At 43.3% G+C, this 72,089-nt stretch overlaps 3 protein-coding genes across 8 annotated transcripts in view; 2 read left to right on the plus strand and 1 right to left on the minus strand.

The window, feature by feature from the left end:
- Positions 1-15,582: 15,582 nt before the first annotated feature.
- Positions 15,583-28,172, minus strand: LOC123767730 (uncharacterized). Of its 2 annotated transcripts, XM_045757681.2 has the most exons (15): positions 27,714-28,171; positions 27,268-27,342; positions 25,450-25,572; positions 24,924-24,988; positions 23,999-24,123; positions 23,212-23,284; positions 22,660-22,704; positions 22,221-22,331; positions 20,404-20,522; positions 19,669-19,808; positions 19,111-19,220; positions 18,173-18,626; positions 17,128-17,296; positions 16,891-16,988; positions 15,585-16,580 (listed from the first exon to the last, which is right to left on the minus strand). In XM_045757681.2, the coding sequence occupies exons 1-15, from the start codon at positions 27,784-27,786 to the stop codon at positions 16,576-16,578; spliced, it is 1,785 nt and encodes a 594-aa protein (XP_045613637.1). In that variant the 5' UTR covers positions 27,787-28,171; the 3' UTR covers positions 15,585-16,575. The 2 variants fall into 2 exon arrangements, with proteins under 2 accessions (XP_045613646.1, XP_045613637.1); XM_045757690.2 differs by lacking the exon at positions 22,221-22,331 and having other exon boundaries at positions 15,583-16,580; positions 27,714-28,172.
- Positions 20,399-57,683, plus strand: IntS8 (integrator complex subunit 8). Of its 5 annotated transcripts, none has more exons than XM_069317157.1 (22): positions 20,399-20,530; positions 38,634-38,731; positions 40,254-40,327; positions 42,046-42,164; positions 42,629-42,841; positions 43,249-43,369; positions 44,321-44,431; positions 44,983-45,225; positions 46,099-46,221; positions 46,771-46,881; positions 47,657-47,888; positions 49,179-49,324; positions 49,722-49,832; positions 50,340-50,493; positions 50,905-51,001; positions 52,286-52,455; positions 53,049-53,132; positions 53,369-53,534; positions 54,706-54,799; positions 55,050-55,265; positions 55,494-55,676; positions 57,536-57,683. In XM_069317157.1, the coding sequence occupies exons 2-22, from the start codon at positions 38,650-38,652 to the stop codon at positions 57,650-57,652; spliced, it is 2,967 nt and encodes a 988-aa protein (XP_069173258.1). In that variant the 5' UTR covers positions 20,399-20,530; positions 38,634-38,649; the 3' UTR covers positions 57,653-57,683. The 5 variants fall into 5 exon arrangements, with proteins under 5 accessions (XP_069173258.1, XP_069173259.1, XP_045613669.1 ...); XM_069317158.1 differs by having other exon boundaries at positions 54,718-54,799; XM_045757713.2 differs by lacking the exon at positions 20,399-20,530 and adding an exon at positions 35,961-36,131 and having other exon boundaries at positions 54,718-54,799.
- Positions 57,684-61,752: 4,069 nt separating this feature from the next.
- LOC123767747 (organic cation transporter protein) overlaps positions 61,753-72,089 on the plus strand; it is a 15,570-nt gene continuing 5,233 nt past the window's right edge. The window contains exons 1-5 of the mRNA XM_045757726.2: positions 61,753-61,884; positions 69,162-69,384; positions 70,225-70,360; positions 71,202-71,388; positions 72,033-72,089. The exon at positions 72,033-72,089 is cut by the window's right edge and continues 47 nt beyond it. Of these exons, the coding sequence (XP_045613682.2) occupies positions 61,765-61,884; positions 69,162-69,384; positions 70,225-70,360; positions 71,202-71,388; positions 72,033-72,089 (723 nt within the window). The 5' untranslated portion in view covers positions 61,753-61,764. The remainder of the gene's footprint in view (positions 61,885-69,161; positions 69,385-70,224; positions 70,361-71,201; positions 71,389-72,032) is intronic.

The following is a 72,089-nucleotide window of genomic DNA, read 5'->3' on the forward strand; positions in this document are numbered from 1 at the left end:
TATGCAAGGTTGTTAAGCCTCCACCACTTGTCTAGCTGGTTACACCCTGCCTGCCACACCCATTGTGCCACATCCTGCCACACCCTCTGGCCTGCCACACCCACCAGTCTGGCTACACCCACCAGCCTGGCCACACCCTCTGGCCTGCCACACCCACCAGTCTGGCTACACCCACCAGTCTGGCTACACCCACCAGCCTGGCCACACCCACCAGCCTGCCACACCCACCAGCCTGGCCACACCCACCAGCCTGGCCACACCCACCAGCCTGCCACACCCACCAGCCTGCCACACCCACCAGCCTGCCACACCCACCAGCCTGGCCACACCCACCAGCCTGGCCACACCCACCAGCCTGGCCACACCCACCAGCCTGGCCACACCCACCAGCCTGCCACACCCACCAGCCTGGCCACACCCACCAGCCTGCCACACCCACCAGCCTGGCCACACCCACCAGCCTGGCCACACCCACCAGCCTGGCCACACCCACCAGCCTGGCCACACCCACCAGCCTGGCCACACCCACCAGCCTGGCCACACCCACCAGCCTGCCACACCCACCAGCCTGCCACACCCACCAGCCTGGCCACACCCACCAGCCTGGCCACACCCACCAGCCTGCCACACTCTGGTCTACCAACTATGATCACAAGTCAACAACACTTAATAGGTCAGATAGAGACGGATCTGAGGGTTGATGTCACACCTGTCCCCTGAGGCCCACATCAGAACGATATCATCAGCGGCATATGCTAGATTGGCCAACATAAGAACTGCCTTTAGAAGCTTGTGTAGGGAATCATTCAGAACCTCGTATACCACATATGTGAGACCAATCCTGGAGTATGCAGTTACAGCTTGGATTCCATATCTAGTCAAACACAAGACGATGTTAGAGTAAGTTCAGAGATATGCTACCAGACTGGCCCCAGAGCTGAGAGGTATGAGTTATGAGGAAAAGCTACTGGAATTAAATCTCACATTGCTGAAAGACAGAAAGGCTAGAGGAGACATGATTACCACCTATAAAGTTCTAAGAGGAGTTGATATGGTAAAGACAGACTAAGACTATTTTGCGCGGGGGGTACACGAACAAGGGGACACAGGTGGAAACTCAGTACCCAAATGCGCCAGAGACACAAGTAAAAAAAACACTGTCAGAGTAGTTAACGGATGGAATGCATTAGGCAGTGATGTGGTGGAGGCTGACTCCATACACAGTTTCAAGTGTAGATATGACAGACCTCAATAGGCTCAGGAACCTGTACACCAGTTGATTGACAGTTGAGAGGCGGGACCAAAGAGCCAAAGCTCAACCCCTACAAGCACAACTAGGTGAGTACCTCTTCCACAACCACTGTCTCACTGCCTTTCCATCTACCCCCCTGCCCCTTCCCTTCCCGCCAAACACACACCGAAACTACGACGTTGGTACAACGTTCGAACAAGTTTTAACACCTAACCAGTTATAACAACCAATATAGCAAGTTGTAACAACGTTCTAATCCATCATAAACACGTTAAGCCAAGATGTAACATCTTTATTATAAGTTGTAACAAGCGGAAAATAGAGACAGTTACGGTTTGTGTTTCCAGGGAATTCTGCCCTTAGGTAGAGGCATGACAGGGATGTGGCAACAAGGATCAGGGGAGACGGAGAAGGTACAGGCGACAGTGGTAGAAGGTACAAGCGACAGTGGTAGAAGGTACAAGCGACAGTGGTAGAAGGTACAGGCGACAGTGGTAGAAGGTACAGGCGACAGTGGTAGAAGGTACAAGCGACAGTGGTAGAAGGTACAAGCGACAGTGGTAGAAGGTACAGGCGACAGTGGTGTGGCAGCCAAGAATAAGGAGGAAGGGAAGGCCGAGGAGTAAGAGGCAGGGTGATGATAGAGGTGACAGACGACAGAGAGGGTCATCCCCCACAGTCTCATCACAACACATCACCTTACGGGTTACGGCGGCTGATAAAAAGCTGTTCACCTTCAGTGAAATGTGAATCCCGGACTTCCCGTATTCCAGACATGGCCTGAGTGCGTCTGGGAAGACCCTCGCAGGCCTGGCGTAGGTCCTCGTGCCTCTAGTAGGTCCTCGTGCCTCTCTAGTAGGTCCTCGTGCCTCTCTAGTAGGTCCTCGTGCCTCTCTAGTAGGTCCTCGTGCCTCTCTAGTAGGTCCTCGTGCCTCTCTAGTAGGTCCTCGTGCTTCTCTAGTAGGTCCTCGTGCTTCTCTAGTAGGTCCTCGTGCTTCTCTAGTAGGTCCTCGTGCCTCTCTAGTAGGTCCTCGTGCTTCTCTAGTAGGTCCTCGTGCCTCTCTAGTAGGTCCTCGTGCCTCTCTAGTAGGTCCTCGTGCCTCTCTAGTAGGTCCTCGTGCTTCTCTAGTAGGTCCTCGTGCCTCTCTAGTAGGTCCTCGTGCCTCTCTAGTAGGTCCTCGTGCCTCTCTAGTAGGTCCTCGTGCCTCTCTAGTAGGTCCTCGTGCTTCTCTAGTAGGTCCTCGTGCCTCTCTAGTAGGTCCTCGTGCTTCTCTAGTAGGTCCTCGTGCCTCTCTAGTAGGTCCTCGTGCTTCTCTAGTAGGTCCTCGTGCCTCTCTAGTAGGTCCTCGTGCCTCTCTAGTAGGTCCTCGTGCCTCTCTAGTAGGTCCTCGTGCCTCTCTAGTAGGTCCTCGTGCCTCTCTAGTAGGTCCTCGTGCTTCTCTAGTAGGTCCTCGTGCCTCTCTAGTAGGTCCTCGTGCCTCTCTAGTAGGTCCTCGTGCTTCTCTAGTAGGTCCTCGTGCTTCTCTAGTAGGTCCTCGTGCCTCTCTAGTAGGTCCTCGTGCCTCTCTAGTAGGTCCTCGTGCCTCTCTAGTAGGTCCTCGTGCCTCTCTAGTAGGTCCTCGTGCCTCTCTAGTAGGTCCTCGTGCCTCTCTAGTAGGTCCTCGTGCCTCTCTAGTAGTCTGCAACACTTCGGCCTTCCAGGAAAGGAATAAGTTTCGCGCCACGTGGACCTAGATAACACTAATATCGATAACCGAAGCTGAAACGTTGGTCCGATATCATCTTGTTGAGGCTGTTTGTAGATTCAGCTACTGGGAACATAAAGTTGCAAGTAGCACGGGCTATGGCGATCCCGTAGTGGACTTGTATATGAAATCTAGCCAGAAATGATGATATATATATATTATATTATGTTGTCCCAGGCACTTTCGTAATGGAACTTTTATGCATGGCATTAACCAGGGCCTGATAAATTGCATTAGTTATTGGTGATTCAAAGTTTCTAAACAGTTTGGGAACGACGGAGTGAGGTGATATGGTTTAATAAAACCATTACAGACTCGTATTCCAACGTTAATTGATATTGTAGTCCGTTAGAGAGAGACAGACAGAGACAGACAGACAGACAGACAGACAGACAGACAGACAGACAGACAGACAGACAGACAGACAAACAGACAGACAGACAGTCAGACAGACAGACAGACAGACAGACAGACAGACAGACAGACAGACAGACAGACAGACAGACAGACAGACAGACAAACAGACAGACAGTCAGACAGACAGACAGACAGACAGACAGACAGACAGACAGACAGACAGACAGACAAACAGACAGACAGACAGTCAGACAGACAGACAGACAGACAGACAGACAGACAGACAGACAGACAGACAGACAGACAGACAGACAGACAGACATATAGACAGGCACACAGACACACAGACAGACGGAGACAAATGTTGAAAAATCAAGTTAAAATCCATTCATTTGCCCCAAAGCTGCAAAAAATCACGTCAGTCTGCGGTATTATGCAAGTGGGATCATTGGAGACGCCCGTACCTTCAGCAGCCTCAACATCAGATACAACATCACCAAACACCTGGTTGATGGGGTTCTGGGAGTTCTTCTACTCCCCAATCCCAGCCCGAGGCCAGGCTTGACATGTGAGAGTTTGGTCCACCAGGCTGTGGACTCTGTCCCACTTTAAAGAGAGTATGCGTCCTGGGCGCTTCTCCGCGTGTGCACGCACGCACGCCTTTGGGACCGAGGGATATTATCACAAAAATGGGAGGGCGGAAGGTAGGAATTAAACTATCAGGGGGGGAAAGCGCCAAGCCATTACGACTATATAACACTGGGAAGGGGGCCAGGATAAGGATTTGGGATGGGACGGAGGGGGAAGGAATGGTGCCCAACCACTTGTGGACGGTCGGGGATTGAACGCCGATCTGCATGAAGCGATTGTGTGATTTTTTAAACCAGATCTCATGTTGCAGGATGTTGATCCTGATCAACATACAGCCAGTCTCTCAGGCCCAACATCAAATGTGAATTCAGACTTTTTTTTTAGAAAAAAAAAGACCGGTTGAAATCCTTCAATCCGGCAGCTGTTGACTGGCTTATGAATGGAAGTAGTTAGGCATCTTCTTGAGGTTATCTTGAGATGATTTCGGGGCTTTAGTGTCCCCGCGGCCCGGTCCTCGACCAGACTCGGCATGATTACCACCCGCCCACAATAGTTCCAAACTTGGAGGTTATGACAGTGTCAAGCTAGACAGGGTTATCTTGAGGTTATCTTGAGATCTTGAGGTTATCTTGAGATAATTTCCGGGCTTTAGTGTCCCCCGCGGCCCGGTCCTCGACCAGGCCTGACACCCCCAGGAAGCAGCCCGTGACAGCTGACTACCTCCTAGGTACCTATTTACTGCTAGGTAACTAGGGGCATTTGGGTGAAAAAGTGAATCAGGGTGAAGGGTTTTTTAAGAAGCAACGGCCTCTATAGTGACGGGTCTTCCTCATCATTAAACATAATTATACACCATCCTTTGCATTCCATTAATAATTTTCAGAGTATAATTAGCTAATTATAGAAGGTTAATAATTGTTTGAGTATTGCGTGTTGGTGTATATAAGACTTTGTGCGAATGTGCAATTACAAGCTTGGGGTCTCTCTTATCGGGGTCCGCTATATGTGCCATAGTCTGGAAATGTGTATTTGTGTGTATTTACTATATTTGTGTCTGCTGAGTCGAGCTGTTTAGCTCTTGGACCCCGCCTTTTTAGTTAATCTATTTATCTTCTATAATGTCTACAACATATATTTCTCTCTAACACACACACACACACACACACACACACACACACACACACACACTTAATTAAACAACCGCAACTGCCAACACAGACAACACCTGCTAATCCTTAAGCAGGTGTTAGGGCTAATCCTCAAAAGGACGTCATCAAAATTGAACACAAATCCAATGTTTCAAAAATGCACCTGTTATTGGGTTGAATTGTCTTGTCGCGTAGTGTCGAGGCTCGCAGTTACTGCTCCTGTGTGGCTGAGAGAGAGAGAGAGAGAGAGAGAGAGAGAGAGAGAGAGAGAGAGAGAGAGAGAGAGAGAGAGAGAGAGAGAGAGAGAGAGAGAGAGAGAGAGAGAGAGAGAGACAGACAGACAGACAGATAGAGAGAGACAGAGAGAGAGAGAGAGAGAGAGAGAGAGAGAGAGAGAGAGAGAGAGAGAGAGAGAGAGAGAGAGAGACAGAGAGAGAGATAGAGAGAGAGAGACAGACAGACAGAGAGAGACAGAGAGGAAGGAAGGTGAGAGTAGAGGAGAATTGAGAACAGCAAAATAGCATGCACAGAACCAGTTTATGTGGAGTATCTATTTAGAAATTATGATGGCCTGCATTGCTTCACATCTCGCCGTAGCTGCCTTTCGGACCACACGAACCAGACGTGTCAGCCTCCCATGCCCGCGAGAAGGACTTTCGAACCAACGCCGCAAAAAAAATTCACACTACTCAGCATGACTTCCACGCGGGAACTCCCCGTCTGGGTGTTAGGTCATGCCTCGCTGAACGCCATGAGTAGGAGGGGGCGCTGGTGGGTGTATGGGGCGAGGGAGGGGAGCAAAGGATGGGGGTAGGGGATGAGGAGATCATGGGGTTGTGTGTGGGTGTGGGGGGGCAAGGCTATACATTAGTGTGTTGGACGTGGCTGACTTTGTTTACATCAGCCAGAGAGCTGACCTCATCTGTGTGTAGTCAGCTGACATTACACAGGGTCGTTCCGTCTCAAGGCACAAAGGTCCATCACGGGCAAGGACATGACTCCCAGATCAGTCGGGGCCCGAGAGCATAAGCTGGTCCAAAAATTCCCTTCCTCGCTGGGCAGAGCGAGCTGTTGTGGGATACAGGACGCCTGTTGCAGGACTCAAGATCTCTTATATAATGTTTTCAATGCTACTCAACTCATTTTAATTATTTGTTGAGTATTGGAGCTCTCTGAGTTCATTGTCTCGAGATAAATATATATTTAAACTCTTACCTTAAGAATAGTGAGTCTCTCTCACTTGTAGACAATGAATAAGGAGTCTCTCACTTGTAGACAATGAATAAGGAGTCTCTCACTTGTAGACAATGAATAAGGAGTCTCTCTCACCTGTAGACAAAGAATAGTGAGTCTTCCTGAAGAATAGTACAAGAATATTTTAACAAACAGAACACTTTCCTTATGAGAGAATCAATTTTTATATATGTATATATGTGTAAGTGTATTAAACCCTTACGGGCTATTCATGCCCGTGCCACCTCTTGGGTGGCTTAATCTTCATCAGTCTGTCTTCAAAAGTTATCAATTCAGCCCTTTCTCCTAAGGTTTCCCAACGTCAAGAAACTGTCGTACTAAAGTGCCCTTATCCTAACCTACCAGAGGACTCAAAACAGAAAACTGGACATTATGTAAATTTCGCGAGTCGCTTCCATTTTTTCTAGTACGACAATTTTTTGGCCTTAGGTGGAGTGTACGTCAAAATGCGACGTTCTATTAGGAGGACGGATTGTTCCAATATATTTTTAGTATGAGTGTGTCGTGGTACGCAAGCTCCTTCACATGCCCAGAACTTCTCTTTTGGCTGTACGTATCGTATCGCTTTTCAGTTATATGTAAAATACTAGTAATGCCCGGGTCTGTCTGTCTCTCTGTCTGTCTGTGTCCCTCCCCCACTTTTTCCTCCATAATGCCTCTCATTACTCTGAATCCCCTCCCCTCTCCCTCTCTCATTCCCCTTCTCTCTTTCTCTCTCTCTCTCTCTCTCATTCCCCCTCTCTTCTCCGAGCCGCAGGTGATAGTGGCCCCTCACAATCCCAAGCCGAGCATAATCACCATTGTGTTCTCGTGAACACATATAATATTTGCCTGTTACAGCCAAAGTATGATGGGTATAATTTTTTGGACAATTTTGTAAACATCAGTACACACTGTTTTACTATTTGACAAGGAAAAAGAAAATTATGAATTTTGTTTTCTGGAACATTCTCAAGGTCCAGCTGCTTCCCAGTTTGGTAAGGTAGTTATCAGGAGATAAGATGAAGGACAGTAAGGATGCCCAACCACTTAGATGGTTAGGGAGGGAGGGAGGGGGTGTTTGAATGCCAACCAGCAAGGCCACCGGTGTGTCATCTGGTCCAAGTGGTTCGATGCTAAGAGGTTCACATGGTTTCCTTGTGTGTGCTTTTCTCCGAGGCTAAAGGGTTCCCTTCTTCTAGCCACAGGTGGTACTCCCCTTCCCTTTGATTATATATATCTATATAATTATATATTTATATATAAATTAATATGTAATGTATACAATTAAACAATGTGATTTATTTATTTTATTGTATTAAAGTGTGTTACAGTTTACAGAAAACACACACGTTGTCACGTTTCGAAAAATTCATCCAACTCTTCGGATGTTGGGTACGTGCCCAAGATACAGCAAGCATTTCCTCTCTGGATAGCGACACTGAGGCGCTGCAACTGGAAACGTTCCGCTCTTAAGTCTCTAGTGTTCCTAATGAGTTCCTCACCCACCTCCTTTAGGAACTTAAGTGCACATTTACCCCCCAAGCGCCCAGAGTCTCAGAGCCTATAGCACGAACCTGTAACAACGTTCTAGGTCCCTGTACTTGTTGGTTTTCTGAGTCTCCCTGAAGGTGGCCGCCCCGCCTCCCTCAGCTGTACTGTGAGGTAGATAGCTATCAGCCAGTGTAGACGCTCACGTGTAGTCCCATATGACCTGTTTACCTTCCCTCCATGTCTGCCAACACATAGCTGCAGATACCCCGGTGTTTGGTGAAGACAAGGCCGGCAAGACCAATACTTAAGGCACGATGGCTCAGACGGGATGGCCCAAGGCAGAATTAGTCAGCCAACAAGAAATCCCCAACATGGGGAGCTTGAACATAGGAATCTTGAGCAGTAAACAGATTGGCGGGTCGTATTCCAGGGGGAAACCAGTAGCGTAAGGCTTGACATGAGCTGTTGGAAAGGGAGGCTGCCAACCTGCCAACAGGAGTCAGAAGTCGTCTGCTCCTGTATCCGCTGGAGCCGTGAAAGCGATAACTAACTTTTAAACCTGTTGCGAGCCTTGAGAGTTGTGCTGTTGCTAGGTGATACCAGATCTTGCGAGTTGCTGTGTTGCTAGGATTTGATTTTGGGTGTAGGATGAGGGCGTTGGGTGTCCTGGGTGTCCTGCAGTGCTGTCTACAACACTGCAGCACACACACCTGTACACCAGTGTGTGGTACAACACTGCAGGACACACCTGTACACGGGGGGGGGGGGGTGTTACAACACCGTAAACAAAACACCTGCCAGTGGGAAGCACCCAACAAGTTGACACACTTCACCCTTAAGATGTTTCCTCTCTAGGTGCCAGTGGCCAACTGAGGATCAGGTGTATCCAGCGTCCAGAGAGAGAGGGAGAGAGATAGAAAGCAGGAAGGAAGAGAGAGAGAGAGGGAGAGAAGCCAGATCACTAAACAAGATCTGTCGCAAAATTTTCCTAAAATCACCTCGAAGCTGCTCTATACAGGAAATTCATTATTCCTGTCTAAAAAAAATGACAGAATAGGAGATGGCATAATAGGAAATGAAAAAATCTGAAAATGACAACGTAGTAACTTAATCAAATTAAGACCTGAATAGAAGGCGCCAATATATGAATTCCCGTAATATTATGCACAGATTATAATGTTCTATAAGCTCTGTACCAAGTATCTCATCTCTATCACCTTCATATAGGAGGGGGGGGGATTGCTATGGTGAGCAGACTACCCTTATGTCTGCTGTCTATATCTACCCCCCGTGTGCAGGCGATGAGTCACAATAACGTGGCTAAAGTATGTTGACCAGACCACACACTAGAAGGTGAAGGGACGACGACGTTTCGGTCCGTCCTGGACCATTCTCAAGTCGATTGTGACTTGAGAATGAGAATGACTTGACACAATCGACTTGAGAATGGTCCAGGACGGACCGAAACGTCATCGTCCCTTCGCCTTGTAGTGTGTGGTCTGGTCAAAATATCTACCCCCCTTGACAAAGACGGGTCTTTAACAACCCCGCCACACCCACTAGTTTAACAAGTCTAATGAGTTTCGTTAATTAACGATTAACGACGCAATAGCCTCCAAGCACTTGGCCTTCCTCAAGGAAGAGAGACAAACAAACCAATATCCTGTTTTGTAGATATACATAATAGTCATTTATATTTTAATTATACAAAACTGAACACAATTGGAATGACCTTGAGGGACGCGCCACTGCTTGTACGAGCATAACCTGAGAGAGAGAAGTCCACTACGGGCTCACCATAGCCCGTGCTACTTTGAACTTTTTGTTCCAGGTAGTGAATCTTAAACAAGCGCCGGGTTGTGTTTACGAATGAAGTGTGTTTTTACACTTGAAGAGGAACCAATAGCACTCGAAACTCCCCCCTTGAAAAGTGCTTCCGCTGCCGGAATTACTCTTCATAATTCATCACTAACGTACTGCAAATACGGGTTAGATTAGCATTTTATAAGCACTAGAATCACCTTCTGTGGCTCATTGTTCAATAAATCACTGAACTATATGTTTAATAAATCTCTAACCCTGTCTATGGAGGACATAAGAGAAAGTATATATGCTGGTTAGCACTGTAAATGTCTGGCCACGTCTGTAGTAGAAAATAATATTAATAACAATTAACTGTAAATAGGTAAATTCTAATGTATACAAATGTATTTTTTACTTTTCTGCCCTAACCAGCAACAAGAACAAAGAAATCATCTCCTCTCAATGAATAACGAAGTCTGTATGAGGATGAGCGAATCATGCAATTAGAGACGGTTACTGGTTTTAAAGTTCTTGGCGCGAGAACCGGTCGACGGTTTGAGTTTGAACGTTTGAATTGCAACTGTCATTGCTCTTCGTTCAAATCCATTTTCTTTGTGGCTTGCTGGCGGTCAGTGCATCTCTTGCAGCACACGCAATGCATTTATTCGCCCGCTATGCCTTGTTCCCCGCGTCCTGCTCCTCGTTCGAGGCCAACAGATCGTTTATCTTCGTCATGCGAACTTCCCAGCAAACAGCCGAAGAGAATAAAGCGTGTGAGGGTTGTTCATCCTCTCTCGTGTGTGTGTGTGTGTGTGTGTGTGTGCCAAGGTCAAGGCGATCTAAGGCGTGAGGAAGGGGAATCCCGGTGTGTTTTATCATGCCGTCATGATGGTGGTAGGTGGTGATTAGGTTAGTGGTGGTGCCTACTTGTCAGTCTGAGTGGCGGTAGCCGGAATGACGTCCATATAGTTCTCTATAACCCGCCAATTAGCCTTGATGTACCTGTTTCGTTATACAACTATTCTGACGTTCAAATTCCTCGTCGAATCTGACCTTAATGGTATGGGGGGATAGAGATGGTTTTTCGTAGCTTCTTCTTTTGATGCATTCAACTTGTTGGTCTCCTGTGTGGTCTGGGGGAGGTGGTGGTGGTGGTGGTAGTTGTGGTGCTTGTATGGTTCACTCTACCTGTCAGTTCAAAAGTCATTCTACCACTCTACCTGTCAGTTCAAAGATCATTCTACCACTCTACCTGTCAGTTCAAAGGTCATTCTACCACTCTACCTGTCAGTTCAAAGATCATTCTACCACTCTACCTGTCAGTTCAAAGGTCATTCTACCACTCTACCTGTCAGTTCAAAGATCATTCTACCACTCTACCTGTCAGTTCAAAGGTCATTCTACCACTCTACCTGTCAGTTCAAAGGTCATTCTACCACTCTACCTGTCAGTTCAAAGATCATTCTACCACTCTACCTGTCACTTCAAAGGTCATTCTACCACTCTACCTGTAAGTTCAAAGGTCATTCTACCACTCTACCTGTCAGTTCAAAGATCATTCTACCACTCTACCTGTCAGTTCAAAGGTCATTCTACCACTCTACCTGTAAGTTCAAAGGTCATTCTACCACTCTACCTGTAAGTTCAAAGGTCATTCTACCACTCTACCTGTAAGTTCAAAGGTCATTCTACCACTCTACCTGTAAGTTCAAAGATCATTCTACCACTCTACCTGTCAGTTCAAAGGTCATTCTACCACTCTACCTGTCAGTTCAAAGATCATTCTACCACTCTACCTGTCAGTTCAAAGGTCATTCTACCACTCTACCTGTAAGTTCAAAGGTCATTCTACCACTCTACCTGTAAGTTCAAAGGTCATTCTACCACTCTACCTGTAAGTTCAAAGGTCATTCTACCACTCTACCTGTAAGTTCAAAGATCATTCTACCACTCTACCTGTCAGTTCAAAGGTCATTCTACCACTCTACCTGTCAGTTCAAAGATCATTCTACCACTCTACCTGTAAGTTCAAAGGTCATTCTACCACTCTACCTGTAAGTTCAAAGGTCATTCTACCACTCTACCTGTCAGTTCAAAGATCATTCTACCACTCTACCTGTCAGTTCAAAGGTCATTCTACCACTCTACCTGTCAGTTCAAAGATCATTCTACCACTCTACCTGTCAGTTCAAAGATCATTCTACCACTCTACCTGTAAGTTCAAAGGTCATTCTACCACTCTACCAGCCAGTCCCAAGGTCATTATAACTACCAGCTCCACTCTACTCGTTAACAGGATGATCAAGGGTAGATTATGGGCATAATCTACCATCGTGATCAAGAGTAGATAATGCCCAAGTGTTACTCTCGCCGGTAGAGAGTTGAGGTTGAACACTTACAGGTAATGCTGGAATGAATTTAAAATATATGGAACCTGTGTGTACAGAGAAATCACATTAACGTAATGTGTCAATGGGGATTACACCCGGTGCGCAGGTTCGAATCCTTCTCACGGCTCCTACGGATGTTGTGTAAACCAAGTTGTGTAAACTCTTCAGTATGCATAATCCTTGAGGTATACATGAGGTATACAGCAGGACGGCCTCAGTAAGACTGAGACACAGAGGGAGTAGATGAATGGTATGTATGTTTGTTTTTTTTTTGTTTTTTTTTTATTATTTTCTACCACAGACGTGGCCACACATTTACAATGCTAACCAGCATATATACATTTTCTTCTGTCCTCCATGGACAGGGTTAGAGAAGTGTTAAACATACAGTTCAAGGGTTTATTGAACACTCAACCACAGAAGGTGATTCGGTGCTTTTAAAATTCTAAGCTAAGTATGTATGTGTATGGATTAAAAGGGACAAATAAAGACATATGAATCAAAGACTTTATTTGCAAGATATTGTATTTGCTGTACAAAATGTTTTACATATTCAGGCTGAGAGAAACGTGATTTGATTTAGTTAATTTATTATGCCTTTTATCCATTCTGTGAGTGGTAGTGGACCCCATATCCTTGTAGTGAGTGGTAGTGGACCCCATATCCTTGTAGTGAGTGGTAGTGGACCCCATATCCTTGCAGTGAGTGGTAGTGGACCCCATATCCTTGTAGTGAGTGGTAGTGGACCCCATATCCTTGTAGTGAGTGGTAGTGGACCCCATATCCTTGCAGTGAGTGGTAGTGGACCCCATATCCTTGTAGTGAGTGGTAGTGGACCCCATATCCTTGTAGTGAGTGGTAGTGGACCCCATATCCATGTAGTGAGTGGTAGTGGACCCCATATCCATGTAGTGAGTGGTAGTGGACCCCATATCCTTGTAGTGAGTGGTAGTGGACCCCATATCCTTGCAGTGAGTGGTAGTGGACCCCATATCCTTGCAGTGAGTGGTAGTGGACCCCATATCCATGTAGTGAGTGGTAGTGGACCCCATATCCATTCTGTGAGTGGTAGTGGACCCCATATCCATGTAGTGAGTGGTAGTGGACCCCATATCCATGTAGTGAGTGGTAGTGGACCCCATATCCATGTAGTGAGTGGTAGTGGACCCCATATCCATTCTGTGAGTGGTAGTGGACCCCATATCCATGTAGTGAGTGGTAGTGGACCCCATATCCATGTAGTGAGTGGTAGTGGACCCCATATCCATGTAGTGAGTGGTAGTGGACCCCATATCCATGTAGTGAGTGGTAGTGGACCCCATATCCATGTAGTGAGTGGTAGTAGACCCCATATCCATTCTGTGAGTGGTAGTGGACCCCATATCCATTCTGTGAGTGGTAGTGGACCCCATATCCATTCTGTGAGTGGTAGTGGACCCCATATCCATTATGTGAGTGGTAGTGGACCCCATATCCATTCTGTGAGTGGTAGTGGACCCCATATCCATTCTGTGAGTGGTAGTGGACCCCATATCCATTCTGTGAGTGGTAGTGGACCCCATATCCATTCTGTGAGTGGTAGTGGACCCCATATCCATTCTGTGAGTGGTAGTGGACCCCATATCCATGTAGTGAGTGGTAGTGGACCCCATATCCATGTAGTGAGTGGTAGTGGACCCCATTACCTATGTAGTGAGTGGTAGTGGACCCCATACCCATCCTTTGAGTGGTAGTGGACCCCATACCCATCCTTTGAGTGGTAGTGGACCCCATACCCATCCTTTGAGTGGTAGTGGACCCCATACCCATCCTTTGAGTGGTAGTGGACCCCATTACCTATGTAGTGAGTGGTAATGGACCCCATTACCTATGTAGAGAGTGGTAGTGGACCCCATTACCTATGGACCCCAATTACTATGTGAGCCCCAGCTAACAACCAGTTTACAGATACTGTTCTTCAATATTCCTTATAATAATAATAAAAATAATAATGTTTAATCAGGTAAAAGTACATATATGCAAAAGCATTCACAAACAGAATGTTGGATCTAGACAGAGCTAATATATATATATATATATATATATATATATATATATATATATATATATATATATATATATATTACACCTAAAGCCATTAATATACACACAGTTTCGGGCACACGTTGGCTCAGGAACCTGTACATCAGTTGATTGACAGTTGAGAGGCGGGACCAAAGAGCCAGAGCTCAACACCCCCCGCAAGCACAACTAGGTGAGAACGTACGAATGTACGACTCAAATCGTTGTACGAGCTTAGTATGGAAGAACATTCCTAAATTATAGTGATCTAACAAAGTACTATGCTGTATAATTTTCAATATTTTGGAATACTGATATGGTTGTATCTTATCAAGTCTCCCCTTCAACTGCATGTTCACCACGTTTTCTGTTATGGTAGCACCACATTTTCTGTTATGGCTGCACCACATTTTCTATTCATATACGTAAACAAAAAGTAACATTTGAACTCAAAACAAAAATCAGGTGTTATTTACATCTTTCAATGTCTAGTGAAATACACTTACATGTTAATGAAGAAATATATATAATAAATAACTCCAGACTTGGCTTCTCTGAGGAGTAAAGGACAGACAGCACTCAACAATATTTATATTATTAATTTTTTTTTTTTTTTTTTAGATATATACAAGAGTTGTTACATTCTTGTACAGTAGTTGTTCTATTCTTGTAGTTGTTACATTCTATTGATACATAATAATCCACGGTGTCGGGGACAGAAAGCCAGAGTGTATTCATACACGTTAGGCTTTTTATTGAAGCCAAATCGTTTAAGCACCAGGTACCCATTTTACTGCTGGGTGAACAGATTGAGTTAAGGATTGGCGCCTAGTTAATCCTCCCCGGCCAGGATACGAACCCAGGACAAATTGCTCGCTGAGTGTGTTATCACTACGCCATGAGGGAGACAACATTTTGATGTATTGACTTATATACAAGAAGGTATACTGTGATTGTGAGAGTACATAACATTTGTGTGTTGACATTCTTACAAAGCCAGTACCACGGGCACCGCTCCTGTGCCGGGTAAGTTACGGGCTCACCATAGCCCGTGCTACTTGCCCCCGCTCCTGTACCGGGTAAGTTACGGGCTCACCATAGCCCGTGCTACTTGGAACTTGTTCCGAGTAGCTGAATCTATAACAACAACAACATTAACAACAACATTATATATATCCATATATATATATATATATATATGGATATATATGGATATATATGGATATATATATATATATATGGATATATATATATATATATATATATATATATATATATATATGGATATATATATATATATATATATATATATATATATATATGTATATATATATGGATATATATATATATATATATATATATATATATATATATATATATATGGAAGGGAGTACCACCTCTAGCTGGAAGAAGGGGAACCCATAGCCCCGGAGGAAACCACGCATTAGAGGGAATGTTTAGATCCCCTCCAATACATATATATATATATATATATATATATATATATATATATATATATATATATATATATATATATATATATATATATATTTATTTATATAGATAGATAGATAGATAGATAGATAGATAGATAGATAGATAGATAGATAGATAGATAGATAGACCTCCCCCCATCCTTCCCAGAGTCGAATTACTGACCCTGCCCAGGATGCAACCCACAACAGACGACTAACTCCTGGCACCTATTTACTGCTAAGTGAACATGCAGAAGCATCCAGTGAATGAAAACGTTGCCTAAGAGTTTCTGTCCTACCGCGGGAATCGAACCCAGGATCTTTGGGATGGTACCTGACTGCCCTACCCTCCCAGCCATAGGACATAGGGCACTAAAGTTCACAATGCTGGGTGGCCAGAAAAGCTCCCTCATACCAAAGGAACATAAAATATTACATATATCCTATGCCTACATATACCCTATGCCTACATATACCCTATGCCTACATATACCCTATGCTACATATACCCCATTCCTACATATACAGTGGTGCTGGGGGTGTTTCTTCAAGGCTCAGGAGGCTGCATTATAACTTACGACAGATGTTTAGCAGGCGTTTAGCATCTTTGCATGTGTATGTATACAGGACTACAGTACTCTAGCATACGGGCTCACCATAGCCCGTGCTACATGGACACTTCGCTCTGAGTAGCTATAACAACAACAACATCCTCTAGCAATAGATCCTGGTGCATACTGGTTGTAGTAGGTGTTAAGGGATGGTAGTTGTGGTGGTTGGAAGTAGTGGTGGTGAAGGTTGAATGGTGGTGGTAGTGATGCCGTTGGAGTGGGGGGGGCAGGTCTACAGGTGCTAATGATGCTGGTGTTAAACTTGCTGATATAGTGAAGACAGTAGCGTGTGCTTCGCTCTGCTTCCAGAGGGCCCGAGGCGGTCTAGCCAGCAGACACCTCTCTCAAAACCACCTGTCTGCGTATGCCTCGTTGCTCTCCTTTCCCCAGATACCAGTATCTTCATCCTCCTTTCTCACACTAGCAAGGAAAGCAGACAATTATAATGAGTTACAGCTACAATGTGAAAATATCATTTGTAGCTAATAGCGTTTCGGGCAAGTCCTTAATCCTATGTAGGCGATGAGTCACAATAACGTGGCTGAAGTATGTTGACCAGACCACACACTAGACGGTGAAGGGACGACGACGTTTCGGTCCGTCCTGGACCATTCTCAAGTCGATTGTGACATGAGAATGGTCCAGGACGGACCGAAACGTCGTCGTCCCTTCACCTTCTAGTGTGTAATGTGGTCAACATACTCCTTAATCCTATGTACCTTGACCTGACCTGATATATCATATAGAAGCCTGTCGAAGTGCGTGTCGAGGTCATATCGACGACTCGCTACCATTAGTTGCACGTCCTCTTCAGCGCCGCCACCAAGCCTGGAATATATGACGGGTTAAGCGGCTCTCTCGATGACAGGATGGAGATGAGTTATGAGTCTTCAGGAGGGGTGGAAGAGGGAAGGATGATGATGGGTACAGTGGTAGTGGGCGTAGTGGGAGTGATGAGTGACTGTACCTGACCACGAAGACTCTGGAGTAGTCGCGGATGAGAGAACTGTTGATGATGATGCGAAGTGCGAAGATCAGCTGTTGGTGGTAGTGGTGGTGCTGGTAGTGGTGGTGGTGGTGCTGGTAGTGGTGGTGGTGGTGGTGGTCCTGGTCTGGCGTCAGCACAGTATCTGCTTCTGCAAGCACACCACAATGTTACATATCCCTTTATATAACTCCTGACTTACATCACATTTAAACTGAGGCAAAATAATTATACTTGTGCATATGTTTTCCCACAGCCTTATAGAACTTATAAATAACATCCATTAAGACATTAAACATCCCCTCTCACCGAGACAATATGTCGTCCCACGATCTGATAGTCTAAATGTCTTTTTCTCGAATACAATTCTCGTCAATTTCAAGTCTAGATGTGTTGGTCAATAGTTGCAAGTTGCTGGGCTGCACTAGATACTCTAGAACTAGAACAAGGTTCCATAAATAACAGAAGAAATTGCTGTTTGCTCCTGTAATCAAATGTTTAGTAAATGTGTTGTAGCTATCGTACCTGGCTGGAGTTATAATAATAATATTAATAATAATAATAATAATTTATTTAGGAACAGTACATACATAGTTACAGCGTTACAGTACAAACATCCTGTTAGATTTAAAGATAGAGGTAGTACATACAATACCTAAAGCCACTAGTACGCAAAGCGTTTCGGGCAATATTGTTGTACCGGATGGATGCTCGCTTGACTGTTATTGTTTTGGTGGCCGGCGGATCAGCTGTGACTCACATGTATACAGGTCGGTGCAATGAACTCTCTTATGTTCTGTTTGTTCTAGCTTTAGCTCATGTGTAGTTTGTTTATTGTTATAGTGAATAGAAAGTGCTTAAAGTGTATATATATAAACAAACAGTCCCCGTGGTGTAGTGGTGCCTGGCACACTGTAGTGCCACTCACCTGGCACCAGGAAGGGCGAGCTCTCAGCCTGATAAAGTCACAACTAGTTTACCTTTGTATCAAAACAGTGTAAAAAATGGAAGGAAAAAAGTTGCTCACCATTGTTGGGGTTGAGAAGGGTCCGCGTGATGGCGTTGAGGGCCGGGGATGTCACCAGCACTATGGTAACTCCGGCACTACTAGGCACTCCCTCTACCGGCACTCTGGCACCACTAGGCACTCCCTCTACCGGCACTCTGGCACCACTAGGCACTCCCTCTACCGGCACTCTGGCACCACTAGGCACTCCCTCTACCGGCACTCTGGCACCACTAGGCACTCCCTCTACCGGCACTCTGGCACTAGGCACTCCCTCTACCGGCACTCTGGCACCACTAGGCACTCCCTCTACCGGCACTCTGGCACTAGGCACTCCCTCTACCGGCACTCTGGCACCACTAGGCACTCCCTCTACCGGCACTGTGGCACTAGGCACCCCTACCAATTTCCTCATTAGCCACTCGTTGCTGTCCTGAAGCCGTTTCGGGTCCCCATAGTCGCATAGGTCGTATACCTGAGAGAGAGAGAGAGATCTTGTAGATACCTGATCAACCGGACTGTGATTCATGTGCTAGTAGTTGTGTCTAACAGCCCGGTCGCCCAGACCAGCATGTTGTTGTTTTAGATTCAGCTACTGGGAACAAAACGATCCAATCAGCACGGGATATGGTGAGCCCGTCGTGGACTTACCTGGCGCAGGAGATGTGCGTGTCCCAGAGCAGCAGGCAGGAGGCATGGTCGGAAACCTGGCCGCGGAGACGTTGATCCTCGGATCTAACACAGGATCGCTGCAAGATGGAGTCCCTTGCACCTTAGGGGTCCTTGGCTGAGCTCAGGACTTACCTTAGGGTCCCTGGCTTAGCAGAGGACTTACCTTAGGGTCCCTGGCTTAGCAGAGGACTTACCTCAGTGTCCCTGGTTGAGCAGAGGACTTATCTCAGTGCCCCTGACTTAGCACAGGACTTATCTTAAGGCCCCTGACTTAGCACAGGACTTACGTTAAATTTCCCCTGAAGCATTTTGGTGAGGCGTTTGACCAGAGGGTGATGGATGACATCATGGGTGCACAACAACAGCAGCTCGCGACGCCCAGCCCCAGAAGCCTTCCCTGGGTGATACAGTTACAGCGACAGTGATATATGGGATACAGTTACAGTAATATATATATAGATACAGTTACAACAACAGTGATATATGGCAAGGGTTATCTAGACGGTGTTGTGTTAATGGTTTCCTTTAACATAATTTGCCTTTACTAAATCCGTGTTGATGCCTTGAGACAAAACTGATTTGTTCTAAGTGTTCGACTTGCCTGCTTCAGATCAGTCTCTCTAGCACTAGTGTGTGTGTGTGTGTGTGTGTGTGTGTGTGTGTGTGTGTTCACTAGCACTAGTGTGTGTGTGTGTGTGTGTGTGTGTGTGTGTGTGTGTGTGTGTGTGTGTGTGTGTGTGTGTGTGTGTTCACCAAGATGCAGCTCCTAATCCCCCTCCTATTAATAACATGACAGTAGAAGTTATCTCAAGCCTAATGACGCCTTCAATTTCTTTCAGCCTTACCGTGAGAGTTATAGAACTTGCGGTGAAGCTCATTGCCTGCTCCTAGCTTGCTGGGCGACCTCCTGCCTAGCAGCACCAGAAGCATTCCCACACCTAGCACCACCAGTGTTGCTGCACCCACCACCGCTACCACGTGAAGCCTGTTGAAGAACCACGTAAGTAAAACAATTCAGAAAGCCTATCGCTCCATACCACACAGGTCCAATTTAAATCCACCCAAACTCACTCATTTCAAATTCAAATGTTTATTCAGGTAAAGTACATACATACAAGGGGGTCATACAACTAATGATGAATTTATAGATAGAGCTAGTACATACAATGCCTATAGCCACTATTACGCAAAGCGTTTCGGGGAGGAAAATATCTATATCTACTGTTAAACAATCAAGTGATTCCCAAATCTATGTTGCCCGGTAATTAGATCCTCACATCAACAACCCCAGTTTCCAAACCGGTATTTACCCAGGTCTTTCCTGAATCTAAATTGATCCAATTTATCTGCCCGTGGCCTGACTCGGGCAAGCTGAGAGGGTTGCTTGCTTGGTGGTGGGTTGTCAGTGTTTCGAGATTGAGAATAGAATGATTTTTATCCAAAATGAGCTTGGGAAAAACTGCATTCGACAATTGCCAATATGAACACTAACGAACTAGTAATTTTAACAGACTGCAACACTAGCAAACTACCACTACCAACACACTACCTCCAGTCAACAATTGGCTTCAGCTACTCACGTATTGCGCTTGAGAGGACTGGAGGTGTGAACCACATCAAGTGGCTTAGGGAAGCAGGAGTCGTGGTGGGAGAAGGCTTCCACTGGGGACATGAGAGGCACGTACCCCTCAGCCTGCAACTGTAACAGTAAGATTACACTACCTCATCTCTTTGTGTCTATTGTAACTCAATAAACTTATTTCAATTTCAATTCCACTCATATATATATATATATATATATATATATATATATATATATATATATATATATATATATATATATATATATATATAATAAAAGTGTGAGGGTACCACCTCTATTGCAATTGTAGGGACCCATAGCCTCGAAGAAGAAGATAAAGGGTGTTCAGAGAAGACCTTGTGGATTCTCACTGAACATTTTAATATTTTCTTCTCCTACCACTCCCATTCTTTTGTATATATACATGTATATTCGTTTTATTTAAACTTTGGTACATAAAAGGAGTTACATATAGGGTACAAAGATGATTATCATAAGTTGTCGAGTTCCTCCAGCTCTTCAGATGGCGGGCAGGAACCCTGAATACAGTGTGCATTTCCCCTCTGTATCGCCACGCTGAGGCGCTGGAAAAGGAAGCTGGCAGCTCTAGGGTCTCTTGTTGTTTCAATGAGCCTAGAATCCAGTTCATTAAAAAAAATGGTGGCACTTTTAACCCCGGGCGCCGAGTGTCTCAGAAGCAATGGGGACAAATTGTAGTGGTGATCCAGTTCTCTAACTTACGGGATTTGGCTGATTCCCTGTGAGTGGCAGCGCCACCTGGTTGTGCAGCACTGAGGTCAATGTAGGTGTTAGCCAGGGTTGATACGCATGTGTAATACCATACCAACTGCTTGCCATTCTTCCAGGGGTTCTTCCTGTGTTTTATAATAATCCAGTAGACTGTCGGACATTTCTCCACAATGCTGACATTTCCTCTCATCTTCTGGAACCTGTAAGCCTATTTCCCATGCACATGGGTATCCAAGCCTGATGCGATGTAAGTGTACTTCTGTTGTCCTACTCCTACTGCTCCCGTTCATCGAAATAAGTGGTTCATAGTTAGTTCAATTCTTGTACCAACCCGCAGATCCTGATGTTGCAACTGCTGTGTTGTGGTCACTGTACATCTTCTGCATTGCTCTGTTTCTAATTACTTTCTTAATTTGTGATAGACTCTGTGGTATGTAAATGTCTACATTTCTTCTCTTAGTTGCAAGTTTTTCCAGCTTCGTCTGCAAATGTCATTTCCTATTATTCCCACATGACTTAGCACCCAGTTGATAAGTACCCGTCGGCCTTGTCGTTTGAGTGTTTACAATAATGATATGACATTTGTGATCAGATGGATGTTGTCACGTATGTGTTCTTGTTGCAAGGTTTCAATGGCAGTTCTCGAATCTGTAAGTATTATAACATGTCTGAGTTAGCTAAGCTGTTGATATGGTTTAAACTAACCAACGGATAGAGCAAAAAATAATTAAGTTAATTTAAGGGCTACTTGATGAAAATGATTCACATGGATTCATCAAACACTTACGCATCCATGTACGAAATCCATACATCTTTCACCAATCATGGCTGCTTCGTCTAAATAAGTTAAACAGTTTACATACTAGGAAACGTCTTAATCTAATATTATTATTGTTTAAAACCATCTCGTAGTGCCTCGGAAATCATGATAACTGTGTGATAAGTGTAAACAAAGTCACTACCAAGACTATTAAAAGAATGCAGAGGCTTCGTAAGTGGTTGGGTAAATGAGTCCTGGCCCTGCCAGAGACTCGGGCATCAGGAGAAGTGTGTCCCATCACTTACTATGAAGCAGTAGCAGCTGTCGACCTTGAAGTCCCGAGTGAGGGTGAGCCCGTTGTTGTCACCCACTGAGGACAAGGTGTCTAGCCTCACAAACTGCGGTGTTGACCTAGGCTTTCTCGCGGTAGGGGGAATGGAATTATTATATATTTAATTATAGATGAGTTACTGGTTACCATGAATAGTTTTACGGCTAATAGGAGTAAATAGTAGCAAGCTAGAGTAGCTTCTATTGCCATACTATTACTGCTAATATATATATATTTTGTTTTCTGTTATTAGTAGGCTACTCTAATGAATAATATTGAAGATTCTATTACTAATACTATTGTTTCACTATTAGCTGTGATTGTACTATTGGCCTGACTATTGTCGATGCTCCTACTACGATTAATCTCCTACGATTAATATTAAGATTCAATAATACTCATTCAATAATTACTAGAATAATCTGGTTGCATGGTGGGTTCTCTTCCTTCCTCCGCGCCTGTGAAGCAAAGGGTCAGGAAAGAAATTGATTTACATTTTAATATTTGATATTTGGGAATATCAAAACTAACAGTTAAATACAAATAATTTTGATACAAATCTGGTATTTTTAAATCTCAAAAAATTATTTTTTTTTGTATATGCAGTATATTTGTATATGTACTCTAATACAACCGTACACGTTGTTATATACAGGCTCTTGTGTATTCATTATTACGAGCACATACTCGTGTACACATTCCCCATGTACATTCTTGTGTACATATTATCATGCATATAGTTTAGTGTACACGTTATATATATATATATATATATATATATATATATATATATATATATATATATATATATATATATATATATATATATATATATATATATATATATATATATATATATATATACACACACACACACACACACACACACACACACACACACACACACACACACACACACACACACATTTCATTCAAACAAATAAGACGATAGTACATAATTTTACCTTAAAAATGTAGAGTGTCCAAGACTTCACTCTCTTGTCCGACCCAGCGACGGTTATATTGAGGCCCCGTACACTGTGTGGTTAATGGTAAGGTTAAGGTCTCGTACACTGTGTGTTAATGGTAAGTTAATGGTCACTTTGCTTATTCACTAATGCACTCCTCTCACACTAAATAGGCACTTCTGGCATCAGTCAGTTGGGTCTCTGGCCACCAGACAACACCTCACGTCCTGTCATATTCCATTCTGAACAATCTTTGCCTTCTCAATCCCTCTAGGTATTTTATATGTTGTGAATATGGCCTTTCTCCAGTGCTGTAAAGTCAAATACCCTCAACCAATGCCTCATTTCCAACCTGTATTCCCGACGTGTACATCTTCACCTTTATGTATCCTCAACTGACAGTTGCCTTGTCTGTTTGCACTATCATCTCACCACAATTATATTAGTGGGATAAAGAGCAATTTAGCTTTCCACATTAGTCTGGCGAGTGGCCATAAATGAGGTAATAAAGAGCCTTTTGTTAGAGAGCTGTAAGTAACTTACCACGGCGTTTTCTTCGTAGGCAATGCTCTTAGGCTGAAGAGCCTAAGATATGCCTTATCTGTGGGATGTTGATTGTTACCGTGGTTTGAAGAGGGGCTTTGTCTATGGGTTGTTTCTCATCCAAGAGCAGGTGACATCACCTCATTCACTCGAACAACCTAACTCATCTAAGAACAGGTGACATCACCTCACCCAAACACAACCTAACTCATTCAAGAACAGGTGACTTCACCTCACTCACTTGAACCAGATGGAGATGTTAGGAATGACGTTTCGCCCCGGGGCGTCGAAGCATCCTGACTTAACATGTTCGACAGTCAGACTCCAGCTCCCGGGCTCGCCCACCCAGCATACGCCACCTCCAAACTGGAAAACATAGAAAATTGGGTTCTGAAATAGCATTCTTCCTGACACGTCTGAATTTGATTTACCTTTGCAGAGTTACTTACAGGTTTAGAAATTCACTCGACACAGTGAAAGTGGAAGCCTCTAGACAGCTTCATGCGTCTCTAAGGTTTGTGAGAGGATGCTCAGAAGTCAACTTACCAGTTGTATAGAAAAAGAATGAGGAATACAATTAAGAGCAGGAAGATCTTGGCTTTCACAGTTACTCATGTCACTTTGAAAGACATTATGGAGAACAATTATGCAAACATCTGAAGCATACCAAAATGCTGATGTCATACTTGAAGTTTTTAAAAAGCATTTTAAATGCATGGAATAAAAGCTCGAAAAATGAAAGTCAAGGAAATAACCTGGGGCCAAATTCACGAAAGCACTTACGAACCTGTACAACTTTTCTCAATCTTTGGCGGCTTTGTTTACAATTATTAAACAGTTAATGAGCTCCGAAGCACCAGGAGGCTGTTTATAACAATAACAACAATTGAATGGGAAATTTTCATGCTTGTAAACTGTTTAATAAATGTAACCAAAGCCGTCAAAGATTGAGGAAAGATGTACACGTTCGTAAGTACTTTCGTGAATCTGGCCCCTGCTTACTAAATACTTTAGTACTTTAGTATTTAGTAATGTGTGTATATGTGGCAAAGTTTTCACAGTAAGATGCACCAAAATGTATTAAATATAAAGTGAAACTATACTGTGAGAAAAGGGACACAACTCTATATATTCGTAGAATCAATACTTTCAGCATGTCAACTCACCCTGATCTGGCATTCCTGTGTAATATGTCCATCATGGCAGGATATGATTTCGCCTTGCCAGTGATCTGGAATTAAGAAAATTTAATATATATTGGTCCCACACATATTAAAGTTGGCCTGTGACGCCTTGAGTGGCATAGGCCTCCCCTAGCTGCAGATATTAGGCCTATGAGAGAGACATGACTGCATCATGAGACTCTTGAGTAATTGATCAGGTGAATAAATGAATAAATCAAACAGCTTTGCACAGAGGGAGGATGCTGGTGCAAATTAGACACTCATATGTGAGTCTGAGTAGACAGTACTCATCAGAGTCCTGATCAAATGGTACTCATTCAGGGAGGTAGTGAAGACTAACCTCCTTGAATGAGCATAAAAGTCCTCGAAGCATGAGTTCTTGGTGGACCTCGGAGAATGGGTTCAAGGAGGACCTCTGAGGATAAGGTCAAGAGGAACCTCAGTGGCTGGGTTGAAGAGAAACCTCAGAGGATGGGTTTGAGGAGGACCTTTTAGAGTACAGACTCACCATTCCTCGAGCACGACACCTCGTTCTCCACACTGATGCTGTAGGTGAAGTTTGAGGTCGTTTCGTCGACGTCAATGACATCAATGCTCGTTACCCTGCAGGAGCGTGTGTCCCTGGACCCGCCTGCAATAAAGGAACACTCTCAATAAAGGAACGCTCTCAATAAAGGAACGCTTTCAATAAAGGAACACTCTCAATAAAGGTACGCTCTCAATAAAGGTACGCTCTCAATAAAGGTACGCTCTCAATAAAGGTACGCTCTCAATAAAGGAACGCTCTCAATAAAGGTACGCTCTCAATAAAGGAACGCTCTCAATAAAGGTACGCTCTCAATAAAGGAACGCTCTCAATAAAGGTACGCTCTCAATAAAGGAACGCTCTCAATAAAGGAACACTCTCAATAAAGGAACGCTCTCAATAAAGGAACGCTCTCAATAAAGGTACGCTCTCAATAAAGGAACGCTCTCAATAAAGGAACGCTCTCAATAAAGAAACGCTCTCAATAAAGGTACGCTCTCAATAAAGGAACGCTCTCAATAAAGGTACGCTCTCAATAAAGGAACGCTCTCAATAAAGGTACGCTCTCAATAAAGGCACGCTCTCAATAAAGGTACGCTCTCAATAAAGGAAAGCTCTCAATAAAGGTACGCTCTCAATAAAGGTACGCTCTCAATAAAGGACGCTCTCAATAAAGGAACGCTCTCAATAAAGGCACGCTCTCAATAAAGGAACGCTCTCAATAAAGGAACGCTCTCAATAAAGGTACGCTCTCAATAAAGGTACGCTCTCAATAAAGGAACGCTCTCAATAAAGGAACGCTCTCAATAAAGGAACGATCTCAATAAAGGAACACTCTCAATAAAGGTACGCTCTCAATAAAGGAACGCTCTCAATAAAGGAACGATCTCAATAAAGGACCACTCCCAATAAAGGAACGCTCTCAATAAAGAAACGCTCTCAATAAAGGTACGCTCTCAATAAAGGAACGCTCTCAATAAAGGAACGCTCTCAATAAAGGAACGCTCTCAATAAAGGTACGCTCTCAATAAAGGCACGCTCTCAATAAAGGTACGCTCTCAATAAAGGAAAGCTCTCAATAAAGGTACGCTCTCAATAAAGGTACGCTCTCAATAAAGGACGCTCTCAATAAAGGAACGCTCTCAATAAAGGCACGCTCTCAATAAAGGAACGCTCTCAATAAAGGAACGCTCTCAATAAAGGTACGCTCTCAATAAAGGTACGCTCTCAATAAAGGAACGCTCTCAATAAAGGAACGCTCTCAATAAAGGAACGATCTCAATAAAGGAACACTCTCAATAAAGGTACGCTCTCAATAAAGGAACGCTCTCAATAAAGGAACGATCTCAATAAAGGACCACTCCCAATAAAGGAACGCTCCCAATAAAGGAACGCTCTCAATAAAGGAACACTCAATAAAGGAACGCTCTCAATAAAGGAACGATCTCAAAAAAGGAACGATCTCAATAAAGGAACACTCAATAAAGGAACGCTCTAAGTAACGTAGCAAAGAGTCCTCGTGCCAGTTACAATGTGCAATAATGACATATGATGCCTTCTACTTCATTGTTGACCAGACCACACACTAGAAAGTGAAGGGACGACGACGTTTCGATCCGTCCTGGACCATTCTCAAGTCGATTGTGAATCAAAAAAATAAAATTGGGTCCAGGACGGACCGAAACGTCGTCGTCCCTTCACTTTCTAGTGTGTGGTCTGGTAAACATATTTCAGCCACGTTATTGTGACTCCTCGTGTACTTCATTGTTGACACTGTCATGTCTCTCACTCTCCCCTCACCTTCACCAAGCAGCAGCAGCAGCAGCAGCAGCAGCAGCGGCCACCTCCTCATCGCCACTACCATCATTACTCTGCCTGTAAGAAGTAAACATCACAATAACATCCACGCAGATGAAAGGAACTTCAATACTTGTAACAAAGAAAAATATAATTTGGGATAACATGTGGTACCAGACACCTGCAAAGCCTGCAGGTATTAGGAGTATTTTGGTGTCTTCAACATGTATTTATGTGTATATATTTACGTATATCCAAGAGCAAATGCTGAATCAACGTCGAACCAATAGCACTTGTTGTATATTGTTTCCAAAGGGTATAGACTATCAGGAGAATGAGCAATTACGACTATATAGCACTGGGAAGGACTCAGGATACTGATTTGGGATGGGACGGGGGGCCAAGGAATGGTGCCCAACCACTTGGACGGTCGGGGATTGAACGCCGACCTGCATGAAGCGAGACCGGACGTTCACCGGCTTGAATATCCACCAGATGGTGGATAACAGCGCAGCGGCTCATGAGGACTTGCGCGACAGGATAGACTCAACTGCACCAGGAAAACTTTGGTTCCTTTCTGCGAATAGCCGTCTACGTCAGCGGTGGTCACCGTATCCTCCCGGTGGGTAATGGTGCCCAGCGCGGTGAATTTATAGTGAAGGATCACTGTTCACCATTGTGTTCTGTTCAACTGTTCTCTCCTAACACACTCCCCCCCCCCCCTTCCTTTCTCCCTTAGGTCTATGGGGAATGAAACAGGCGTTCGGGTGAACACATTGTGGTGGCTGTTCATCCAGACTGTCTGTATGTGAACGAAAGCTTTCTGACACTGTCTCAAGGCTTCGACACCAAGCTTGAGACGAGTCACACCCCCACCAAGCTTGACACAACCACACCCCCACCAAGCTTGACACAACCACACCCCACCAAGCTTGATACAACCACACCCCCACCAAGCTTGACACAGCCACACCCCACCAAGCTTGATACAACCACACCCCCACCAAGCTTGACACAGCCACACCCCCACCAAGCTTGACACAACCACACCCCCACCAAGCTTGACACAGCCACACCCCCACCAAGCTTGACACAACCACACCCCCACCAAGCTTGACACAGCCACACCCCCACCAAGCTTGACACAACCACACCCCCACCAAGCTTGACACAGCCACACCCCCACCAAGCTTGACACAACCACACCCCCACCAAGCTTGACACAGCCACACCCCACCAAGCTTGACACAGCCACACCCCCACCAAGCTTGACACAACCACACCCCCACCAAACTTGACACAACCACACCCCCACCAAACTTGACACAACCACACCTCCACCAAACTTGACACAACCACACCCCCACCAAGCTTAACACAGCCACACCCCACCAAGCTTGACACAACCACACCCCCACCAAACTTGACACAACCACACCCCCACCAAACTTTACACAACCACACCCCCACCAAGCTTAACACAGCCACACCCCACCAAGCTTGACACAACCACACCCCCACCAAACTTGACACAACCACACCCCCACCAAACTTGACACAACCACACCCCCACCAAACTTTACACAACCACACCCCCACCAAGCTTGACACAGCCACACCCCCACCAAGCTTGACACAACCACACCCCCACCAAACTTGACACAACCACACCCCCACCAAACTTGACACAACCACACCCCCACCAAACTTTACACAACCACACCCCCACCAAGCTTGACACAGCCACACCCCCACCAAGCTTGACACAACCACACCCCCACCAAACTTGACACAACCACACCCCCACCAAACTTGACACAACCACACCCCCACCAAACTTTACACAACCACACCCCCACCAAGCTTGACACAGCCACACCCCCACCAAGCTTGACACAACCACACCCCCACCAAACTTGACACAACCACACCCCCACCAAACTTGACACAACCACACCCCCACCAAACTTTACACAACCACACCCCCACCAAGCTTGACACAGCCACACCCCCACCAAGTTTGACACACCCACACCCCCACCAAGCTTGACACAACCACACCCCCACCAAGTTTGACACAGCCACACCCCCACCAAGCTTGACACAACGACACCCCCACCAAACTTGACACAGCCACGCTCCCACCAAACTTGACACAACCACACCCCCACCAAACTTTACACAACCACACCCCCACCAAGCTTGACACAGCCACACCCCCACCAAGCTTGACACAACCACACCCCCACCAAGCTTGACACAGCCACACCCCCACCAAGCTTGACACAACCACACCCCCACCAAGCTTGACACAGCCACACCCCCACCAAGCTTGACACAACCACACCCCCACCAAGCTTGACACAGCCACACCCCACCAAGCTTGACACAGCCACACCCCCACCAAGCTTGACACAACCACACCCCCACCAAACTTGACACAACCACACCCCCACCAAACTTGACACAACCACACCTCCACCAAACTTGACACAACCACACCCCCACCAAGCTTAACACAGCCACACCCCACCAAGCTTGACACAACCACACCCCCACCAAACTTGACACAACCACACCCCCACCAAACTTTACACAACCACACCCCCACCAAGCTTAACACAGCCACACCCCACCAAGCTTGACACAACCACACCCCCACCAAACTTGACACAACCACACCCCCACCAAACTTGACACAACCACACCCCCACCAAACTTTACACAACCACACCCCCACCAAGCTTGACACAGCCACACCCCCACCAAGCTTGACACAACCACACCCCCACCAAACTTGACACAACCACACCCCCACCAAACTTGACACAACCACACCCCCACCAAACTTTACACAACCACACCCCCACCAAGCTTGACACAGCCACACCCCCACCAAGCTTGACACAACCACACCCCCACCAAACTTGACACAACCACACCCCCACCAAACTTGACACAACCACACCCCCACCAAACTTTACACAACCACACCCCCACCAAGCTTGACACAGCCACACCCCCACCAAGCTTGACACAACCACACCCCCACCAAACTTGACACAACCACACCCCCACCAAACTTGACACAACCACACCCCCACCAAACTTTACACAACCACACCCCCACCAAGCTTGACACAGCCACACCCCCACCAAGTTTGACACAGCCACACCCCCACCAAGCTTGACACAACCACACCCCCACCAAGTTTGACACAGCCACACCCCCACCAAGCTTGACACAACGACACCCCCACCAAACTTGACACAGCCACGCTCCCACCAAACTTGACACAACCACACCCCCACCAAACTTTACACAACCACACCCCCACCAAGCTTGACACAGCCACACCCCCACCAAGCTTGACACAACCACACCCCCACCAAGCTTGACACAACGACACCCCCACCAAACTTGACACAGCCACGCTCCCACCAAACTTGACACAACCACACCCCCACCAAACTTTACACAACCACACCCCCACCAAGCTTGACACAGCCACACCCCCACCAAGCTTGACACAACCACACCCCCACCAAGCTTGACACAACGACACCCCCACCAAACTTGACACAGCCACGCTCCCACCAAACTTGACACAACCACACCCCCACCAAACTTGACACAGCCACGCTCCCACCAAACTTGACACAACCACACCCCCACCAAACTTGACACAGCCACACCCCCACCAAACTTGACACAACCACACCCCCACCAAACTTGACACAGCCACACCCCCACCAAACTTGACACAACCACACCCCCACCAAACTTGACACAGCCACACCCCCACCAAACTTGACACAACCACACCCCCACCAAACTTGACACAGCCACACCCCCACCAAACTTGACACAACCACACCCCCACCAAACTTGACACAGCCACACCCCCACCAAGCTTGACACAACCACACCCCCACTAAACACCACCACACCCCACCGAGCTTCGCGTCACACTGCCACAGGACAACATTGCGTAGATCAGGATGTAACTTGGAACATATATACGCTAGAGGAAGCTTAACGTCATCAAGCTGAAGCGCACAATTCCTCAATGCTTCGCTCTCAGTGTTAACATAATTAATCAGCGCATGTTTATACTGTGCAATGTGTAATATTCATCTCGCCTACATATACTCGTGCACTATAATGTAATTATTATATCACATAGATATACAGCAGTAGCCTCTCCAAATATTCTTGCCAGAAGCCCCTATGCTCAACTGAGTGACCATTATACGCATTAGAAAAACCAGTTATATTTACAAACACAAATGTATAATTAACTCTTATTTTAACTATATTATTTTTATAACACCCGATAAACTGTTAATTGGTCAAAAGGAAAGTGAGAATAAAACAAAAATTGTACGAGTTTAATGCGGGAAGGTTGGCAGCCCTGCTCCTCGGGACGTTTATTTCAGGGATATCCTAACCTAATTATATTTTTATATATATACACAAAAATACAAAAATATTATTTATTTATTTATATCCAAGTAGTCTCATTGGGTTGTGAGAGTACATAAGATTGGTGTTTGAGCATTGCATTTCTTACAAACCCACTAACATGCATATATTTGTTATTGTGGACCTGGTTATTTGTGGACCTGCGTAAGGCTTTTGACACTGTCAACCATCAAAACCTTCTTCTTAAATTACATCATTATGGAGTCAGAGGACACTCCCTGCAATACCTCAAATCTTATCTTACTGACAGGCTCCAGTATGTTTCTGTGAATAATACAATTTCTCCCACCCTACCCATCAACTTTGGTGTTCCTCAGGGCAGCATACTTGGCCCTCTCCTCTTTCTCATCTACATTAATGACCTTCCAAATGCCTCCCAACACCTCAAACCAATTCTATTTGCTGACGACACAACCTTCATTTACTCCAGTCCTGACCCCCTTGCTCTAAATGCCACAGTAAATACTGAGCTAGAGAAAGTCCATCTTTGGCTAACTGCCAACAAACTCACCCTTAACATTGACAAAACGTTTTATATTCTGTTTGGCAATAAATCCTCTAATCAGATAAATCTCAAAATAAACAATACCCAAATTTGTAACAAATTAGATGGCAAATTCCTTGGCGTTCTCATCGACCACAAGCTGAATTTCCAGGGTCACATTCTAAATATATCAAAAAAAGTTTCAAAAACTGTTGGCATTCTTTCTAAGATCAGATATTATGTACCCCGCCCTGCTCTGGTTACTCTCTATTACTCCCTCATCTATCCATACCTCAACTATGGTATTTGTGCTTGGGGTTCTACTACCCAAAATCATTTACGTCCTCTCATTACCCAACACAAAGCTGCTATTAGGACAATATCCAACTCTGGCCCCAGACATCACTCGGTACCCTTACTCAAATCTCTGAATATGTTAGATATTAAGTCACTGCACATTCTCTCTTGTGTATTATACATATATAAAACGCTAAACTGTAATGCCAATCCTGACCTCAAAAGCTTCATTGAAGGTTGTAACAGAACCCATGAGCACCACACCAGGAATAAATACAGTTTTGATATTCCTAGAGTTCGACTTAATCAAACTAGAAATGCTCTACAAATCAAGGGACCCAGAATGTGGAATGACCTTCCCAACCATGTTAAAGACTGTACCTCTCTCAACCAGTTTAAGATAAAAACTAAACAATACCTAATAAATTCCCTGTAACCCACCTCACTCATTTATTGTCAACCCATATCTGTTATTTTATTTTATTATTATTATATTTTTTTTTTAATCAACACTGTTTGTCAACCTATTGTATTTGTGCTGCTTTTTCAGTCATGTTCCCCCTTTTTTTTATCTTTATTTGTATTTGTTTTCAACACTTTTTATTCTTTATGCTCAATTAGTATTAAGTTCTAGATATTAATGTTTTTCTTGCCCGAAACGCATTGCGTAATAGTGGCTTTAGGCATTGTATGTACTAGCTCTATCTATATATCAATCCATTAATGTAACATCACTTGTATGTATGTACCTTACCTGAATAAACATATTTATTTATTTATTTATTTATTTTATTTATATATTGTTCCGGGCAGATCCTTGATTTAACTGATAAAGGTAAATGTATTAATAGGCACATTGTCGCAGAATTCGAGTTCAACATAATACTGGTGAAGTTGCAAGCCTTAAGTATTAAACTGGGTGAGTGGGTATAGCACGAAGATAGCAACATTCTCATCTAAACTTCCTTAGGTCTAGTAAAGCACAAATATGTACTAAATGAGGATTCAGGACTGTTTATTTAGGCCCAAGACAGTTTAGGTTAATATTTTAGAGGCACACAGAGTTGGAACCCAATGAACACATCAAGGCACAAGGGCTCGTCTAAGGCAGGAGCCATAACCTCACACACACAGCTAACATGAGGGGACGTATCTCTAGGGGGAAACCGAAGTCATTTGGCCAATTACTTTTATCAGAGAGGAAGTGGCGAACTTTTTCCCGGATAAGCGTGATAGAGGGACCCCGACAGCCCAGCTCCTCTCAGCAGGAAATGTTGTCATCAATATTAATTACTGATTCCTTCATTCCATGCCACGTGGGACTGTCTCCGTGTCTCAACTTGTGTGAGAAAAACATTCTTAGGGTTCCCTGTAAGAATAAGGTTCACATGCAAGCATCAGTATGATGTCACTGAGACAAGTCCTGCCTGACAAACTTCTAAGACTTCTTATACAGGAATGCCAAAGATGAAACAGAAGCGAGACGCCCGGACTGATTACATCTCTCAAGGAGGCCACTAAATATAAGACACTAAACAGAGCAATGCAAAAGATGTACAGTGACCACAACACAGCAGTTGCAACATCAGGATCTGCGGGTTGGTACATGAATTCAACCAACTACGAACCACTTAGTTTGATGAAAGGGAGCAGTAGAACAACAGAAGTACACTTTCATCGCATCAGGCTTGGATACCCATGTGCATGGGAAATAGGCTTACAGGTTCCGGAAGATGAGAGGAAATGTCATCACTGTGGAGAAATGCCCAACAGACCACTGGAACATTATCTAACACAGAGCACAGTTACAAACCCATTAAGATTTCAACTTAGATTCAACAGAGCAGAAGAAGTTGTTAAACACATATGGCAAAATCTTTTTGAAGCGACCATACGAGTCATAATACTCATACTCCGCCCAAGTAAAACAGAAACAAGCAACTATGTGTTAGATATGAGGCACTGTGTTAGATATAAGGTGACGGGTATATACCACACTGGTCAATACTTGGAGTAGATGAGGCAGGAAAGAGTCTCAATAAATTAGGGGGCAAATATTAGGAGAACTTGTTATGGCAACACCGACGATGACTGTTACCATAACAACACCGGAAACAAGAAGACGTGAGTTGCCACATGCGTCTCAACCCGTGGCACCCCTGGCACCCCACCCCGTGGCACTCCCACCACCACGTCATCATGAGAACATCCCCCACACTACACCTCGAGAACATCCCACATCTTGAGAACATCCCATCCCACCTTGAGAACATCCCATCCCACCTTGAGAACATCCCATCCCACCTTGAGAACATCCCCCACAACACAACACTACCTCAAGCCCATCATCACCCAGCAAAAATCTGCTGTCAGGACATCAATAACAAACTCTGCTTTCAGACAACACACAGCTCCCCTGTTTAAGTCCCTAAACATGCTAAACATAAATTCACTCCATACATTCTCTTGTGTCAATTACATTTATAAAACCCTTTTCTTAAGTGCAACCTCTGTTCTGAAACTCTTCCTGGACAGATGTGATAGAACACATACTCACTACACCAGACATAAACATCTCTTTGATATCTCCAGAGTCAAACTTAATCTGTGTAAACACTCTATGCAAATAAAGGGACCTAGTCTATGGAACTCACTCTCTAATGAATTGAAAAGCTGTCCAACTTTTGCCTTATTCAAAAATAAAACCAAAAAGTACCTAATTTCTTCTTCATAGTTTTCTACCTAGTGCTTTATCTCACACTGTATCTAGTGCTACCCAATCCCCCAATATTTGTACCTAAGCCATATTACTTTACCATTGTAATCTTGGATATCATCTGATATCATATGGTTGTTGTATTGAGTGCATATTCTGCTGCATTATTCCTTGTAATCCTAATATTGTGCTTCAGTGAACCAATGTATAACCCTGAAATGTTATCCTAATGTACCTAGTAATCCTTGTTCATTATTGTGTATTATTCTAATCTGCTTGTGTCAAAATTGTCTTACAATGTACCTGTAAAGTAAAGCTGTAAAGTACCTGTAAACATGTTTTGTCAGTTTCCCTGTGAATTATCTAAAAATTATCTGTTAGTTTAAGGACTTGCCCGAAACGCTATGCGTGCTAGTGGCTTTACAAGAATGTAAAATCAACTTAATTTCTATGTTCTCTGTTAACCCCCAATGTACCTTCTTGTATATAAATAAATAATAAATAAATAAATAAGCATTGAGAACATTCCTTACAACACTTTGAGAACATTCCTTATAACACTTTGAGAACATTCCCCGCTACAAGCAAGCAACAAATAGAGGTTAGAGACATAATCAGTGACGTCCTATATAAAATGATCCTGTATAAACACATTTTTTTAAGTAAACATATATTTTTTAGAATGTTTACTTTTGATATCATAGCGGCGCCCCGCCGGAAGGTTTAGTTGACTTTGTTTACGTCTTGAGGGTCCTCTCCCCCTCCTACACCCTCTCACTCACTAGTGACTCTCCTGAAGGAGTGAACAGTGTGGTGTTATAGTGTTCTATCGGGTGTTCTAACAAGATAATTATATGGCAATTTGTGATTTTAACACAAATTTAGTAAGTGATTAAACTCTCAGTACGTTGCTCTAATTTATCGTCCTCGTTGAAGTTGAAATTATTTCTCCCTGGTGGTTCTTGTTTACGTGTCCAGGAAGGGAAGCTTTGTTGCTTCTTTTGTGTGATGGTAAATGGTTGATAATGTGGTTTGTTTGGTGTAAATCATCCTGGTGAAGCTATTAAGGGACTGTGTGTGTGTGTGTGTGTGTGTGTGTGTGTGTGTGTGTGTGTGTGTGTGTGTGTGTGTGTGTGTGTGTGTGTGTGTGTGTGTGTGTGTGTGTAAAACTCCCGCTGGTGCAGTGCTTTGTGGCGTGGCATCCATTCTTATTAAGGGGTATGGTCATTTCGTGCTCAAAACGATTCCACGAAGCTCAGTTTTTGTTTAAAACTGTATATTTTTTTTTTTTTTTTTTTTTTTTTTTTTTTTTTTTTTTTTTTTTTTTTGAGATATATACAAGAGTTGTTACATTCTTGTACAGCCACTAGTACGCGTAGCGTTTCGGGCAAGTCTTTAATCCTATGGTCCCTGGAATACGATCCCCGCCGCGAAGAATCGTTTTTTCATCCAAGTACACATTTTACTGTTGCGTTAAACAGAGGCTACAGTTAAGGAATTGCGCCCAGTAAATCCTCCCCGGCCAGGATACGAACCCATGACATAGCGCTCGCGGAACGCCAGGCGAGTGTCTTACCACTACACCACGGAGACTGCATATATTGTCAGGCTAGGATGTATTAGTTTAGGTTAGGCTGTATTGTTCTCGGTTGGGTTTGGATATATTGCGTTAGGGTTAAGTTAGGTTAGGTAGTTTTCAAAATCTGTTGGTGAATCGTCTTGAGTACAACGTGACTTGTATCTTTCCAAAGTAGCTGTTATTTGGGGACAGGAAGACATTTAAAATTATGAATATATATATTTTTATTCCTTTTAGGCAGATATAGGATTCCCAAAGTTTATGTTGCAGACCTGCAGACACCCAAGAAGAATACTACAAAGTGTAGTATGCGATATTAGGGCGAGTGATGATAAAAAATTGCAGAAGCATTTAAAGCCTATGCTGGCATTACAATTATGATGTCCTAGTGACATCACACACATGCACACTATATACTGTATAAAGTTAAAAAAAAATTATCTTTTATTTTCTTAGGTTTGGTTCAATTATGATAGGATGGGTTGGGAGAGAATAAGTTAGCTAAGGATAGGTTAGTTAAAGATAGGTTAGCTAAGGATAGGTTAGCTAAGCATAGGCTAGCTAAGGATAGGTTAGCTAAGGATAGGTTAGGTTGAGTTAGGATAAGTTAGGTTAGGCTGGGATAGGATAGGTTAGGCTGGGTTAGGATAGGTTAGGTTGGGGTGGGATTGGATGGGTTAGGATATGTTGCTTTAGGATGGGTTGGGTTGGGATGGATTGGATTGGATTGGATTAGGTGGGTTGGGTTGGGTTAGGATGAAAGAGTAGCAATGACATGCAGGTCAAACTTTTCTCAGGTTGTAGATCCTACTCCAAGATTGTAATATTGGTCCATGGACAGGGAAAATTATCTCTTCAAAATGGCTGGGAAATACACCAGACCTGAAAGAAAACCATATTACCCACTACATTGCATTTATCAGTCAAATCTTAATATTCCATAGTTCTCATGTTATATGGTCAGAAACTGTGTCTGACATGCATGGAAGATAGCTTTTGGACATGTCTGGAGACCGACTTCTGACGATCTACATTGATTATTGGTTTATGATAGTCCTAATAGACTATGCATCTTTGCCTACTAACCATATTATTTTCATATGTGCCTGGTTCCCTCACCCACACATATACACACCCACCTCAATCACCTACCCACCCTCACAGGCCTTCCCAGCTGAACATCCGTGCAATATTGGGAGTGATTAAGTGCAGCATAATAACTTATTGAGTAACTGGCATGTGTGTATACTGTAGCCCTGAAAGGTGTTTGTAACTACAGTATAGTTTAGCCTGTGTTCTACATATATACATTGAGATGCAAATTACACATCTTGGTATATATAGCATAGTGGTCCACAAGGATTACCAGACAAAAATATGACACACAGGTATAACAATATGTTAATTTAGTTTGATTAGTGCTTGGGGCCATCACTTGTAAATGGTCCCGATATTTGAAGTTGCAAGTAGGACTTGCTTTATTATACACAATAGGTCTTGATATATACAAACACTTTCTCTGTCATTTAAAGAAGTGTATTTAATGTTACTAACACATCAAGGTACCATTTTGGTAACAATACAGTAACTACAAATCTTGTTCATTTGCCACTATTGGCAAAACAGAATTCTCACTTTGTCAGTCATGGTAAAATACAGTCATTGTTGCCTTTTGTATTTAACTGCTTGTAATACTTGCTGTAAACCAGGTGATTCAAGAACAGGAAAAGTTAATTTAATGTTTTCATTTTATATGTTTTTTCTTTTTCTTTTTTAAGGTAAATAGGTCATTTTGATTTTCCCACAGGTGATCAGAAGTCAAAATGGCTTCAGACATTGTTGCTTGGTTTGAATTCCTCCTTAATCCTACATTGTTAGAGTCTCACCTGAATCAAACAAATCCAGGTGAGTTAAGAAATTTAGTTCTTTACATCAAATTTGTTTAAACTAACATTCTGTAGTCCAACAACCTATGCTTTGCTGATGCAAGTAATTATCAAAAGAAAGGGCCAAGTCAGAATAGCTATATAGCTCTGGTTGCCAAGGCAATCCTCAGTCTTTCTATACAGCCATTTCTCAAAGTAAATAGTAACTTTCTTTAATTTTTATTGTAGTTTTACAATTGACAGTATGTTATTATTATTATTTTTTGTGTTCCACGTCCTCATTATAGCCTGTCTTGACACTCGAAGGTGGTCACTGGTTTGAACAGGATTTTTGGTAGGGCAATTTTCTCCTAAAAAAGAGGGGTTTCTATGGGAGGCAAAATATTTGGCAATATAGACAATAGAGCAGTGTTTCTCAGTCTTTATATCATTGGAATATTTCTTGGTTGTTCTTTAGTCAAACTTGCTCAGATTTTGGTGTTGACTGAAAGTAGACTACAGGGTATTTCTGTCTTTGCTCTCGATACTGGTTAAATGAGAAAAATTAAACACAAAATTTATTCTTAAAATACTTTTGTATATGATTAGAATTGGTCTATTTAACATTATCTTATTGAACCCCTTTGTTACCTTGGGGCCCAGGTTAAGAAATGCTGCTGTTGAGTAATAAATTTGCCGACAGTTTTTGTCTAAACATTGTTGAATACAAATGCATTGTATAAATAATCTGTATCCACCCCCTCCCCTTCGGTATAACTTGCGTTTGTAGCAGAAATACCAGATTCGGTAAAAATTATTTTGTATTCGTAAGATATACAGTGGCCCCTCGATTAACGAGTTTAATCCGTTCCTGCACCGAGCTCGTCATGTGGAAAATTCGTCTTGCGAAACAACAACAAAACTGTCGTCAGAGGTGTCCGAGAACCAGCAAGAACGCTTGTTAATCAGGTGAAAGCTTGTCAGTTGAGACATATGTTCTGCGAGTGGCTTACTCGTTACTCGAAATGCTCGTAACTGGAGCCGCTCGTCACTCGAGGTTCCACTATATATTTTTTTAAATCAGAGGTAAACAGGTACACTGTATAGTGCTTATAAAGTTGAAAAATGCACTACTCATGTGTATCTCTGTTAGATGAAACTAATACAGAAATATCACTGTAATCAATACTACAAAATATTACTGTAATCTATATTACAAAATATTACTGTATCTATAAATCACAATCAACTTTCATGCTGGAGATTCTCTACGTTGCTGTCTGCCGTTGTGTTTTCTTCAGCCAAGTGTAGATATGATTATTAATGAATGATAGAGTTTTAATAAACTGGCGAGAATGATATGACGGATATGCATGGTGTTGTTGGACTAATTAGCAAAGCCACGTTAAAATACAATTGAAACATTACTTTTATTTTATTTACTATGATTTCTTCTGTATGCTTTTCTCTTTCTAGTGGATAACATGATAAAGATGGTAATAATTGATAAATTTGATTGACAATCTGATATCAATAACTAGGTTTTATGATTGTAATTTCAGAACCATCTGCAATTGGACTGATCATTCAATTCATATACAATAGCATCAAGAGAACCGATGGCGGAAATAATGAGGTAGGAATTGCTTTTTTTTTTTTTTTTTTTTTTTACTATGTATTGTACAGTATGTAGATTGCTTATTTGTCACTTGTTAGAAATTTGATCTGCTCTCATCATCAAGAAGTGACATTACTAGTGGAATAATTTACAAATTATTCTAAAATACTCAAAACCAATCCCTAAATTAAATGCTGCAATTAACAAACTATTAATAAATCCCTGATACAAGATTCGATACTGAAATGCCAATTTCTTGGTGAGCCCTGTGGCTCTTAAGACTCCCTCCCTCCCATCCCCAGGGCATTAACCCTTAAGCTGGTAAGGGGTCCTGAAGAGATTTACACTCCTGTGCTCAAGAAAAAAATATTCTAAAAAATGTTCAACTTCTAAAAATGTTAATTTGTGTTCCCTGAGCACAGGAAAAATAATAAAAAAAAATCGTAGATGACATATTTTGGGCACAATAGGCCGCGGAAGTCTGGCAAAATGTGGGCGTTGACAGAGCAGTCGTCAGAAACGGTCAATGTCACCCGAGCTGAAAGGCGGGAGTTGCCACAAAGATATTATTACCTAATTATTTCAATGTCTCTGATTGATGTTATCTTATTTTTTTTTTCAGTAATATTATTCAATATTGTGTAGTGTGATATATTTATATAATAAAAGAGGTGAATCATCACTATACTCAAAAGCATAGTGTGCATATTAGTGATTCATTTATTATGTTCATAAAACAATAAACAAATAGTTTTGCTGTTATTACACTATATACACAGGATATATATAAGTATCTGCATGTTTTGCTCACAATAACGAACCACCAAGTTGGTATTGTGAGTCAAAGAGCAACGAAGAGTGGCCGCCACACACCAGTCAGCCACTCGCTGCCACTCCTCCCTCAACACTCCCTCCCACTGCTATGCAGGGGATTCACGTGACAGTATATATACGCCATGTGCAGTTTAAGTGTCAGTTTAGGGGTGTTTCCATCCTAATAGAACTGAGGATTGAGCAGCCAGCTGACTCTGGGTTGCCTCCCCCCCCCCCCCCCTCCTCTAGGTGGCTGAATGAGCTCACTCTAGTTTTGTTAAAATTTGATAATTTGTTACATTGTCGGGGGAGTTCTTTTGACAGTTCTTGAGGCTATGGTCTCGTTTGAAGCCAACAGTGGTATTTGTGTCATTGACTGGGTGCCTTCCTCGGTGGTGACAGACATGAATAAAGTCATAAAAATGTTATTACTAGTGCTGCTGCTCCCTGTTCCTCTGTGAGGGAAGCCAGGTTCTGGGTCATGGTCCCTGGTAGGTTAATAGAACTCTGTAACTGATGTCACCTAGTAGTATGGCACTCTATCAAAGATTGTAGCCTCCGGGGCTCAACCAGGAATTTTAGTTTCATTACATTCAAAACTTTTTATTTTTATGGCAGAACTTCTGAGATTGTAAATATGATTTTATACATTTGAGATATACAGTATTTAAAGCTTTTTGGGATGAATATAAAGAATAGAAATACTGTAACATAATAATAATGATTTAATTTAAAATTTTTATGTGGAATGTGTGTCTAAGCTAACTAGCTAATCCATTTGTATTGAACATAATACTAGGATAATGAACAATTTAGTTATAATGAAAATTAGGCTTTGTTTTAGGCCTAGTTATTGCCATTTACCATAATTATAGTAATAATAATCCAGATGAATTCATTTTGTCACTAATACTTTTTGGCAGGTGGAGACCATGGACGTTTCAACACAAGAAAGCAACAACAAGAAGAAAAATGCACTCTCTGTGTTGGCTCTCAAAACAGCAGCTCACCTCAACTGGAACTTGGAAATTTTTGAACAGAAGTATGTTCATTGTTGTTCATTGTCTGGCAGATGTAGAAAGTTGAGGCCTGTGCTCTTATAAGTCTGTGGTTATTATTAATTGGTATAGATGGAGAGATGCTGAGTGTTCTTGAAATTACTCTGTATATAGAAAAGATTTAACACATGCAGACGAGGAGTCACAGTAACGTGGTTGAAATATGTTGACCAAACCACACACTAGAACGTGAAGAGATGACGACGTTTCGGTCCGTCCTGGACCATTCTCAAATCGATTGTGAGAATGGTCCAGGACGGACCGAAACGTCGTCGTCTCTTTACTTTCTAGTGTGGTTTGGTCAACAAAAAAGATTTAACACAGTCTTTGCTCCTAATTTTGCACTTGTTCTGCTCGCTGAAGTCTTTTACTGTGTGTGTTAAATTGTTGAAGTAACTTTTAACATATGGATGTTTCATCATGTAAGTATTTTTTCATAACTTTTCAGATTACCTTTGCATATGCAAGATGCTCTCCTCATTGCATTGCTGCACGAGACTTTAGAGGAGATGAGCAGCCCAACAACACATGGGACACTGGACACTGGTCCCTTGCTTCCTTATCAGCTGTTCAGTGTTGCCTTGTATCATCGCTATGCTCTTCGAGCACTCGTACGAACTAAATTACCAGCCAAACCTATCAAGGTCTCCAATGTCCCCATGTAAGCGATTCATTGGTTATATTCAAGTAGAATAAGGATCAAGAGTTTGAAATATTCTGTAGTTGGTAAATTTATAGTTGGTAATCTGTAATTAAATAATTGTGTAAGCTCTTTATTTCTCTCATTATGGTTTTAGGATTAACTAAGCAGAGATAGTCACAATAACAAGTCTGACAACAAATAATCTAACAAACATATGCAAAAAAAGTGATAACATTTCGGTTCCTCCTAGACCTTCATCGCAAAGTCACACGCACAATGAAGTCACACGCACAGTGAGTCTCTTGTAGTCATTTGGTACCTTCATTCTGCTGCATTTACTTTGGAAAGGTGCAAGGTTGTTGAAGTGACGGTATCCTCTTGTCAAATGGGTTATTATTGTGTAATACCCATGTTTGTTTTTACAGTCCAGGGCAGCAGGATCCCACACATGAGTCTCGTGAAGTCCAGGAAGGCATATTGAGCGTTCTCGAAAGAGGTGGTGATGTGTCCGTCAGGATTCTAGAACAGTTACTAGGAGCCGGTGAGGTAGGTTTTATCACGATTTCAAATTTAACAAAGGTAATGAGACATGTTATGTTTATCACAATTATTTAAAATTCAGAAATTTTAACACAAGTGCATGAATTCATTGTTGGATTATTTTTAGAAAGATTTGTGGTCTCATTTTGGGTGTAAAGTGCGACTCCGCTTGACCTAACTCAGGTTTTGTGAGTTTGTGGGTGTAGTAGAATGAACTTGCTCCAGTTGAGAACAGACTGATCAATTCAGCATGAGGAGAGTTTTGTGTGTGTGTGTGTGTGTGTGTATTCACCTAGTTGCATGTATGTATTGTGTGTGTGTGTGTGTGTGTGTGTGTGTGTGTGTGTGTGTGTGTGTGTGTAATTACCAAAATTTAATTACCTAAGACTGGATGAGAGCTACTCTCATAGTGTCCCATCTTCCAGCACTATTTGTCATATAATGCTTTAAAATTACAGTGTATGTGTGTGTGTTGGGGGGGGAGTACTGTAGTGGCATTACAAGAATGTAAGAACTACACTCACACACAGAAATCACAATAACATGATATATATCAAATGAACACATCCACAAGGTTCTTGATGAGGGTTGGAACCTATGTGCTAGATGTTCCCAGCTGCACTCTAGTTAAAGTACATCTAGAGAACATCCAGTGCATAGGTTCGAAGCCTCATCAAGGCCCTTGTGGATTTGTTCAAATATGCAGGCGATGAGTCACAATAACGTGGCTAAAGTATGTTGACCAGACCATACACTAGAAGGTGAAGGGACGACGACGTTTCGGTCCGTCCTGGACAATTCTCAAGTCGATTGTTGTTCAGATATACTCTGGTATATATATAAATAAATAAATAAATGTATTGATTTGTACATTTTCATTGTACCAATATATTTCCTAGTATACAGTAACTGTTAATCCTCTAATATTTTTATTTTTTTTTTTTACTTATTGAATAGGTTCGTGCACCAGTGCTACCAACATTCACTGTGCACACCCACCATACTACTGTCATATCTCATGCATGGGAACGCTGCAAGTCTGTAGCAGATGAGCAGTTCAAATGTCAGGTTTGTATCGTTCTGTTTTGCTGTTTTGGCTGATTGTTAAAAAGTTGATGCTGTATTTACATCTAAAATGGATTCCTGTACTCGCTTCTTGCAAGTCGGCATTCAATCCCCGATTGTGCAAGTGGTTGGGAATTATTCCTTTCCTTGTCCTATCCTAAATCCTTACCCTCATATCTCTTCCAAGTGCTATATAGTTATAAAGGCTTGGTGCTCTCTTCTGATGCCTTACCTTGCCTTACCTTTCAGGTTATAGCTTTCTGAACTATATCGTTCAATTGCTCCCAGAGGTAAGATTCCGCACGCTGTCGGAACTGTATGCTGGGTAACATCCCAGTACAGGCTCTGAAGGGATTTTTTCAAGTAATACATTTAGGGTTATAATGATGATACAGTACTGTAAACACAAGATATAATATTTGGGCTTAGAACAACCTATTGATGGGTCTGTGGATCACTGGAACCTTGGCTGTTTTGACTGTTTTCTCAAGACTTTTTTTTTTTAGTACTTGACACCACTTATTACCTGAATGTATCCAGATGTACTTTTCCAGATCCACTATGACCTAGGTGCTTACCACTTCCTTCAGGAGAGATACGAAGATGCATATTCTCACTTCTCTGAAGCCTGTAAACTCTTACCAGAATTAGGATCCCATCCAGACTATTGCCAAGTGAATGAGGGCAAGTTGAGGGGGTACTACAAGAGCTGTGCATCCCTCTGTAGTCAGTCAACGCCCTTAGAACAGAGATCACTTTATGACAGATTCTTGCACTCTAGCTGCAGTGGATTTCAGGTGAGCATTTTCGTATTAGCTGTGTAATAGATGACCAAACCACACACATCAGAAGATAAACACACCTGATAATGGTCTAGAATGTACCGAAACATCGTCAGTTCTTCATTTTCTGATGAGTGATTTGGTCATCACATCAGCCACTACCATTATTTGTACACATGTCTCTGTTGGGCATTGATACATTGCATACATACATACATACATACATACAGCATATCTCATATCGTCTATTGACAGCCAAACCTCTTATTGCATTCCTAACTTCTCGACTAGCACTTCTTGCATCTTCGGGAGGTACCATCATCCATTTGCCATGGAATTCAATCTTGCACAGCACTATCAATTCAAAATGTTTCTCCAACTAATCATATTTACTATACTGTACATAGTATTCTTAACTTCCCATGAATACATTGCCAATTACAGAATCACTTATTTACCCTTTTACCAATTGCTTGTTAACTTATATTTATGTACACTGTATATCAATGTGCTTAAAATACTGTGTGAAATATTTTTATTGCAGGAACTATTTCATTGCATATTTCATTTAGTTTAAAGCAATTGTCTTTTATTCCAAAAATGTCATGTGTAGGCTACCCGTTACATCATTCATTATTATCAGGGGAAAAATCCTGAGGTATTTTTTTTATAAGCATAATGCAGAAAAATGTGTAATATTGAACCCAGCTCTCACAAGTCAAGTCTGGCCACAGACCAGGCTTGGGGAGTGGAATAACTCCCAGAACCCCATCAAGCAGGTATGTATTGCATGCCATTTTCCTATGTAGCAATCGTCAAATCCTGTATTGCATAACAAATTATTCCGAATGATATAAAACCCTCAAAACTGGTTTACGTCATTTTTAGGACTTGATCAAGATTCTGTCGGAAGACAATGTGGCCCTTGAGATTCCATCATACTTGAGGAAGAATCTTGAACTGGAGCTACAAGCTAAACCTGAAAAGGCACCACCAGGATTTCTTCTACAGGTATGGAATTTTTTAGGCGTTTATAGCGTAGAGGCGGCGTGATAAAACAACATGTGCAGTAGTATATTTATTTTGTAATGGGAGTGGTGGGGATGGGGAAAAAATTAGAATAATTGAAGGGATGAAGAAGTAAACATCATAGAGGATGGGCTAGAGAAGAGTGGGAGGGAGGAAGGGTGAGAGGGAGGTAGGTGAGAGGAAAAGAGAAGAGGAGGGAGAGGAGAAGCAGGGTAGCAAGAGTGGAAGGGAAAAGAAGTGTTTCTATAAGAAGAGGAATAAGAACAATAGAAGAATGGAAGTTAGTGAAAGGGAGAGCCAAGACAGAACTTGAGATTAAAGGGTAGAATAGTAGGAGAGAAAGAAGGGTAGAGTTACCACCATCCATTTCAATTTATTTTCAAGATGAGAAATGGAACTCTTCTCTTGTCAACATTTCCTACAGTAAAGGAAATGTTAAAAATCCTAATATTGTAAAGAATAGCTTAAATTGTTGCCACTTGTTATTTCTCGAATGTTATATAAATCTACTATTTTAATGGCCCTCAACAGGTGCAGACATTGAATACTGTTCGGAATGTATTGGAAGGAGACTTGTGGAATAGCAACTATCCTGCTGCCTTAGCTCAAGGTGGCAAACCAGGTGTACAGTTTCTGATTCAGGTTAGTAATCTTAATAACTCCTAAGTACAGAATGCCTTAAACAAATTTTAGTGTTTTTTTAGCTTTTTGGGTGGGAAATTGGAAGGAAATTTTCATTATGTAGTAGACCTTATTTTCCCTTGTGGCTTCCTGAAGCTACAATGCTGATATAGTGCCAAGGTGTCGCTATACTATGTGTTATTAGTTGTGGGTATTCTCTTTAGCTTACCGGAGACCACGAGCCAGAACATGGCCCCCCCTCAAAAGAGGTACAGAGAGCTGTGGCACTATGATGAAATTGTCAGTGAATTTTAATTATGCCCACCTCCACCAGGAAAGCACCCCAATGATTCTGTGAAGAATTTGAGGCATCTTCACATATGCCTCTGATCTCGGTAGAGGCTTTGTGACCATTGCTCAAAAATTTGGTTTGGGGCCATGGTCCTGTTGCCTTCGTTACTGTGTGAGAGTCTGGCATGTGCTGCATAGGGCTCAGACCCCTCTGGGCTCTGTAGTCCGGCTCCATTAGGACAGTCTTCCTGTGGTTTATTGTCTCAACCAGGGGTTTCTCTTCAAGCACTGTCTCTTTGGAGTTAGACTCTACATGTAGTTTGTACTCTGGCCTCTCGGGGTTTGACTCTTAGTTCTGTATACATCTTGTTTGAGGTCCCCGGTAGGTTGAAAAGAATTCCGTGACTGATGGCACCTGTCACTGTATTAGGATTGTAGCCTCAGGAAGCCACCGGAGCTCAATCACAAATTGTCGTTTCATTATATTCAACGTTGTTTTTTTCAGGTTTTAGCTGCAAAGTTTTCAAGGTTTACTAGCTCCCATAAAGAGAGGATACGCTTATTTTTTATAACTGTTAACTTAACATCAAGCATCAAAGAAGTGCTGGTCCCTGCAATCAGAATCTGCCCCCCACTTAAAGCTCTCTTCTCACAAGAGGAACTACTTGCAATGTGGCCACAGTATGAAGAAGGAAGAGCGTGCTCCAATAAGACATCTCCAGATGCCACTGTGACAGGTACAGTGATATTTAACTATTTTTGGATATAAATAAGTTGTTCTTAACTCTACATTACTACCCCTGGGTGCCCAAGTTTTGTTAGTTCCCTTGGGGGCCCAAGCTTTCTTAGTATCCTTGGATTACCCTTGGATACCCAAGCTTCATTAGTACCCTTGGATTACCTAGCGGTTACCTTGCGATGATTTCGGGGCTCAATGTCCCCATGGCCTGGTCTCCGACCAGGCCTCCTTTTGCTGGACCGGTCAACCAGGCTGTTGGACATGGCTGCTCACAGCCTGGTTGAGCTTAATCAGGGCTGGTCAAAAACTTGCATTAGCCAATAGGAAAGTTTTCAAACTGTCCCTTCCAGGTAATCCCGTGTGCAGTTTGACACTAAAAATGCAGTTTTCAGCTTAAAATGGTCTTTTTTTTTCCCCCTTTTTATAAAGCACACGCAAAGTTTCCTAGCCTTTTCAGGCTCAGATTTCCAACCCAAGGATTGCCAGATAGCATTCATACACACTTAAGCACCTGACATAAACACAGACCAAATCCCAAATACTAGCCAATTCACAATTGTATTGAGTCTCAAGTCAAACCACTCGAGCCTAAAAGAGACGGGGTATCTTTGATTCATGCACAAAAACAGTTCTGTGACATTTATTCTTTATTGTCAAAGCTGTATATATATTGATAGGTTTAGGTGTATTAGTTTAGGTTGTGTTTGGCTTCATTAAGTTGTTTGTGTTAGATGAGTAACGTTTAGCTAGGTTTTAAAATTTATTGGCAAACTAGTTTGAGTACGATTTGACTTGTATTCGGAGAAATGGACCAGGAAGGAGTGCCTGAGAATAATTGAGTTTATGCATGGAAATTTTGTTTTGAATTCCTGTTATCCCTCTGTTAAAAAAATGTAATCTTTCCAAGCGTTTAGTAATTCTTTTTCCAAGGACCTTTTCTATAATTTTTTGTGGGATGCATGTTATTGACATTTTATTTACGGGCTAGTCATGCCCGTGCCACCTCTGGGGTGTCTTAATCTTCATCAATCAATCGGTTCACACTATAGTTTAGTGCATCATGTCTGTCCCCTTTGTGATGATAATTGTGGTGAATATACTGTATGGTGAATGAATGGGTTTCATTTTGAAAATGTTTTAACTCTTAGTTTTCTTTCATGCTTTCCTATCATCTCTGGGTTAATATCTCCCCCATCTCATAAATGTAACAAAGTGGGAACTGATGATAATGATGATAGATTCATGCTGATATCTTGTTATACTAAATGTCTTTCCTTATGACTGTCAGATCCAAACAACCTAAACGATATTATTTGGGACCTGATTCATTCCTACTCGCCACAAGTACTGAAGAGTGCTGTGATGCACTACAAGAATGTCATGCCGCCCAGACTCGACGTGAATAAGAAGGAAATTCCTGAACTTAACGTGAAGGTAATTATTGTTCGTATTTTATCATTGAATCTTGAAGGACAATATAGGATTATGTTCTGTGTGCTTGTTTTAATTAAATATTCTGCCAGATAATCTGTTTAGAAATTATTTGAGGCAGAATTTTTTTTAATTCAACAATCATGTAAGAGTTTTTAATAATAAATCATAATTTTTTTATATTAAAAAAATTAGCCATTAGCGGGGCTGGAAAAGTTCAGTTTGTTATCTGGCTGACTGTACATGATTACTTTTCATGATACAATGGATACTTACCTTGGGGAAACAACCAAGTGAGGTTGTTCAAAAAGGGTTCTTTTCATATTGACTCAAAATCTTATCTTTATTGTAAATTAAATTTATTAATTCTATTGCAATACAATTTTATTTTTCTTTATAGTGGGAGATACCAATCCCCATCTACAACACATTAATGAAGCTGCCTCAGACCTCTCAGAGAGAGCTTGTCTTTTTGTATATTGCAAAAGCTGTAGAATTGGCTCAAGCAAAGGTTAGTGCTACCATAGAACTTTGTCTTTGAAGAAAGGTAGGCTATACTATATTGTATTTAACTTAAATTTCTTATATTCTTCAACCGTGTTTGATTATTAAAAGTAAGTTTCATGCTGCACAGTTTGCTCTTGACTTTGAATTTTTAATTGATATTACTCTACACTGAAAGTATTGTGATACCACATAACTGAAAGGAACATTTCTGTGGGGAGCTCCGTCGGCTCCCTGAAGCTGTCCGAACTGATATGTGCTATATTAATTTGGGGTCATCAGTCACAGGAGTCCTTATGCCTACCATAGGCATAGGTTCATAGGCCACTGCTCCCTGCACCTCTCTGAGGGGACCAGGTTCTGGCTCGTGGTTCCCCAGTAGGCATAGGAACTCCTGTGACTGATGACCCCAAACTAATATGGCACATATCGGTTCGGATAGCTTCAGAGAGCCTCCGAGGCTCGCCCAGAAAATGACGTTTCATTACATTCAATGCTGGTTTTTTCATTGCAGAGCTTCCAGAGTGCACTAGATTTACTTGATGAAGCTTGCAGCAATTCATCAAAGCTTGCAGGTAGGGACACGGCACGCCTCTCCAAGCTGCTGATGTGGATGGTGCTCATGACCAAGATTCAGCACTGCTTGCATGAATTGCCGTGTGTGGATAGTAAGTATCTTTTTTTCTGTGCTTAATGAACATGTTTGATATTGCACCCCCCCAAGGAAATAATATTACAATCATTCGATGCACTTTAATGAAAATACAGGATATTATTTTTGTTCGTCTGCACAATAAAGAATTTGCTAATAAATTTTATGGTAATTCGTTATAAATAATTACCCAACCTCCCCTTTGGCAACCCCCCCCCCCCCCCAAGTTTTTTTATAATAATCATTATAATTATAATAATGTAATTTATAAAAAATGCATAACTATTTCTTATAATGTATTTTAGCTGAAATGCATTACAATAATAACCTTTATATGTTCCTTATTCACAGGATGATTTCTTCAACCTTATTCTTCATGCTACACGTAAAAGTTTGTTATGAGACTTATTTTATCTTGTTTTTACAGATTCAGTGATGAGTGATCTGACAAATGAAGCTCGAAAATGTTTAAGTGCTCACAATGGACGAGATGGAATTGCTCCGTGGACTGGCGTAAATAACTGGTAGGACTGAGGACTGCTGTTTTGTACATTTGTTAGAGCCATTCATTATTTTTTTCCTTCGACTGACCATTGCCTCCTTTTCCTAAGTTTTAACATTTTTTCATGTAAAATTAGTTAGAATCTTAACACATTTATATGCCCCATGTACAAAATGTACATGTAAATAGAATTGGCAACTTGCGTTAGTGAGAAAAGGATGATTGTGGATGTCAAGTGATGTATTGGAGAAGTTAGAAAGACTAGTTATTCATTGAAGGAATGAGGTCATGGATGAAGCCAATGTTACCATTATAATAGTGTCCAATATTAAATTAATATTGCTAGCTAGCTGCACATAATTGTAAATCTTAAAGCAGATTCCCCAAAGACTGCTTAATAATAACTCATCTTTGGGGGAGCATGGGAGCATAGCTTGTAGATGGTGTTCTACAGCTTAAGGTTCGTGAGGATTCCGTTGTGTGTTTGGTCTGGACAAGTTACATAGGAGCTTTCTCCAAGCATCTGAGTTGATCCATTAATTTATGTCTTTCCTATTTAAAAAGTCAGTGCATACAATAAATTTCTTATCTTGCAGTATTGAATGGCAGATAACTTCTGTTTCTGTAATATATTTTGTTGCATCACTGACTTTGTTGATACAACATTTGAAGTACAGTATTTACTAGAGAAGTACTGTACACCAATATGTACTTCTGGTGTTGATACAACACTTGAAGTACAGAATTAGATAATTACCTGTGGAGAATTGGCAGTCCGATGGTGCCATTGACTTTATATAATGTGCAATGTGTACCTACGAATAATGTACATTATATAAATAGAATTAATAATATAATTTAAACAAAGTATATAAATTGATGAAAGGGTATAATAAGAGATACATGTACTTTATTTTTTTTACATGGGTGGATACATTAACAGATGACTGCTGACTCGTATGAGCAGGCTTAGAGCTTTCCTATTCCATAGCTCATGGTAAGCCTTACCTACTAGTTTCCCCAAGAATATGACCTGCCAATCGTTTAACAACCAGGTGCTCGATCACTGCTGGGTGAACAGAGGTGTACAGTTAAGGATTGGCACCCAGTCAATCATCCCTGGCCAGGATACGAACCTAGGGCCAAATCACTCACGAAAAATGGAGGATGGGGGGGAGGGGGTTTTACCACTGCATGACCTGCAACTGTTCTTAATTACTGGTATATTGCTGAAAATTTGTGTTTACCATTATTAACACAAATTTCAGCAAGACCTTTCATGAGAATTAAGTGGTTTCATTATCAGGTGTATACTCTTGCTACTTAATGCTGGTGAGTGGAGTAGTCTGCTGGGAGGGGTGTCGCTGCCCTCCCATCTCTACCTCCTGGTGTTGGTCAAGCCCTTGGCAGCAACAGCACGGGCTTTGAGGGAGAAGCTCACCAACAAGACAGTTTGGTATGAACTTTGGGATATAGGTAAGTCATAAGCTGTATTATAATACTTTTTTATTGTTGCTTAATAGCTTCAACTATTGCAGATATTATATTCGTTAGTCATCAGAGAGATTTTCTCTATATACAGTATTACTGTATTAAACATAGCCATGACAAGATGAACTAAATCACCCTAATTTTTTTTAAGACTTAGTGTAGACTATATTAACCACTTTTTCTCTAACCTGTTAGTGATTTAATAAATATGGTTAAAATATAAATATAAGTGGTTGTTCAAATGTATGATTGAAGTTTTTTAATTTTACTGCTGAAGGCAGAATAGTCACAGGTGTAAAGAAGAATTATTCCTGCAAAAAAAAAAAATGTACTGTGCATCAAAATCCCCACATTTGTTTGTTTTCTTTCCATAATTGGAAAGTTACCATCTGTATATAAAAATTATTAATTGTCTTGAGTGTTGCATAAACACAGTATTCATATTGCTTATCTATATCTTTTTAGCAGTTATAAAATCTAAATAATATTTTTAAACTGATTCAAAATAACCTCTTAGATTAATTGAAGCTAAAGAGAAATATATGTTTGGATAACTGGTCTTGTGTACGTGTCTTCAGTGGTTGGAGTCTTGGGGAACAGTGTGCAACACAAACGCTCCAGTTCTGGCCAGTCTACAGCAGTTGAGCGGCACCACGACTCGGGTAACAGAGTGTCGTTCAGTAGTGTCCCAGTCGGGGATAACACAGTTTGTTCCACTTCGTTTTTGCTACTTTGTTCTTGAATATATTGCAAATATTTATGTTTGGTAATCATAGGCATTCAGTCCTCATTTATCTTGAGAGACAATTACAATATTTGTTTCGTTTATTAGTGTCTCGAGCGAATCTTTCATAGTTTCGATTACCTGGATTTACAAACCAAAAACTTCTCTCAACAGTCATTATGAGCCGATCTGCATTTCTGGACTTTCTCGAGAATATTCGAGAACCAAGCTGCCTCTCCATCATCATCTCTCTTCTTGGTCATGTTCTCAATCTTCTGAACCAAGAACCTAGTAATGAAGTACACATTGATCACCTTGCTATGTGGCCATCTACTGATGTGTAAGTATTCTGTAGGTTCCACCAATATTTTAGTTGTTAATCTGTACTTGTTGGAAATGAGGCCATATTCTTATTGAACTGCATTTGTATTTGGTCACCAAAGTTTGATTTTGTTAAATAACCGAGCCTTATTTCCGAGAACAGATCATGAAGATCTGCTAAAAGTACAGTTAGATAACACTATGAAAATTAGAGGGTCACATCTTCAACATCCTTCCACCAAATATAAGAAATGTTTCAAAAACAAAAGTGGATGTTTTTAAGAGAGTTGGACAAGTTCCTGCATGAAGTGCCAAGTCATCTGGCTTCTATGGTTATGTGGGTGTGCGGGCTGCTGATGCTAGCTATCAGCAGACAAGTCTGGCCCCAGCTGGCCTTAACAAGTAGTCAAGCTCTTGATGTGTCTAAACTTGTGTAAAATGTCTTTGTAGAGAGAGAACGTCTTTGTGATTTCATGATGGAAACTTGGTGCGAGGTCTCAGAATAGACACAACCCAAGAGCTCTCAACGCGGCCTAGGTCAGAGATAATAGGGCAGAGATAAAGTTCTGAAAGGCAAAGGCAAGGTATCAGCCTCAAACCAGGGGAAATAAACTGGATTAGTCTCTGCAGGGCTGGATGTGAAGGAGGTAAATGTCATGTTCACAGCTTGGGCTGCCTACTTCCATAACCCTATATTGGTGATTGGAGTGCAGCCTGGCAATTTAGCAGCAGCTAGATAGAGGTAGCTAGAGCTATTCTCTCCATTGTTGACCCTCCTCAACAATGCAATAAGAACATTTTAAAAATTGCTTGTTATGGTGAAGCAAAAAGTCAGCTCTAGCCTTTCGTGCAAGAACTATGGCACTGGTTGAAACCTGTTGATGGGGTAGGTGGATGAGGGGGTTTGCTCTGAAGAAAATGATCACTTTATCTTTGTTGAAAAATCTAATACATTTATCAGATCACCCAGCACATTCATGTGATAAGTTTTTCAAATTTGCATTTTATTTTTCCACTTGGATGTTAATTAGAGTGAAGTTGGGGTATAGTTCATTTTAAATATCTTAACATACAGTACTGATAATATTTTAAAATGTGGTAGTCAACTTTGAAGACATTTAAAGTTCATATTAATCCTTTGTGTTCCTAATTATGCCATCATCTACTGATAATGAAGTTTTCTTCATAAGTATTGTTTTCAGAACTCTTCCAAAGGAGACGGTGAGAGAGACACTGGTGTGGGTAGTAGATCATGCAACCAGATTGTATCCAACAGCAACACATGTAAGTTGCATATGTTTTTTGTTTAAAAAACAAACTAGTTAATGTTCAATATATACAATAGAAATACATTTAAGACCTAGAATAAAGGATTGTGCTAGAGAAAGTAACAAAAGGAGAAAGCATTGAGACAAATATTGGTAATAAAGAAGCTGCTCTTTAAAATCATTCGGTAAAGCTTTATAAATACACTTATTAACTACAATAAGGTATTATTGCTACTCTAAAATGTTCCCTGAACTCTCTCAAACAGACAAGTGCAGCTCTGTGCACCTCGTGGCATTTATCACGGGCCGACCTCTCGTACATGAGTGACCAGTACCACAGTGCCCTGGCCGGGTATTTGACGGCTGTGTTTGTTGCCACAGATTTCCTTAGGAATGACAATGGAGGGGATCAGTCAGTATTGACAGACAGCATCATCAGAAGAATGATTCGATGTTGTATGAATCTGAACTGTTACACACAGGTAAGTCATTAACATGATTGTACAGTACAATTGATAATTTTTTTTGTTTTTTTAACTTAAATTTTATTGATGATATAAACTGGGCATGTGTTGCTTATTATGGTATTTTTTGTATTTTTCATTCATGTACATTTGTTTATACATGCAGGTATCTGTGTTTAACCTTATTTAACATTTGCAAATTTAAAGCTGTTGATGCACATTTAGGATGTTTTTTGTTTTCTGCAGGCAGCCATCTTGTGCCAGTTCTTGGAGAGCATTGACTACAGCACTGCACTGCGTTGTTTGCAAGAGAGGAACTCCGTCGATGCCATGGATGCCTACTACTGCTGCTTATGGGATGTTTCACTCATCGAGTTCATCATCAACATGCACCAGAAGCGAGGAGAAATACAACGCAGGGATAAAGCCGTAAGATTCTCCTTCTCTCTTCCCCCCCCCCCCCCTTTCCTCCTCCTACTCCTCTCCTTCCTCCTCCTACTCCTCTCCTTCCTCCTCTAATCCTCTCCCTCCCCCCCCCTCCCCCTCCTGTTTCCTCTCCCTCCTCTCCTGTTTCCACTCCCTCCTCCCCCTGCTGTGAGGCAGATGAAGGGGGCGGGGAGGGAGGAGCAGGGGGGGGAGAGGGAGGAGCAGGGGGGGAGGAGAGGGGAAGGGAGGGAGGAGGAGAGGGGAAGGGAGGGAGGAGGAGAGGGGGGGAGGGAGGAGAGGGGAAGGGAGGGAGGAGGAGAGGGGGGGAGAGGGAGGAGGAGAGGGGGGGAGAGGGAGGAGGAGAGGAGGGGGGGAGGGAGGAGAGGGGGGGAGAGGGAGGAGGAGAGGAGGGGGAGGGAGGAGGAGAGGGGGGGAGGGAGGGGGGGGAGGGAGGAGAGGGGGGGGGAGAGGGAGGAGGAGAGGGGGGGGGGGGGGGGGAGGGAGAGACAGGAGGAGACTCCCCTCCTCCCTCCCTCTCCTTCCCTTCCCTCCTCCCTCCCCCCCCCCTCCCTCCTCTCCCCTCCCTCCTCTCCCCTCCCCCTCTCCCTTCCTCTTCCCCCCCTCTCCCTCCCCCCCCTCTCCCTCCCCCCCCCCTCTCCCTCCACCCCCCCCTCCCTCCCTCCTCTTCCCCCCCCCCTCCCTCCCTCCTCTTTCCCCCCCCCTCCCTCCCTCCTCTTTCCCCCCCCCCCTCCCTCCCTCCTCTTTCCCCCCCCCTCCCTCCCTCCTCTTTCCCCCCCCTCCCTCCCTCCTCTTTCCCCCCCCCCTCCCTCCCTCCTCTTTCCCCCCCCCCTCCCTCCCTCCTCTTTCCCCCCCCCCTCCCTCCCTCCTCTTTCCCCCCCCCCCTCCCTCCCTCCTCTTTCCCCCCCCCTCCCTCCCTCCTCTTCCCCCCCCCCTCCCTCCCTCCTCTTCCCCCCCCCCTCCCTCCCTCCTCTTCCCCCCCCCCTCCCTCCCTCCCTCCTCTTCCCCCCCCCCTCCCTCCTCTTCCCTCCCCCCCCCCTCCCTCCCTCCTCTTCCCTCCCCCCCCCCCCTCCCTCCCTCCTCTTCCCTCCCCCCCCCCTCCCTCCCTCCTCTTCCCTCCCCCCCCCTCCCTCCCTCCTCTTCCCTCCCCCCCCCTCCCTCCCTCCTCTTCCCCCCCCCACCCCTCCCTCCCTCCCTCCCTCCTCTTCCCCCCCCACCCCTCCCTCCCTCCCTCCTCTTCCCCCCCCCCACCCCTCCCTCCCTCCTCTTCCCCCCCCCCCTCCCCCTCCCTCCTCTTCCCCCCCCCCTCCCTCCTCCTCCTCCCCCCCCCCTCCCCCCCCCCCTCCCTCCTCCCCTCCTCCCCCCCCCTCCCTCCTCCTCCCCCTCCCTCCTCCCCTCCCCCCCTCCTCCTCCCCCCCTCCCTCCTCCCCTCCCTCCTCCTCCCCCCCCCCTCCCTCCTCCTCCACCCCCCCTCCCTCCTCCTCCTCTCCCCCCCTCCCTCCTCCTCCCCCCCCTCCCTCCTCTCCCCCCTCCCCCCTCCCTCCCCCTCCTTAAGAAGTCTCAATACTTTACCGAGCTCTTTGGAGCCACATACCGAACTTCAAAACTCATCTACTGTACTTATATTTATGAACAAGTTTCTCACATTTTGTAATAATTGCCAGCAAGAATTTAAATCTTATACAAATTGGGTTTTGCTCATAAATTGCTATAACTTTCTTTGACAAAGTATCTTAAGGCACATTCTCCCCTGATTGAATCAAAATATTACTAGACTTAAGCCAAGGGCTAAACGAACCATTTATTATGTATAAATGGATTCTATATCCTTTAATTATTTTCAGTTGAAAATGATGGGCCTTCTAGAAGTGAACTCCAACAACAACGATGAAATCCAGAGGGAAGCAGCGAAGGTCCGCAAGCACAGGTTTCTGCGTGCCATGGCCAAACAGTACCTGTAGAGACTATATTGAAATTAAATTTGAACAACTATCAAGTTTTTTTATTTAATGCATTCAAGTATCAACTAAATGAACCTTTCACACAGTAGTACATTCTATAAATATAACATATACACCACATTATTAATAAATTTTTTGTGTACAAGAAAAGGGAAGCATGGATACACAGAATGACAAGGGGGTGTGCAAAGAACAAGAGATTCCAGGACTTCAAAATAGAATAAGAAGTCCCTGTGCTAAGAGAGGTGGTAATATACCAAGCAACCTTGACAGAATTTGAACTTATGAGGTCAAAAGGAATCTAAGCTGGATGTGACAACAGCTGTTGGGCCATTCTTAAGTGATGATCACGTTTTTGTTTGCCAACATAGAACAAGTGGAGCGAGCAATATGGCTTAAGACATAGCAAGGTCAAAGGATTTTAAGTACTTGTACTGGAACCCCATGCACACTCACTGTGAATAAGGGACAGCCAGCTTCACTTCACAAAAGTACAACTGTGTAATTTATCACATATAGCCAAATTCTAGTATTAAGATTAAACGGACCAGTAAATTGGATTTTTCGACAATGTTGTGGAACTAGTAAAACCAAAACAAACAATTCGGCAGGACCCATAAAAGAAGAGACTGTTATAAAGGCAATACACACTGAAAAATTGCCATCAGTGGTCATATTAGAATGCTTAGACGACATCCCATTATCCAAACAAATGTTTGAAGGTGAAGAGAACAAATTATGGGAAAGTTGAACACCAGGCAATGAAAATAATTCCAGAACTAAGTCAACTCTCATATCAGGAAAGGGTGAGGGCCACAGGTCTAACACTGCAAACCAGACATAATGCAGCTGATCTTATCGAAACGTTCAAAATACTGAACAATTTGCAGGATGTTTATTCAGACAACTTTCAAAATGTCAGATGCAACACAAACAAGGAGCAACGATTTCCAGCTCAAGAAGCCACATTGTAGGACTGAAAATAGGAGATGTATTTCACCCACCGGTTATAGATCCATGGAACTACCTACCTGCCAAAGCCATAAATGCCAAAATTCTGCTGAATTTCAAAATCCAGCTAGAAAAAATCATCAGGACAAATGGGAGGGGGGGGGGGATCTTTCACAAGCAGCCAGTTTCTTGTCTCCGTCGAGGTTACTAAAACTTACTGGCCCTCAAGTAAATTTATATTCAAATAAACACTAATAATGGACCAACAATGTCATTTTCCTTGGTTTGTGCTCCCTTTGGCAACAACAATTTGTCTGCTTGAGCACCCTACCACTTACTCCACTATGTGTGTGTGTGTACTCACCTAGTTGTGCTTGCGGGGATTGAGACTTTGCTCTCTGGTCTCGTCAATCAACTGAAGTACCGTACAGATTCCTCAGCCTACTGGGCTCTATCATATCTACATTTGAAACAGTGTATGGAGTCAGCCTCCACCACATCATTGCCTAATGCATTCGTGTGTGTGTACACTCACCTAATTGTGTTTGTGGGGGTTGAGCTCTGGCTCTTTGGTCCCGCCTCTCAACTGTCAATCAACTGGTGTACAGATTCCTGAGCCTACTGGGCTCTATCATATCTATATTTGAAACTGTGTATGGAGTCAACCTCCACCACAACACTACTTAATGCATTCCACTTGTTAACTACCCTGACACTGAAAAAATTCATTCTAACGTCTCTGTGGCTCATCTGGTTACTAAGTTTCCACCTGTGTCCCCTTGTTCATGTTCCACCCGCGCTAAAGAGTTTGTCTTTGTCCACCCCTGTCAATTCCCCTGAGAATTTTGTAGGTGGTTATCATGTCTCCCCTTACTCTTCTGTTTTCCAGGGTTGTGAGGTTCAGCTCCCTTAGCCTTTCCTCGTAACTCATTCCTCTCAGTTCCGGGACCAGTCTGGTGGCATACCTCTGAATCTTCTCTAACTTCGTCTTGTGTTTAACTAGGTATGGACTCCAGGCTGGAGTGTGTGTGTGTGTGGGGGGGGGGGGGGGGGTGTCGGTCATCATCATCATGGCAGACATTAAAATTAAGCTACGTAGTGGCGGACAAGAGCCAGACCAGCACCACCACATCAGGGGTACCATGTACTTTCTGGAGGGGGGGGGGAGTTATAATAACCACCTGAATATTGCATATAATTTCCTTATTTCTGTAACAATTCATATATGCTAATTTTATTTGTGGTTACTATTAAGCGGTTATATCATTTTCTCAATAATTTAATCGCATTATTTAGGTCCGAAACACACTGCGTACTTTTTAACTTCATTACATATGCTTTTTATGTAATAACTATTAAACTACTGTACCATTTTTTAAATAAATCTTGTAGATATTGTTTAAAATGATACACACACCTGCTTTGGAAAAAGTTCAGAGATCTAACATACTTCCCAGAACTAAGTCAACTCTCATACCAGGAACAGTTGAGGGCCACAGACTTAAAACACAACAAACCAAACATGGCAGGACGGATCTCTGCGAAACCTTTAGAATATTGAACAAATTGATAAAGACTTATCCATACAACTTTTTGTAAGATGTCTAAGGATCGAAGGATCGAAAACAGGTAGTGGGTTTTTTCCACCTATTAAATACATGTAGTTGGTTTGGTTTCCTACCACAATGCCTCTGCACGCCTAGCAGTAAATATACGTAAACAAGGAGTTAAATTAACTTCTTGTGGGGTTGCATGTTGGGAAGAGTTAGTAGCTCGACTTAGATGACCGCGATAGGAGCCTAACGTGTGTGTGTGTATACATATACACACATACATACAGTATGCCTGTTCCAGAAAAAAAAATTAATCACAGCATGCGGCGAGGCTGTACAGTCTGCCGACCCACATGAGAACGCAGTAATTATCAAAGACGCTACAAAGACATTAAGGCAATGTTTACACCTCCCACTGTAGCACACAACAGCAGCAGCGGCATTGTTATCATACTATTCAAGGTCAAGGTGATCAACAATCTAGACTTACAGGCTCGTTACCACCTCTTGGGTGGCTTAATCTTTATTATTCACATTAATCAGTTGGAAGTGGCGACGGGTTCCACTTCAGCTGACAACTGGATTGGCCATTTACACCAAGAGTGACGTGGAAGCAGCCCCCCCATTGTGACAACAGCAAGGACTGGACAAATCCACAAGGGCCGTGACGAGGGTTCGAACCTACGTCCTAGACCATCCCAAACCCTGCCTTAATCGACTGAGCTACGACATGGTAAAAAGAATTGCAACCAGAAGTTCTATTGAACTTACTTGGATCCTGCGTGGAAGGACTGTGTATTCCCTCTGAGGGCCTCTCCACGGCCCCTCCGGCAGCTCCTCGGACGACCAGGAATGTAATAGAAAAAAATGTATATATTAGCAAAAATTTATAATGTTGAAATTGGCTGTTTTGCTTTTGTCTTAATTTTTTAACTATCAATTCCGATAATTATTAATCCAACATTTTATTTAGGCAAAATTACACAAATTTACCGGATTTCTTTATGTAGATATGTACATAGGCTATAAACATTGTTGGAATGATGCGTAGATAAGCATGTCGCGTAAACCCACTAATACACAGCGTTTCCGGCCATAATGTGGGGAAACTTAAAGACTTAATGAGACCAAAAACAAAAAAAATTAAGTAGAGAAATAAATAAATAAAAATATACACTAAAATGAAGCAGAGAAATTTAAATAAAATGATTACATGATGGAACGGCAAGATTATAACAGAGCAACAAAGTAAATTTTCTTGATATATAGACTACCAAATATTTTAAAGTCAATGGCGTAGAAGTACTACTGCCCATAGTCAAGACTTCTCTATAAACGACAACAAACAAAAATTATTCCTGAACAACATTCCAGCAACTTGACTAGGCTGCCAGACGTATGCATAGAAACAAAAATGTATGAACTATCCTCATACATGATACATAACGTACGTATCACTTGAATGTATCCTACAAATCCCCACTATGCTGTTGGTGTAAACTGGAGGCTGCAGTTTAATAATCTAGAGCGCCAAGGAGGAAAAGCAGTACGATAGCTTCTCCTCAGGGAAAGTCACAGACAGGTATAAGGTAGAGGATTGATCATTCTATGACCTGTATACATTTATTGGTTACCAGTGCCTCACGAGGTGGCGGGTGTGTGTATCTACACTCAAGATACATTACACTCCTTGTCTCTCTGTGTATTACAGCAGTGGTGTTCCTCAAGGTGACTATCACGTAATAATTACTTCAATCACGTCAACATTTCAAGGTAGTCAATTAAATGACTACCAACACTTCAATTAAATGAAACTGCTGACTTTCAAGACTTATAAGTTGGATAAGGATGAACAAGACTTGATATGGCGCTAGATTTCTTGCGTTTTGGCTATATTCTAAGCCCCGCGTAAAGGCCCATATTGAAACTCACGATAGAAGGCGGCGCCAAGCCGGGGAGAATCACGGTATTCAAAAGTAAACTTAATGAAAACTAAACCCATTTAAAGCATGAAACACATGAGCGCCGTGTACCGTCTGGTCGGTTAGAAACATTTACTAGACCCCGTAGCCTAGTGGTGAGACACTCGCCTGGGGTTTCGCGAGCGTTTTTGCCTGGGTTCGTATCCTGGCCGGGGAGGATTGACTGGGAGTCAGTCCTTAACTATAGCCTCTGTTCACCCAGCAGTGAATGGGTACCTGGTTGTTAAACGATTTGGCGGGTCGTATTCCGGGAAATATTAATATTAGGAACCTGCCCGAAATGTTACGCGTGCTGGTGGCTGTACAAGAATGTGAGAACTCTTGTATATATATAATAAAAATCATGATAGCGTTTCGGGCAGTGATATATAGTACTTTCCGGTCGAAATCATCAATATGTATAGTGATGGACCACCAAAGGGTCACATTTTGTACTTTTCATTTCATAGGCTGGGAAAAATAGTTTAATACCAAATTTAATTATGCCTAGGCCTAGTATAGTACATATATATACTATATTTGGTCAAATACTACGGGCTCACCATAGCCCGTGCTACTTGGAGCTTTTTGTTCCCAGTAGCTGAACCTAAAAAAAAAACAGGAGGCAGCGTATATTCGGCCTAGGGTTGGAAACGTCGTCGAAACGACGTTTCGGTCCATCCTGGACCATTCACAAGTCGATTGTGCGAAACGTCGTCGTCCCTTCACTTTCTAGTGTGTGGTTTGGTCAACATTGCAACACATTGAACTATGCAACACTGTTTATCCGTAGGAGAGAGAGAGTAGAGGCAATGTGTTGGCATAAGGTCGTCCTCCAGGGCTCTCATAGGCAGGGCGATGTTCTCTTTCAAGGCGACCCAGTACCCACTCCAGGTACCCTGACCAGACACAACTGTACTTGTTCTGTTTATCGGTCGACTGGGTGGTGGTCAACTCTTTCGCCCTGGCTGTCCTTGGCTAGCTCGTCTGTGTCCTGTGTTCTTGACTAGCTCGTCTGTGGCCTGTCTGGCTAGCTCGTCTGTGTCCTGTGTTCTTGACTAGCTCGTCTGTGGCCTGTCTGGCTAGCTCGTCTGTGTCCTGTGTTCTTGACTAGCTCGTCTGTGGCCTGTCTGGCTAGCTCGTCTGTGTCCTGTGTTCTTGACTAGCTCGTCTGTGGCCTGTCTGGCTAGCTCGTCTGTGTCCTGTGTTCTTGACTAGCTGTGGCCTGTGTCCTTGATTAGCTGTGTCCTGTGTCCTTGACTAGCTGTGTCCTGTGTCCTTGACTAGCTGTGTCCTGTGTCCTTGACTAGCTCGTCTGTCATGCTTGAGAACCTGAGGATGGTTGCAGTGGGCTTCCCATTACACCAGGAAGTCATCATTACGCACGAGTGAGCTGCCATCACAATATGCACGAGTGAGCTGCCATCACAATATGCACGAGTGAGCTGCCATCACAATACGCACGAGTGAGCTGCCATCACAATACGCACGAGTGAGCTGCCATCACAATACGCACGAGTGAGCTGCCATCACAATACGCACGAGTGAGCTGCCATCACAATATGCACGAGTGAGCTGCCATCACAATACGCACGAGTGAGCTGCCATCACAATACGCACGAGTGAGCTGCCATCACAATATGCACGAGTGAGCTGCCATCACAATACGCACGAGTGAGCTGCCATCACAATACGCACGAGTGAGCTGCCATCACAATACGCACGAGTGAGCTGCCATCACAATACGCACGAGTGAGCTGCCATCACAATACGCACGAGTGAGCTGCCATCACAATATGCACGAGTGAGCTGCCATCACAATACGCACGAGTGAGCTGCCATCACAATATGCACGAGTGAGCTGCCATCACAATACGCACGAGTGAGCTGCCATCACAATATGCACGAGTGAGCTGCCATCACAATACGCACGAGTGAGCTGCCATCACAATATGCACGAGTGAGCTGCCATCACAATACGCACGAGTGAGCTGCCATCACAATACGCACGAGTGAGCTGCCATCACAATACGCACGAGTGAGCTGCCATCACAATACGCACGAGTGAGCTGCCATCACAATACGCACGAGTGAGCTGCCATCACAATACGCACGAGTGAGCTGCCATCACAATATGCACCAGCTGACTGTCATCACAATACGCACCAGCTGACTGTCATCAACAACGAATTGGACAACTGCACAAGGCAACAAATTCCGTCACGGGATCAAGTTGACCACAGGACGATATGTAGAGGCTTAAAATTGACACAAGTTTGACAGATGCAATTTAATATTGTCAAATGTAATGTTCTAAACCTTGGAAATGATAGGCTTATGAACGTAAGAATTGAGGAAACTGCAGGTCAATAATGGCACACATACGGGGCATCTGGCTAAAGTAGGATGCCCGACGCTTAGGGTTAGCCTCACTCAACTTTGCAAGATGATATTTGGGGGCATGCGAGTGCCATAGGCCAGTCGGAGATCACCGTTTAAGAAATATCAGCGATTTTCATGGAGTCTGAAATAGGAGATGTGTTTTCCGGAGAGTGAAAAGGAGACGTGTAAAGAGGGGGAAGAGAGGAGGCGGGGGAAGAGATGATTGACAAAGTAGGGATTAGATGGGGGTATAGAGGGGGAGGGGTGTGAGAAGATGGTAGAAAGGCTAGAGAGTGAATGAGAGGGGGACCTTGAAGGAGAAAGTTGGAGAGGGAAAGACAGGGGGGGGATGCTGGAAAAAAAAAGAGGGGGGGAAAGAGAGAGAGAGAGAGAGAGAGAGAGAGAGAGAGAGAGAGAGAGAGAGAGAGAGAGAGAGAGAGAGAGAGAGAGAGAGAGAGACAGACAGACAGACAGACAGACAGACAGACAGACAGACAGACAGACACAGACAGACAGACCCGGGCCCAGCTGGGTCTCCCTCTCAGTACATTATAGAGTAACAACACCGCAAATTACTCATATAGACTCCGGACACGAAGCGCCTTGAGCCCCCTCCGTAAACGACCTCAAGATACACGTAAGATGGCAAGTGTTTTCAAGACACCTGACACGACACGATCTATACGAGAGATCACAAATCTACACGCTACCTGATCACCTGAAATATTTTGCCCAGCGACACTAAACTTGTGAACAGATCAATCGTTAATTGATGATTAGACACAGCCGAAGCACTATGACCTGACCCTAACCTAACCCGTTTAAGGCCTAAATATGCAGTCCTAATATAGGCACTTGTAGGCCAATGATAGTACACACAAGTACTTTACGAGGACTAAGAGAAAGGTTTTTGGTGTTGCCTTGTCTGACTACAAAATAGTACAAAACGGGGGACTTTCTTCCGGGTTCAACAGTCCATGTTGTGTACATTCCATTAATAGTAGCTATAGGTACGATCAGTTTTGAAGAATTGGTGGGTAATGGAAGGTAACGAACAGTATTGGAAGGTAACGAACAGTATTGGAAGGTAACGAACAGTATTGGAAGGTAACGAACAGTATTGGAAGGTAACGAACTGTATTGAAAGGTAACGAACAGTATTGGAAGGTAACGAACAGTATTGGAAGGTAACGAACTGTATTGAAAGGTAACGAACATTGGTCAAAACTAATTTTCATTCAATAATGACGATGTATTCCTCCGCTGGTGAGGTGCGACACGCAGCCCGCCCTCCTAAGGTTCCCAACGTCAAGAAACCTGTCAATTTAAAGTGGTCTCTCCTAACCTACCAGAGGACCCAAAACAGAAAACGGCACAGTACGCCACCTTCGCCAGCCGCTTTCATTTTCTAGTACGACAATTTTTGGCCTTATGTGACGCCTACGAGCGAAAAGCGACGTTCTTTGTAGGAGAGGATGGCGGTGGCGCCTCGGTGGGAAGGTCTCTGCCCGCGGGGCCAGGTTTGCCCCACCACCGGATGATCCAGCCCGTCCTCCTAAGCTTTCCCAACGTCTAGAAACTGTCGTACTACAGTGCCCCTTATCCTAACCTACCAGAGGACCCACAACGGGACAATAAATCAATTTCGCGAACCATTTTCTAGTACGTCGATTTTTTTTACTTTAGGAAGAGTATGCGTCAACGTTTCGGTCCGTCCTGGACCATTCTAGAGTCGATTGTGAATGGTCCAGGACGGACCGAAACGTCGTCGTCCCTTCACTTTCTAGTGTGTGGTCTGGTCAACATATTTCAGCCACGTTATTGTGACTCATCGTCTGCAGTATATGTCAAAATGCGATGTTCTATTAGGACGAATTGCAACCAAACCGGGAAGACTAGCGAAACTCTTCCTAAGTGTTGTTTTGAAGCCTTTGAACCATACTCACATTCACTAGTTAAGACGATGATGATTGATGGATGATTGATAAAGATTAAGCCACCCAAGAGGTGGCACGGGCATGACGTAACAGACGATTATAGTGTAATACCCAGCAGGTGTGAGGGGCTCTAGAAGAGCATCTGACCCTTTATGAAACGTGCAGAACCATTTTGGGTGACTAGGAATGCATCAAGTATTTATATATATTTGTGCCTGCAGAATTGAGCTTAGTTTTTTTACCCCCGCCTTTCTAACCCTAATTTGTATAATATACAGGATTTCACACCCATTTTTTCTCTCATATCTACTATTAAACACACCTTAGAGTGAAAGCAAGTTGACACAGTACACCAAGTTGGTCGCCATCACGAGAAAGTGTAAACACAGAGGGCTGAGACGCCACAATTACTGTACCAAGATGGAAGACATTGCAACGGGTTTTCCCCATAGTGCGACCGACATGCTCACCCGCCTGGTACTGCTGCTTGGCTATCAAGGTGCACGGAGACATGAATGCAAGTCACTCTTCAAGAACTCATAGTCTCTCTCTCCGTATCATTGCGACGTTGCATGCAACGTGGGGTGGGCAGAGAAGGGGGGAGGGGGGTGGCGGCGTGGACAGAGAAGGGGGGGGGGTGGCTGCATGGGCAGACAAGGGGGAGGGGTGGTGGCGGCGTGGGAAGACAAGGGGGAGGGGGGTGGCGGCGTTGGCAGACAAGGGGGAGGGGGGGGGTGGCGGCGTGGGCAGACAAAGGGGGGGGTGGCTGAGTGGGCAGACAAAGGGGGGGCTGAGTGGGCAGACAAAGGGGGGGGGGGGTGGCTGAGTGGGCAGACAAAGGGGGGTGGCTGAGTAGGCAGACAAAGGGGGGGGTGGCTGAGTAGGCAGACAAAGGGGGGGTGGCTGAGTGGGCAGACAAAGGGGGATGGCTGAGTGGGCAGACAAAGGGGGGGGGTGGCTGAGTGGGCAGACAAAGGGGGGGTGGCTGAGTGGGCAGACAAGGGGGGAGGGGTGGAGGCCTGGGCAGAAAAAGGGGGGTGTCGTGGGGCATAGAGGAGGGTAGCATAGGGCAGGGAAGGGTGGGGGGGGTGTCATCAGGGGCCAACAACCTGTCAGCTCCGGGCCAACCAACATTACTCTTAACAAACCACAAAGACCCCCCCACCTACACCAAGCATATTCTCACAACTTACTCATCACCCGCCACACGTCAGCCAGAGATGATGATGTTGGCTGACACTGCTAGACTCATCAGCCACACACCCCAGCTGACGGCTGACAACACAAATGGCTGACCCTCCTCCCACGACCAACGGAAACCAACTGACATCTTTTGTTTTCCTTTCTCTGCCAGAGAAAACGGGAACAAAACAAGGCGTTCAAATTCAAAATTCAAATTCAAAAAAGTTTATTGAGGTATAAATGCACACAAAGGATTCACCCTTTTCAGTAGAACGTATTCATACATATATGTATAGATACATCACAAACATTGAAAATATTACGGGACCAAGACGCTCGCCCCAAGAACGACAACGATGGGAGCCAAACTACTAGTAATTACTCGACCAGTATTTACTGCGAGACAGTAAACATTTTTCTCTTATGATATACACAAAAATACCAGCCTATACTCCTGTCTATAGTAACCATGAGGACCATAGTACATATACCGACGTACACCGGCTCACAAAGGTTCACAAATGCTCACGAAAGTTCACAAATGCTCACGAATTTTCAGAAATACTCACAAACGTTCACAAATGCTCAGAAAGGTTCGCACAAATACTCACAAAAGTTCACAAAGGTTCACAAATGCTCACGAATGTTCACAAATGCCCACAAAGATTCACAAATGCTCACAAAGGTTCACACAAATACTCACAAAAGTTCACAAATGCTCACAAAGGTTCACAAATGCTCACGGAAGTTCACAAATGTTCAGAAAGGTTCACACAAATACTCACAAAAGTTCACAAAGGTTCACAAATGCTCACGAATGTTCACAAAGATTCACAAATGCTCACAAAGGTTCACACAAATACTCACAAAAGTTCACAAATGCGCACAAAGGTTCATAAATGTTCACAAAAGTTCACAAATGCTCACAAAGATTCATACAAAGGCTCACAAAAGTTCACAAAGGTTGACACAAATGCTCACAAAGGTTCACAAATGCTCACAAAGGTTCACAAATGCTCACAAAAGTTCACAAATGCTCACAAAGGTTCACAAATGCTCACAATTGGTTCATAAAGGGTCAAAAAATGCTAACAAATGTTCACAAAGACTCACAGAGTTCACAAAGGCTCAAAAACGTTTCACAAAGGCTCACAAATATTTACAAAAGTTTACAACAAAGACTCACAAATGTTCACACAGGCTCAAAAAGGCTGAAAAAAGTCTCACAAAGGTTTACAAAGGCTCACAAAGGTTTACAAAGGTTCATACAAACTCACAAAGTCTTACAAAATCTCCCAAAAGATCACACAAAGGTTTACAAAGGCCCTCAGTCACAGCGATCACTTTGGGGCAATTGGTGAATGTATGAAACATATTGAAACACGTAAATATGTAAACATAAAATAACATATCGATGTATTCATTGCTTAACTAACGAATAACATGACTTGACAATGGCTTGAAAATGGTCCAAGACGGATCGAAACGTCGTGTCTTCACCTTCCAAGGTGTACTTAACTATATATAATTGTCCCCCTTACAGCACAACACAATGACGACAGAAAACGGAGAGGGAGACTTCGATAAAACGAAGACGGACGCCACGGAGATGGAAGAAGGGACCAAAGGAAAGGAGGTGAAGAATAAGGTGACCTCCTCCTACGGGGTGGATGACCTCAGCTGGGTGACCACCTTCGAGCACCTGCTTCAGGTGGTGGGGGAAAGCGGCAGGTGGAATGTCCTTATCTTCATCATGTGTTCTGCCGGTTAGTAGCTGGCTTGGTACGTGGGTTATTATCTGGGGGTTTAGTGCCAGGCTTTGTGGGTTATTATCTGGGGGTTAGTTCCAGGCTTTGTGGGTTATTATCTGGGGGTTAGTGCCAGGCTTTGTGGGTTATTATCTGGGGTTTAGTGCCAGGCTTTGTGGGTTATTATCTGGGGGTTTAGTGCCAGGCTTTGTGGGTTATTATCTGGGGGTTTAGTGCCAGGCTTTGTGGGTTATTATCTGGGGGTTTAGTGCCAGGCTTTGTGGGTTATTATTTGGGGGTTAGTGCCAGGCTTTGTGGGTTATTATCTGGGGGTTAGTGCCAGGGTTTATGGGTTAGTGCCTCGCTTTGTGGATCATTATCTGGCGTTTAAATTAGTGTTTTTGCTCTGTGGATTAATACCTGGGTTTGTGGATTAGCATTTGATTTTGTGATTACATGACTTTATGGATTTGCATCTGGCTTTTGTGTGCTTGTGACTGGTTTTGTGGGTTTTTGAATGGCGATGTGAAATAGTGTTTGAATTAGTGATCGTTTGAAGATATATATGACTGCTAGTGTGAGTTTGTAGACTAGTGCAGGTGTTTAGATATGTGGATTTGGTTCAGGTATGTGTGTGTGTGTGTGTGTGTGTGTGTGTGTGTGTGTGTGTGTGTGTGTGTGTGTGTGTGTGTGTGTGTGTGTGTGTGTGTGTGTGTGTGTGTGTGTGTGTGTGTGTATGTATGTACTCACCTAATTGTGCTTGCGGAGGGGTGGGCTCTGGCTCTTCGTGTGTGTGTGTGTGCAAAATCTCACCCCCTTCGTGAAGGAGCCTTCTTTAACCACCCGTTACTCTTGCAGTTGCCTTCGTCTCACCGCTGCAAACTCTGTCGTACCAGTTCCTAGGGGCGACGCCGGACCACTGGTGCCACGTGGCGCCCCTGGTGGAGGCCAACTGGACCCAAAACCAGATCCTCGAACTTGCCATCCCCTTCAGGTGAGGCCACTCCAGACCAGGCCGACATCAGAGCGCAACTCCATAGTCTCCTGAGACTGATGGATGCCTACTACTAATTTTTATAACATGTGTGGCAATTTGTTAATAATAATAATACTTATAATTACTCAAACTCAAGAGATTTGATATGTAAATGTTTATACATTTAGAGTAAATGACCGACATTGCCAGACAAGCCTCCTAATTACCCAACTATCTGGTGCATATACAACCTGCGCTCACCACCATTCCAAAGTCCACCAGCTCAAACCTCCAAGATAGCTGAATGATGTACTAACACAACTCAATCGCAACAGCAAACAATGCTTCAGAATGAAGCATGTAAACAACTCTAATAACCACAAACAACTTTACCACAAACACCTCTAAGAGAGCCACAAATAACTGTTATAACCACAACAACTTTGCGATTTTGTGTTGTTGCAACTGCAACAATAGTTGCATATATGCGTGGTGGCATATATGCAACTGAAAACTGCAAACCATAGTTCATTCATCAAGACAGTCAGCGACCAATCCTGAGGACGCAATAATTGCAACATTTATCACAGCAGCGCCATCACAGACAACTCTCAACTCAAACCAAGTTATCAGTTCTTATCTTAAACGTAACAATCGCCTGTGCACAATCTATATAAACACCCTCAGTGCAACCCAACATCACCACAGGGGGAACGTACATCCATTTTGACCACCAGAGAGTCTGCTCACACGAGACTGCTGGTCCCCACTACACATATAATAGTAGTAGATTATTTTCACATAAAATATAAATTCTTGTTGCTATGTGAGTGATACGATCGACCATCCTGCGGTGCAGCAACGCTACAGGGAAGCGCGAGGGTTGCCAGATGCGGGACCTGGACTACAAGGCGGCCGCAGCGCTGGGCTACGAGGCCACCATGCAGGACGTGGGGCAGGTCGGGGCCAACTCCTCTTCCGCCCTCATCTTCTGCCCCGTCAGGGAGTTCAACCACTCCCAGTACGCCTCCACCGTCGTCACGGAGGTAAGCCTTCTTGTTGGATACCTCGTCATGATTCATATAACGTTAACCAGAAGACTTACTGATTTTATTTTTCATTTAAATACAAATATTTGTTCCAAAAATGTGTGAATACTTTTCTGTTGTCAATGATGTGACCGAACCTAACGGAGCCTTATCAAGATGTTTAGAATGTGTCCCTTCACAGTGCTATGCTCTGCCTCCGTCTCTACCACCTACACAATGTTAGTTATAAATATACAGGTCATTAAATGGGTTAGACAATGGGTTGGCTTGTCTAGTACATAATGTCTCCAGAGGAACACCGGTTGGACTACTACAACCAAAATGCTAAGCAAAGTTCTCTTCACATCAACAACAATGTTTCTATCCTTTTCTATATCCCATAATTTCATCGTCTCTTTATTTGTCTCCGTGTTTAATGTGAATTAGTTAAGCAATCTTTATGCAACAGATCGTTGGCTACGTCTGCGATGTGTGGAAATGTGTGTCTGTTAATATAACAGCTTTCTATATTCAAGATTATAATATGCTTTCTAATTGCGATATATTTCCCGTGGATGTGATATTATCCTGTGGGCGTGGTGGTGTCCTGTGGGCGTGGTGGTATCCTGTGGGCGTGGTGGTATGGTGTGGGCGTGATACAGTGGGACCTGGTGTGTGATCGCCGAGTGCTCTACTCCACAACACAAGCGGTGATGCAG

The sequence above is a fragment of the Procambarus clarkii genome, chromosome 86 (assembly GCF_040958095.1).
Source record: "Procambarus clarkii isolate CNS0578487 chromosome 86, FALCON_Pclarkii_2.0, whole genome shotgun sequence".
Classification (NCBI taxonomy): Eukaryota; Metazoa; Arthropoda; class Malacostraca; order Decapoda; family Cambaridae; genus Procambarus; species Procambarus clarkii.

Excerpts from the sequence above, each read along its gene's own strand:
- LOC123767730 (XM_045757681.2), bottom strand. The coding sequence starts at position 27,786 with ATGAGCCGCTGCGCTGTTATCCACCATCTGGTGGATATTCAAGCCGGT. Across the intron at positions 23,285-23,998 it reads AACATCTCCATCTGGTTCAA|TGTACGGGGCCTCAATATAA; the intron begins GTGAGTGAGGTG and ends TTAACCACACAG. Across the intron at positions 16,989-17,127 it reads TCCAGAGTCTTCGTGGTCAG|GCTTGGTGGCGGCGCTGAAG; the intron begins GTACAGTCACTC and ends CATATATTCCAG.
- IntS8 (XM_069317157.1), top strand. The coding sequence starts at position 38,650 with ATGGCTTCAGACATTGTTGCTTGGTTTGAATTCCTCCTTAATCCTACA. Across the intron at positions 47,889-49,178 it reads TCCAGATGCCACTGTGACAG|ATCCAAACAACCTAAACGAT; the intron begins GTACAGTGATAT and ends TATGACTGTCAG. Across the intron at positions 53,535-54,705 it reads ATGTGGCCATCTACTGATGT|TATTGTTTTCAGAACTCTTC; the intron begins GTAAGTATTCTG and ends TTTCTTCATAAG.